A 72,089-nucleotide genomic window follows, 5' to 3' on the forward strand; every position below is an offset into this window, starting at 1 on the left:
GTAACTTATTGGAGTAAAACCCTACGAAATCCTTATGGGGAGGTGGCCAACTTCTTCAATCAAGATACTACAATAATAGGTCTTCCGGCTGGGTGTGTTGGCCATGACATCCACTTAACCGGTTTCAGAGAGACCATTATTATAGTTCTTGGGAAATGTTCCAACAATCATATCTGCCTGAGATTCAGATCTGGTTGGTGTCAGGATATTCCAGACTCATCGAGTCTAGGAAGAAAAAGAAAGTTTGCAACACAATTCGACTAGATGACGTTGCGAGATTCTCAGGAAATGAACTATGATAGCAAGCTCCAAAACATGAGCTGGTTCTGCTACACACATGTGAACATGTTGTCCCAGACAAGCATGACCACATGGTAGTCTTATAATAAAACACTACCGAGTTCAGGGGGAAAACCATCATCGAGGATATCGAAGTCTTGTGCACTTAAATTAGACTTCTTTACCTGGAACAAGTCAATCAGTGGCTTGGTGTGCTAAGAACACATATAGAATGGAGGCGGCCAACCTACCAAACCATAGAATACTTCGCACATATGCATGACCAACTTGGGATGATTCTAGAGGAGCAAAAACAAACTTTCTCGAATTCACGGCGGCAACTTACATCGAATGCACGTGAATCAAAGGAAGTCACTTCTTTCATCCAACATATACTTCATGAACGGGGCATGAAGAAAATGCTGATACAAGTTCCCAACACTAGCTTAATGTTCAACAAAATCATGGAGGAGATAAGGATGTTGTCAATGGACTCAACAACAATTCATCCAGGTTTCCATATAAAAGGATTTCCATAGTTAAGTGAACACGGTGATAGCATTGGTCAGACCAAAGAATATAATGGTGTATGCTCGAGGAAAACCACGAGTAAGACAACATTACGAATATCGTTGGTTCTGATTTGATTTGACGATAGCTCATACTCAAATCAAAGATTGGATAAGATAATAGGTCCAGCAACTGATCACAAGGACCAATCGATGAAGATATCATCTTTCTTCAACACACACTACACAAGAATATCCCTTTGGAACGAACTAAGTCAGGCAAGCTTTTATCTTCCAACTCTCCAAGTTGTTGTCTAGCTTAACCAACTTGCTCAGGGATATCTAACACTGATTCTTGGAGAGAGGGTGATTCACAATAAACCAACTTGATCACGAGCTCAACATAACCGTCAGGGGACAACCTGGTAATACTTCCGAGAAGATATTCGGAAAATCACGATCCACCGGTATGTTACTAAGCTCGAGAACAATCTCGCTTTTGAGGGCAAGACGATATGATCAAAGAAGCGAGGGATTGAAATAATCCTAACTCATTGATCGAAGTGTGCACCAGAAATATGGACTAGGTAGCATGATCAACCTTAGGGTGATGATTCAACAATCAACACGTAAGGATAAGATTATTGTCCATTAGCTACCAAGCAACACAGTTGCTAGGAGTATTGATTTCACACATCACGGTACACTTGTCGGCATTCTGGTTACAATAACACGGGAACCGAGGAATGAACAATGATGGCAAGAAGTATTACTGTGTCAAGAATTCATAAGAGGTGGTGCAATTCCCATGACAATCCTGACATAAAGAGGGTAACACTTCAAGGTAGAACAGAACAAAAGTTGAATTGGCATTTTGGTCTGCGGAGTATGACTACTTTGACCCAATCCTAGATATGGATGAGGTACTGGAGTTCATTTCTTCTAGTCATTCTGGGATAGAATGGCTTGACGAACCACAAGAGTAATAGTCATCGATGAAGGACTGCACACATACTCTATCAATTGATAGACGAGGTCAGAAGACAACTAAAGCGGGACAACTCAAGGAACATACGATTTTCTGAGTTGTGGATGCATGGTTTAGCATGTCGAACGAAGTTCAACATATTTCTTCCGGATAGCCCATGCAGAAAGGTAGAACTGGCAGAGCCACAATATATAATGGAGAACTCATCAAGAGCACTCTGGTTGTGATCGTTCAGTTCAACGAGGAACTTCTGCCATAAGTAGTTCATGGTATTTGAAAGAAGGAAATACCACGAACTTCGAGGACTATTGCAAAGGTTGCTAATAACCTAAAGGAACGAGCAGAAACTATCAACATGAAGCAAGTAGGGTGAATCTTGGGTTCAAAACCCAGGAGTAGAATACCTACTACTAGTGGCATCACGGGATGCTTTCGAGAATAAAGGCCAGAATCATCACACTGGGACACAAATCATGGCTAGACCACTAGATGATCCCCTGAGACACCTAGGGTCATAATAATAACTCCAACATAAATGTCGAGGCAATAGAGTACCTCAACTCACCGTCTAGTGTGGTTAATCTGGCCATAAAGGACATCGGGAGCGGAAAGAAAGGATTTGCAAATGCATCAGATTATTTAGAAACCTGGGATGACTCGGACAACATAACGGCTGTAAATGCTCAGAAAAGATTTGAGACATTCACAAAAATGGTGGCATAACCACTCAGAAGCACAATATCAAGGTTTTTGAGATCAACAATTAACATACAGAAGTCGTAGGAACTGAACTCAAGCTTAAATCCAACAATCTTATAAGTCTACGGATTAGTAACACGTGATCCTGATAGAAAGAAGAGATAGCCTAGTTCTTAATCCCCGTAGGAAAGATAAGATGACTCAGACCAGAAGGGCATGAGGTATAAGGAGTAAAAAGAGCCTTACGTTCCATCCCACAATCAATTCCCTTACATAACTAAAGCATTTCTAGACTCGACTTTGACCAGTTTGGCTTGGTAATCCTACAGGCAGTCAGGCTCTGATACCAACGCTGTCAGGACCCCGACTCAATGTCACATCGATCTAGCCAGTAACACCTCATATCACTTTGCGGCCTCACGCATGGTATTCCCACGGGTGTCGCCTTACCTTTGCCCGGGACCGTTTGCGCCTTTTGGCTCACGTATATGATGATGTCGCTAGCATCCATATGATAAGGGGCCCGGGCTGACATGACTAGTCGTAAACCCAAAGTGGCACAGACTTACAGGGACAGGCATCCATGACCCATCATCGAACGTGTCGGTCATCAGCAAGTGGGTCCGGGCTGTAGCACTGGGCTAGCAGGACTCCGGTAAACCGGGCTGTAGCGGGCTAACAGGGCTCCGGTACTCAATGCGTGACATTTCCCACGAAGGGACAGACACAGGAACAAAGAAGGACACATGCCGGCCAGCCTAAGTGTTCCGGAGCAGTAGCAAGCTACCATGGCTCAATGGAAACACTAGGAGACATTTCCCGGTAAGAGAGGCTACTAAAGATAAACAACTAGATAGTCAGATCCCACACATACCAAGCATTTCAATAACATACACACAATATGCTCGATATGTGCAAATACAACATGGCATCACAACATGACTCTACAACTCAAGTATTTATTCAATAGGCTCCGAGGAGCGAGATATTACAAACATGGGTCTCATGACCCAACACTCAGAGCATACAAGTCAAAACACAAGCGGAAGCTTAACATGTCTGAGTACAGACAACTATAAATGAAAAAGGCTGAGAAGCCTGACTATCTACCAGATCCTGCCGAGGGCACAAGATCGTAGCTGAGGTAACAAGCTAAACGTCGAAGTCCACGTGGTACTACAAGCGAGACTGAAGTCTCTCTGCGAAAACATAAATTAAGCAACGTGAGTACAAATGTACCCAGCAAGACTTACATCAGATCTAACTACATATGCATCATTATCAACAAGGGGATGGTGGAGGTTGACTGCAGCAAGCCAGCTTTGACTCGGTGGCTAACCTGAACTACGACTGCAAGTAACTCTTTTGAGGTGGCGCACACGAGTCCACATATTCACCATATCAATACACCACTATGGATCCGCTCCCGTCTCCCTACGAGAACGCCATCCATAGCACTCATGCTTATCTTGCGTATTTTAGAGTATCCACTTTCACTTGTCTATGAACTGTACAAGGGGTCCAAGTTTCCATATCCAAGGAATCCGGCTATTCGAATAGATGATGATAACCCTGCAAGGGTGTACTTCTTCACACACGCTTTCGCCACTTATCGCCCTGTACACGTCATGTATCTCGGCAACCTTCAAGCGGAAGCCGGGCGAGGGAGTCGGCCACGACCTGACTAACCGAACAAGTCTGTAGTCCAGGTTTATCGCCTATTCGGGTTCCATCCGCAAGGAGATCCGGCCGGGGTGTCGCTCACGGCCCCAAACGATGTGAGCAGGGTTCCCAAGCCCACCTCGACGGGTGGATCTACGCTTGGTACACCGTGCCACTGTGCCTAGTCTGTCCCAAGCCCACCTGTACCGGGTGCCACTTGGTAGACTACTAACACTACCTACAAACACCAGAAACTAGTTGCAACTCCTGGACAGAGATCAAGTTGATTAATAAGTCGAGAGAGCTTGGAGCGCCCGGAGCCCAATGTGTGGTAGTAGCTGTTCATGGATCACAAACACAGAACTCAGTTCCTGAGGACGGCTGCAATGAGACAACCCACCATGTACTCCTACATGGCCTCTCACCGCTACCTTTACCAAATCGTGTTCACACACTTAGCTCACACACAGTAGGACATGTTCACACGCCTCTGATTCATCCCCGATGAATCAGACCTGACTCAACTCTAAGCAGTAGCAGGCATGACAAACAAGCATAAATGAGTAGGCACATCAGGGCTCAAACAACTCCTACTCATGCTAGTGGGTTTCATCTATTTACTGTGGCAATGACAGGTCATGCAAAGGATAAAGGGGTTCAGCTACCGCAGCATGTAACAGTTGAATTGGTGTTGTCCTAATGCAGTAAAAGAGAGCAGGAGCGAGAGAGTGGGATTGTATCGGAATGAACAAGGGGGTTTTGCTTGCCTGGCACTTCTGAAGATAGCATTGAGTCTTCATCAGTGTCAAAGATCACATCGTCGGAACCACGTCTATCGAGAGGGGACAACACCGGAAAACACAGAAGAAACACGATCAATGCAATGCACAATATGATGCATGCTATGAAATGGCAATATGAATGTGTTTTGGGCTAATGCACCTAGCTATGATTTAAATGAAGTTGGTTTGAATATATGATTCAAACTCCAACTCCATATATGATTATTTAAATGCCCTTTATTTGTTTTGTCCAAAACATAGGACAAACATTGTTCAAACATGCATGAAAATGGTACAGATGGATTCCTTGAATTTTTCTGATAATTTTTCATATATAAATTATTTAATTTGGAGTTACGGTTGAATTTCTATGAATTTTAGAAGTTTTAGGCATTTTCTGAAATTATTAAATCATTTAAGATTTATTTAAATCCAGAAAAGGGGCTTATTGCGTCAACATGACATCATAGTGACGTCAGCAGGTCAACGGGCGGCCCAGGTCAAACCTGACGTGTGGGGTCCACACGTCAGTGACACAACTAACTAACCGTGTTAACTAGTGTTAGGTTAAGCACTAATCTAGGTTAGTTAGCACTAACTAAACCTAACTAATAACTAACAGGGATGGGTCCACATGTCAGCGACTAAGTGGGTTAACTAAAAGTTAGTTAGCGCTAAGCTAAAATTAGCAGGGCTCTAGGCCCACCTGTCAGTGACACATGGGTTAATTAGCAGGGTCATTAGCCCCTAACGACGGCGCCACGTCAGCACGTCGGAGACCAGCCGACGGCGACCACAGAACACGGCGGGGGCACGCCGGACTTGCGCTAGGGGCGTCGGATTGGCGCGCTGAGGGCACCAGGGCATAGCCCTCGCTCTTGCGCATCCAGAGAGCCAAATGGGAGGGGTTGGGGTGGATCGAGCTCGCCGGAGTCGAGCTCATGGCGGCGTCCGGAGTTCGGGTCTCAGCGGTTTCGGCACTAGGGTGCACGGAAAGGGAAACGGGTGGTTGACTTGGCCTTCTGGGGAGCTCCTGAGCACGGGCCTGAGGTCAGACGCGAGCTGCGCTAGCTAGAGTGACGGCGGCGACATGGCCGGCGGCGGTGGGGTTTCGGCCTTGGTAGATAACCTAGCTACGGCGTGCGAACGACGAAACAGAGAGGGGGAAATGGACGGAGAGCTCACGTAGACTCTGTAGAGGTGGACGGCGAGCTTGGGGGAGGCCGGACGGGGACGGATTTGACGGCGGCGATCCGCGGTGGCAGAGGAGGGGAACGGCGAAGCTGGCGGCATCCAGGGCTTCCGGCGCCTTCCATCTTCGTGAGGAGGAAGAGGGGGTCGAGGCGGAGCTCGAGGGCGTGTCGGAGAGGCTTCGGGATGGCTGCGGCCGCGCGAGTGCTGGTCGGCGGTGACGGGCTCCGTTCGGTCGCGAAAGGGAGAGGGAGCAGAGGGGGATAGGGACGGAGGGAGAGACACGGGAGAGTGAGAGAGGGTCGAGGGGGCCGCGTGGCGTCTCCAGGGAGTAGCGGAGGCAAGCAGGAGGTGGCCGGGGCATCGCCAGCGCTCGCCACTGAGCTGCTTCGGGGCGAGGGGAGGAAGATGACTGGCAGCTGGGCTGCACAGTAACGGGCCGCGCAGAAGCTGGGCTGGTTGGTGGCGCCAGGTAGGTAAGGGTCCAGGTGAGTCTCTGTTCTTTCTATTTTTTTTGTTCTGTTTGTTTTATTAATTTATTTTGCCACTGTTTTGAATTTAAAATAATTCAAACAATGCCAAGAACTCCTCTGAATGTTTTTATTTTGCTAGATGGACTTTTCCAAAAGCTTATAAAATATTTCAGGGGTATTTGAAATTATATTCTAATTATATGAATATAATTCAAATTCAAATAGCTACTGATTTAAATTCAAAGTCCCAAAAATAAATCCTTAAAAATGTTCAATATTTTGGTTGGGACCAGAACCCTTGCCAAAAATTATCAAACATTTAAGAAGAGCATTTTGGAACAATGAATGAGATTTTAGGGTTTTTGCCATTCTATTATTTAAATTTTTAGGCTTCCAAATTTCCTCAGTTCAAGTTTCAAAAATTTAACCATGATGCAAACACTAGTCAGCACCATAAGCTAGGGATGTGACAGTCCCGATCTTTCGATGAGATGATAACTATCGATTTGGTGGAGACGACTTTGACGATTCGACTACAAACATGCACGACGTTGCGCCTTAGCAATCGCTAAACCAATCTCCTGAGGTTACTGACGATGCTGGAAGCACGGTCAGCCTGACCACGAAGGTCTATTCCTGCAAGCAATCGAAGAACAAGCAAGAATATGATAAAGCAATCTGAATATTGCAAATATATATGAAGTATTGATAATGGTGGGGATCCGGAAGCGGTCTTGGTCTGGTCGTTGGACACAAATGAAGTACATGAAGTTGCAATGGCTAACTTTTAACTAAACAAATCCCCAGGAAAAAGCTACTATATGGATCTACTTATATAGGAGCAAGGGGTGGCGGCCAAGGAGGTGGGAGGACGTCCCAAGTCAGCCTAAAACTAACCCTAGGTCGTACAAGGCTCATGGGCCCAAGTGGAGGTGATGTAACACCTTTGGGCTTGTAGTTTGACTCGGATTCTGCTGCAATGTCATATTGTTTCGTCCGTAACTCAACGCTCCGGACGAATTTGAAGGTGAATCAAATTGGGATGGAAAGAGCACGAAATCTAGTTTCCAACAAAAAAAGAATCACCCAATTCGGAGTCCGTATGAAAAAGTTGTTGGCGTTTTAAGTCAGGTATGTCTGTGCAGTCCGAATCTGAATCCAGAACGTGAGAGACTTGGACTCTATCTTCTCTTGGCCCAAAAGTGACGTGACAGGACTTTTTGAACACAACCTAAACATCTCCTTTTCCCTTATCTTCATATGTGGATTGTACAAATGTCCCATACACCTGCAATTAGACAAAACACAAAAGTGTGTGAAGTATTTTTGTTCTGGATAACATAAATAGACTATTGAATAGTTTGCATTAGAAATCACCTGACAAATATGCATGTATGCAATATTTTTGGTCGTATCCAAGGTAGTCATGTCCTCATCATAGGACAGCGCCTCCGCACTCTACGTGCCGTCCCTCGATCATCTTCGGCTCCACTCCAAAATTCTTGAGCCATAATCCGAAGTGAGGAGTAACACGGAGGAACGCTTCGCACACGACGATGAATGAGGAAATGTGGAGGATGGACTCCGAAGCTAAGTCATGAAATTCCAGCCCATAATAGAACATCAGCCCCCTCATGAAGGGATCCATCGGGAAGCCTAACCCCCGAAGGAAGTGAGACATGAACACTACGCTCTCACCGGGCTGGGGACTGGGAATAACCTGCCTTTGAGCAGGCAACCTATGCAAAATTTCAGCGGTCAAGAACTTAGCCTCCCTCAACTTTAGCACGTCCTCCTCCGTGACAGAGGAGGACATCCATCGGCCTTGAAGGTCGGAACCAGACATTGTCGAAGGTCCGAAGCGCCTGGAATCTGGAGCCTAGGGTGTTGGAACTCGAGGCGACAGGCGAACTTGTTTTGAGATTGGAGAAAAGGAGTAAGGCCCTGGTCTCTTTATAAGAGGTTGAATACCAGGGGCCCTCCCCGTAACCGTTTGGGACTCGCCTTTAATCGAGAAGACATGCTAATGGGCACGATTGGGTTACCCACGTCCGTATTGATGAGAATCCCGTAAATAAAGGGGACACGATCTCTGCTTTGACAAGACGTGCCAAGGAAACCGCCTCGCAAAACACGCTGAGGTAGAAAAGTGAAAACGATTCGAATAAAGGCTTGGCCGTAGTGTGATGTCCCGCTGCGGAATACGTCAGCATATTAGATTTGTGTTAATATTATTCTCTCTGTGGCAATACGTGCATACTTATTTTGCAGAGCCGGACACTACTCTTGGTGTTTACAAACTTTTATGAAGAATTTGGAGGAGGAACCCGCCTTGCAATGCCGCGCCGGACTCGTCGTCATTGAAGCCTGGTTCAGGGGCTACTGAGGGAGTCCTGGATTAGGGGGTGTTCGGGTAGCCGGACTATACCTTCAGCCGAACTCCAGGACTATGAAGATACAAGATTGAAGACTTCGTCCCGTGTCCGGATGGGTCTTTCCTTGGCGTGGAAGGCAAGCTTGGTGATGCGGATATTCAAGATCTCCTACCATTGTAACCGACTTTGTGTAACCCTAACCCTCTCCGGTGTCTATATAAACCGAAGAGTTTTAGTCCGTAGGACAACATCATCATACAACAATCATACCATAGGCTAGCTTCTAGGGTTTAGCCTCCTTGATCTCGTGGTAGATCTACTCTTGTAATACTCATATCATCAATATTAATCAAGCAGGACGTAGGGTTTTACCTCCATCAAGAGGGCCCGAACCTGGGTAAAACATCGTGTTCCTTGCCTCCTGTTACCATCCGGCCTAGATGCACAGTTCAGGACCCCCTACCCGAGATCCGCCAGTTTTGACACCGACAACGATCTTGATGTATCGCGAGATTTGCTATTATAGTTGGATCTTATGTTGTTTTCTCCCCCCTCTACTCTCTTGTAATGGATTGAGTTTCCCTTTTGAAGTTATCTTATCGGATTGAGTCTTTAAAGATTTGAGAACACTTGATGTATGTCTTGCCGTGCGTATCTGTGGTGACAATGGGATATCACGTGATTCACTTGATGTACATTTTGGTGACCAACTTGCGGGTTCCGCCCATGAACCTATGCATAGGGGTTGGCACACGTTTTCGTCGTGATTCTCCGGTAGAAACTTCGGGGCACTCTTTGAGGTTCTATGTGTTGGTTGAATAGATGAGTCTGAGATTGTGTGATGCATATCGTATAATCATACCCACAGATACTTGAGGTGACATTGGATTATCTAGGTGACATTAGTGTTTTGGTTGATTTGTGTCTTAAGGTGTTATTCTAGTACGAACTCTAGGGCTGTTTGTGACACTTATAGGAATAGCCCAACGGATTGATTGGAAAGAATAACTTTGAGGTGGTTTCGTACCCTACCATAATATCTTCATTCGTTCTCCACTATTAGTGACTTTGGAGTGACTCCTGGTTGCATGTTGAGGGATAGTTATGTGATCCAATTTTGTTATTATTGTTGAGAGGACTTGCACTAGTGAAAGTATGAACCCTAGGCCTTGTTTCCTAGCATTGCAATACCATTTACGCCCACTTTTATCATTAGTTACCTTGCTGTTTTTATATTTTCAGATTGCAAATACCTTTATCTACTATCCATATTGCACTTGTATCACCATCTCTTCGCCGAACTAGTGCACCTATACAATTTACCATTGTATTGGGTGTGTTGGGGACACAAGAGACTCTTTGTTATTTGGTTGGAGGGTTGCTTGAGAGAGACCATCTTCATCCTACGCCTCCTACGGATTGATAAACCTTAGGTCATCCACTTGAGGGAAATTTGCTAGTGTCCTACAAACCTCTGCACTTGGAGGCCCAACAACGTCTACAAGAAGAAGGTTGTGTAGTAGACATCAAGCTCTTTTCTGGCGCCGTTGCCGGGGAGGTGAGTGCTTGAAGGTATATCTTTAGATCTTTCAATCGAGTCTTTTAGTTTCTTGTTTTATGAGTAGTTTAGTTTATAAAAGAAAACTACAGAAAAATATGGAATTAAGTTTGTCTCATATGCTTCATCTTTTTAATATCTTTCGTGAGTATGATGGAAAGGAAAATTGTGCCAAAGTGTTAGAAGAAGAATGCATTAAAATGTTTGGCACTAAATCTTTGAATGATGAGCATGATTGCAATGTTGTTAGTATGAATTCCTTGAATATCCATGATGCTAATGATATGCAAAGCCACAAGCTTGGGGAAGCTATGTTTGATGAAGATGATATTTTTTGTCCCCCAAGTTTTGATGAGAAAATTTATTATGATGAAAGCATGCCTCCTATTTATGATGATTATATTGATGAAAGTGGAATTGGAGATGTCATGACTTTATTTTGTGATGAATCCACTATTTCGGAAGAGGTCCCAATTGATTATGAGAACAAAGTTGCTATCTATGATGATTATTGTGATGACTTGTATGCTATAAATAATAATGATATCCATGAAACTTTTCATCATGTTTTTAGTTTTCAATTGGATTATGCCTCACATGATAGTTATTTTGTTGAGTTTGCTCCCACTATTATTCATGAGAAGAATTTTGCTTATGTGGAGAGTAATAAAATTTCTATGCTTGTAGATCATGAAAAGAATGCTTTAGGTGCTGGTTATATTGTTGAATTCATTCATGATTCTACTGAAAATTATTATGAGGGAGGAACATATGCTTGTAGGAATTGTAAGAATGTCAAGTTTCCTCTCTATGTGCTTAAAGTTTTGAAGTTATGCTTGTTTTGCCTTCCTATGCTAGTTGATTATTGTTCCCATAAGTTGTTTGCTCACAAAACACCTATGCATAGGAAGTGGGTTAGGCTTAAATGTGCTAGTAATATTATTCATGATGCTCTCTTTATGTTTCAATTCTTATCTTTTATGTGAGCATCATTGAAATCATCATGCCTAGGTAGGGGCATTAAACGATAGCGCTTGTTGGGAGACAACCCAACTTTATTTTTGTTCCTTGCTTTTTGCTCCTGTTTAGTAATAAATAATTTATCTAGCCTTTGTTTATATGTGGTTTTATGTGTTTAATTAGTGTTTGTGCCAAGTAGAACATTTGGGAAGACTTGGGGAAAGTCTTGTTGATCATGCTATAAAAAATAGAAACTTTAGCGCTCACAAGAACTGCTGCCATTTTTATTTGGAAAGTGCTATTTAGTTAATTATGTTTGCAGATCATTAATAGATAAATTCCTCAGGTCCAGAAATTTATTTGAGAATTTTATGAGTTCCAGAAGTATATGTTTGATCCAGATTACTACAGACTGTTCTATTTTTGACAGATTCTGTTTTTCATGTGTTGTTTACTTATTTTGATGAATCTGTGGCTAGTAAAAGAGTTTATAAACCATAGAGAAGTTGGAATACAGTAGGTTTAAAACCAATATAAATAAATAATGAGTTCATTACAGTACCTTGAAGTGGTGATTTATTTTCTTCTACTAACGAAGCTTACGAGTTTTCTGTTAAGTTTTGTGTTGTGAAGTTTTCAAGTTTTGGGTAAGGATTCGATGGATTATGGAATAAGGAGTGGCAAGAGCCTAAGCTTGGGGATGCCCAAGGCACCCCAAGGTAATATTCAAGGACAACCAATAGCCTAAGCTTGGGGATGCCCCGGAAGGCATCCCCTCTTTCGTCTTCGTTCATCGGTAACTTTACTTGGAGCTATATTTTTATTCACCACATGATATGTGTTTTGCTTGGAGCATCATTTTATTTTATTTAGTTTTGCTTGCTGCTTGAATAAAATACCAAGATATGAAATTATTCAATGTTAGAGAGTCTTCACATAGTTGCATAATTATTCGACTACTCATTGATCTTCACTTATATCTTTTGGAGTAGTTTGTTGTTGCTCTAGTGCTTCACTTATACCTTTTTAGAGCACGGTGGTGGTTTTATTTTATTGAAATTAATGAACTCTCATGCTTCACTTATATAATTTTGGGAGTCTTTAGAACATCATGGTAGTTTGCTTTGGTTATGAAACTAGTCCTAATATGATGGGCATCCAAGAGGGATATAATAAAAAAATTCATATAAAGTGCATTGAATACTAAGAGAGATTTGATACTTGATGATTGTTTTGAGATATGAGGATGGTAATATTATAGTCATGCTAGTGAGTAGTTGTGAATTTGGGAAATAGTTGTGTTGAAGTTTGTGATTCTCGTAGCATGCACATATGGTGAACCGTTATGTGATGAAGTCGGAGCATGATTTATTTTTTGATTGTCTTCCTTATGAGTGGTGGTCGAGGACGCGCGATGGTATTTTCCTACCAATCTATCCCCCTAGGAGCATGCGCGTAATACTGTGCTTTCATAACTTGTAGATTTTTGCAATAAGTATATGAGTTCTTTATGACTAATGTTGAGTCCATGGATTATACGCACTCTCACCCTTCCACCATTGCTAGCCTCTCTAGTACCGCGCAACTTTTGCCGGTACCGTAAACCCACCATATATCTTCCTCAAAACAGCCACCATACCTACCTATTATAGCATTTCCATAGCCATTCCGAGATATATTGCCATGCAACTTTCCACCGTTCCGTTTGTTATAACACGCTCCATCATTGTCATATTGCTATGCATGATCATGTAGTTGACATTGTATTTGTGGCAAAGCCACCGTTCATAATTATTTCATACTTGTCACTCATGAGTCATTGCACATCCCGGTACACCATCGGAGGCATTCATATAGAGTCATATCTTGTTCTAAGTATCAAGTTGTAATTCTTGAGTTGTAAGTAAATAAAAGTGTGATGATCATCATTATTAGAGCATTGTCCCAGTGAGGAAAGGATGATGGAGACTATGATTCCCCCACAATTCGGGATGAGCTCCGGACGAAAATAAAAAATTAAAGAGGCCAAAGAAGCCCAAATAAAAAAAGAGAGAAGAGGCCATAAAAAAAGAGAAGGCCCAAATAAAAAATATAAAAAAATGAGAGAAAAAGAGAGAAGGGACAATGTTACTATCCTTTTACCACACTTGTGCTTCAAAGTAGCACCATGATCTTCATAGTAGAGAGTCTTCTATGTTGTCACTTTCATATACTAATGGGAATCTTTCATTATAAAACTTGGCTTGTATATTCCAATGATGGGCTTCCTCAAAATGCCCTAGGTCTTCGTGAGCAAGCAAGTTGGATGCACACCCACTTAGTTTCTTTTTGAACTTTCATACACTTATAGCTCTAGTGCATCCGTTGCATGGCAATCCCTACTCACTCACATTGATATCTATTGATGGGCATCCCCATAGCCCGTTGATATGTCTAGTTTATGTGAGACTATCTTCTCCTTTTTGTCTTCTCCACAACCACCATTCTATTCCACCTATAGTGCTATGTCCATGGCTCACGCTTATGTATTGCGTGAAGATTGAAAAAGTTTGAGAACATCAAAAGTATGAAACATTTGCTTGGCTTGTCATCGGGGTTGTGCATGATTTAAATATTTTGTGTGATGAAGATAGAGCATAGCCATACTATATGATTTTGTAGGGATAGCTTTCTTTGGCCATGTTATTTTGAGAAGACATGATTACTTTGTTAGTATGCTTGAAGTATTATTATTTTTATGTGAATATTAAACTTTTGTCTTGAATCTTTCGGATCTGAATATTCTTGCCACAATAAAGAGAATTACATGGATAAATATGTTAGGTAGCATTCCACATCAAACATTCTATTTTTATCATTTACCCACTTGAGGACGAGCATGAATTAAGCTTCGGGATGCTTGATACGTCTCCAACGTATCTACAATTTTTGATTGTTCCATGGTATTATATTATCCATCTAGGATGTTTTGTATGCATTTATATGCTATTTTATATGATTTTTGGGACTAACCTATTAACCTAGAGCCCAGTGCCAGTTTCTATTTTTTCCTTGTTTTTGAGTATTGCAGGAAAGGAAAACCAAATGGAGTCCAATTGACCTAAAAATTCACGGAGATTATTTTTGGACCAGAAGAAGCCCATGGAGTATCGGAGATGGGGCAGAAGAGTCCCGCGGCACCCACGAGGGTGGGGGCGCGCCCCCCTATCTCGTGGCCGCCTCGTGGACCCTCCTGACTTGTTCCCAATGCCAACGCCTCTTATATAACCCCAATCTTCCAGAAAGAAACCTAGATCGGGAGTTCCGCCGCCACAAGCCTTTGTAGCCACCGAAAACCAATCTATACCCGTTCTGGCACCCTGCCGGAGGGGGAATCCCTCTCTGGTGGCCATCTTCACCATTCCGGCGCTCTCCATGATGAGGAGGGAGTAGTTCACCCTCGAGGCCGAGGGTATGTACCAATAGCTATGTGTTTGATCTCTCTCTCTCTCTCTCTCTCTCTCTCGTGTTCTTGATTTGGCATGATGTATCATGAGCTTTGCTATTATAGTTGGATCTTATGATGTTTCTCCCCCTCTACTCTTTTGTAATGGATTGAGTTTTCCCTTTGAAGTTATCTTATCGGATTTAGTCTTTGAGGATTTGAGAACACTTGATGTATGTCTTGCATGTGCTTATCTGTGGTCACAATGGGATATTCACGTGATCCACTTGATGTATGTTTTGGTGATCAACTTGCGAGTTCCGTGACCTTGTGAACTTATGCATAGGGGTTGCCACATGTTTTCGTCGTGACTCTCCGGTATAAACTTTGGGGCACTCTTTGAAGTTCTTTGTGTTGGTTAAATAGATGAATCTGAGATTGTGTGATGCATATCGGATAATCATACCCACTGATACTTGAGGTGACATTGGAGTATCTAGGTGACATTAGGGTTTTGGTTGATTTGTGTGTTATGGTGTTATTCTAGTATGAACTCTAGGATAGATCGAACGGAAAGAATAGCTTCGTGTTATTTTACTATGGACTCTTGAATTGATCGATCAGAAAGAATAACTTTGAGGTGGTTTTGTACCCTACAATAATCTCTTCGTTTGTTCTCCGCTATTAGTGGCTTTGGAGTGACTCTTTGTTGCATGTTGAGGGATATTTATATGATCCAATTATGTTATTATTGTTGAGAGATCTTGCACTAGTGAAAGTATGAACACTAGGCCTTGTTTCAACACATTGCAATACCGTTTTCGCTCACTTTTATCATTAGTTACCTTGCTGTTTTTATATTTTCAGATTACAAAAACCTATATCTACCATCCATATTGCACTTCTATCACCATCTCTTCGCCGAACTAGTGCACCTATACAATTTACCATTGTATTGGGTGTATTGGGGACACAAGAGACTCTTTGCTATTTGGTTGCACGATTGTTTGAGAGAGACCATCTTCATCCTACGCCTCCCGCAGATTAATAAACCTTAGGTCATCCACTTGAGGGAAATTTACTACTGTCCTACAAACCTCTGCACTTGGAGGCCCAACAATGTCTACAATAAGAAGGTTGTGTAGTAGACATCACACCCCGTGAAGCAGAATGCACGACGACAATCCAAGGAGAAGCATGCCTTCATCGTCTAAGAAACTCGCAAGCTAGAAGCAGCGGGTGTCATTCGCGAGGTACGTTCCCCGGAATGGCTAGTTAACCCCGCCGTCGTCCCCAAGAAGGGTGGAAAGGAACACATGTGTGTCGAATTCACTAACCTCAACAAAGCCTGCCCCCCAAGACCCGTTCCCACTCCCGTGCATCGACCAGATCGTCGACACCACCACCGAGTACGACCTGCTGTGCTTCCTGGATGCGTTCTCGGGCTACCACTAGATCAAGATGGCGCTGGAGGACGTGGAGAAGACGGCCTTCTTGACCCCATGCGGGGTATACTGCTACACCGGCATGCCGTTCGGGCTACGCAATGCAGGGGCGACCTTCCAGCGGTTGATGCACATTGCCCTAGGCCAACAACTAGGGAGGAACGCAGAAGCCTATGTCGATGTCATCGTGGTAAAATCTCGGGAAGCAAGAACCCTCATTCAGGACCTGGAGGAGACCTTCACCAGCTTGCGCCAGGTGGACCTTCGGCTCAACCCAGAGAAGTGTGTGTTTGGTGTCCCTTCCGGCAAACAGCTGGGCTTCCTCGTATCGCCCCGGGGGATCAAGGCCAATCCAGAGAAGGTCAAAGCAATAGAAGACATGAGCCCGCCGCAAACCCTGAAGGAAATGCAGAAGCTCGCGGGTTGCATGACCTCGTTGGGGCATTTCATCTCCAAGCTGGGGGAGTGCGCATTGCCGTTCTTCAAGCTGATGAAGAAGAAGGTCCCATTCGAGTAGACCCCAGAGGCCGACCTGGCGTTTCAAGACCTCAAGAGATACTTCACCAGCCCACCAGTGATGGTCGCGCCTCGTCCCCTCGAGCCCCTGGTGCTCTACCTGGCTGCCACGCCCCACTCCGCTAGCGCGGCGCTTGTGGCTGTCTGGGAGGAGCTCTAGGCCAAGAGCTCGTCGAGCAACGCTCCACCTTCGGCGGGTACGATGTGGCACCAAGGCGGCGCCACCGAAGCCACGATTGCATCAGCTGATGATCAGACCTTGCAAGACGGCGCTCCCGGGCCTGAGGAGGACCCGATGGGCGACCGGGCTCCTGAGGCCCCCCCGCCTCAGGAGGCACCCCAACAATCGGATTTTAGGTTCCGGCAAAACCCTTGAGGTTAGAACACTGGGGTGCACACAAAGATCTCTCCCCCTATAGCTCACGCTCTGACCGCAATCTCAAGGCTTAGCGCGTCGAACCCACAGAACAAGGGACACAAGATTTGTACTGGTTCAGGCCACCGATGTGGTGTAATACCCTACTCCAGTGTGGTGTGGTGGATTGCCTGTTGGGCTAAGGATGAACAGTTACAAGGGAAGAAAGGCGCCCTGAGGAGAGGTGTTCTTGTGCTTGGTCAGTTGATGCGGTAGAGGATCCTCTCGTCTCTCGATGTGCCGATCCTTCCAGATCCAATCTTTTTCTATGATGGTGGCTAGACCTATATATAGAGGCCTGGTCCTCTTCCCAAATATTAGGTGGGAAGGGATCCCACAATGGCTAGTTTGAAGGGGGGCAGCCAATACAAGCTATCGTGAAAAAAGATGGTCTTCACCTGCTAAAGGCTCTGATGATGACGCCGTCTTTGGCTCCACGGTGACCTCCGTCCTGCCGTCCTGCTGGCCTTGGTCTTGTTGCACCTATATGGAAACATTTGCTTGACGCCTCGGGACTCCGCGCCCGCGCTTGCTTCTTTAGCACCAGAGGGGAAACAAGGACACTGCTGATACGTCTCCAACGTATCTATAATTTTTGATTGCTCCATGCTACATTATCTACTATTTTAGACATTATTGGGCTTTATGTTCCACTTTTATATTATTTTTGGGACTAACCTATTAACCGGAGGCCCAGCCCATAATTGATTTTTTTTTGCCTATTTTAGGGTTTCGAAGAAAAGGAATATCAAACGGAGTCCAAACGGAATGAAACCTTCGGGAACGTGATTTTGTCAATGAACAAGACCCGAGAGACTTGGACCCTACGTCAAGAAAGAAAAGAGGAGGGCACGAGGTAGGGGGCGCGCCTACCCCCCCCCCCCCCCGCCAGGCGCGCCCTCCAACCTCGTGGGCCCCCTGTTGCTCCACCGACGTACTCCTTCCTCCTATATATACCTACGTACCCCCAAACGATCAGACATGAAGCCAAAACCCTAATTCCACCTCCGTAACTTTCTGTATCCACGAGATCCCATCTTGGGGCCTGTTCCGGAGCTCCGCCGGAGGGGGCATCAATCACGGAGGGCTTCTACATCAACACCATAGCCCCTCCGATGAAGTGTGAGTAGTTTACCTCGGACCTACAGGTCCATAGTTAGTAGCTAGATGGCTTCTTATCTCTTTTTGGATCTCAATACAATGTTCTCCCCCTCTCTTGTGGAGAACTATTCCGTGTAATCTTCTTTTTGCGGTGTGTTTGTTGAGACCGATGAATTGTGGGTTTATGATCAAGTCTATCTATGGATAATATTGGAATCTTCTCTGAATTCTTTTATGTATGATTGGTTATCTTTGCAAGTCTCTTCGAATTATCAGTTTGGTTTGGCCTACTAGATTGATCTTTCTTGCAATGGGAGAAGTGCTTAGCTTTGGGTTCAATCTTGCGGTGTCCTTTCCGAGTGACAGTAGGGGAAGCAAGGCACGTATTGTATTGTTGCCATCGAGGATAACAAGATGGGGTTTTCTTCATATTGCATGAGTCTATCCCTCTACATCATGTCATCTTGCTTAAAGCATTACTCTGTTTTTAACTTAATACTCTAGATGCATGCTGGATAGCGGTCGATGAGTGGAGTAATAGTAGTAGATGCAGAATCGTTTCGATCTACTTGTCACGGACGTGATGCCTATATACATGATCATGCCTAGATATTCTCATAACTATGCTCAATTCTGTCAATTTCTCAACAGTAATTTGTTCACCCTTCGTAGAATACTTATGCTCTCAAGAGAAGCCACTAGTGAAACCTATGGCCCCTGGGTCTATCTTCATCATATTAATATCCTACTACTTAGTTATTTCCTTTGCTATTTACTTTGCCTTTATTTTACTTTGCATATTTATCATAAAAATACCAAACATATTATCTTATCATATCTATCATATCTCACTCTCGTAAGTGTCCTTATAGGGATTGACAACCCCTATTTGCGTTGGTTGCGAGGATTTATTTGTTTTGTGTAGGTACGAGGGACTCACACGTAGGCTCCTACTGGATTAATACCTTGGTTCTCAAAAACTGAGGGAAATACTTACGCTACTTTGCTGGATCATCCCTTCCACTTCGGGGAAAACCAACGCAGTGCTCAAGAGGTAGCAAGAAGGATTTCTGGCGCCATTGCCGGGGAGGTCTGTGCAAAAGTCAACATACCAAGTACCCGTCACATACCCTTATCTCCCACATTACATTATTTGCCATTTGCCTCTCGTTTTCCTCTCCCCCACTTCACCCTTGCCGTTTTATTCACCCTCTCTCTCTCTCTATCCTCCCTCTCTTTCTCTATTTGCCTCTTTTTGCCCGCTTGCTTTTTGTTTGCTTGTGTGTTAGTTTGCTTGTTTGTCATGATGGCTCAAGATAATACTAAATTGTGTGACTTCACCAATACCAACAACAATGATTTTATTAGCACTTCAATTGCTCCTCTTACTGATGTTGAATCTTGTGAAATTAATACTGCTTTGCTGAATCTTGTCATGAAAGATCCGTTTTCCGGCCTTCCTAGTGAAGATGTCGCTACCCATCTAAATAGCTTCATTGATTTGTGTGACATGCAAAATAAGAAAGATGTGGATAATGATATTGTTAAATTGAAGCTATTTCCTTTTTTGCTTAGAGATCATGCTAAAGCTTGGTTTTCGTCTTTGCATAAAAATAGTATTGATTCATGGAATAAGTGCAAAGATGCTTTTATCTCTATGTATTTTCCTCCCGCTAAGATCATCTCTCTTAGAAACGATATTATGAATTTTAATCAACTTGATCATGAACATGTTGCACAAGCTTGGGAGAGAATGAAATTAATGATACATAATTTCCCTACTCAGGGTTTAAATTTGTGGATGATTATACAAAAAATTTATGCCAGATTGAATTTTGCTTCTATAAATCACTTTAGGAGAAGCTACTAAACTCCTAGATAATATTATGGTTAATTATTCTCAATGGCATACTGAAAGATCTACTAATAAAAAGGTCCATGCAATAGAAGAAATTAATGTTTTGAGTGGAAAGATGGATGAACTTATGAAATTATTTGCTAATAAGAGTGTTTCTTCTGATCCTAATGATATGCCCTTGTCTACTTTGATTGAGAATAATAATGAATCTATGGATGTGAATTTTGTTGGTAGGAACAATTTTGGTAACAACGCGTATAGAGGAAATTTCAACCCTAGGCCTTATCCTAGTAAGCCCTCTAATAATTATGGTAATTCCTTAAAAAAATCTTATGGAAATTATAATAAGATGCCCTCTGATTTTGAATCTAATATTAAAGAATCTATTACTTCGCAAAAGAATTTTAATGCTATGATTGAAGAAAAATTGCTTAAGATTGATGATTTGGCTAGGAACGTTGATAGAATTTCTCTTGAAGTTGATTCTTTGAAACTTAGATCTATTCCACCTAAGCATTATATCAATGAGTCTCTCAAAGCCATGAGAATTTCCATTGATGAGTGCAAAGAAAGAACCGCTAGGATGCGTGCTAAGAAAGATGCCTTTATAAGAGCGTGTTCTTCTAGTTCCTATGAAAATAAAGATGAAGATATAAAAGTTATTGATGTGTCCCCTATTAAATCTTTGTTTTGCAATATGAATCTTGATAATGATGGGACTGAATATGATCCACCTTTACCTAGAAGGCGTTCTAAGAATTCGGAATTTGTTGATCTTGATGCTAAATTTGATAAAAGTGGGATTGAAGAAATTAAAACCCTAGATGTTGCTAAACCCACTAATGGATTTCAAGGAATTTAACTATGAAAATTGCTCTTTGATTGATTGTGTTTCCTTGTTGCAATTCGTGCTAAATTCTCCTCACGCTTATAGTCAAAATAAAGCGTTTACTAAACATATCGTTGATGCCTTGATGTAATCTTATGAAGAAAAACTTGAATTGGAAGTTTTATCCCTAGAAAAATTTATGATGAGTGGGAACCAACTATTAAAATAAAATTAAAGATTATGAATGCTATGCTTTATGTGATTTGGGTGCTAGTGTTTCCACGATTCCAAAGACTTTGTGTGATTTGTTAGGTTTCCGTGATTTTGATTATTGCTCTCTAAACTTGCACCTTGCGGATTACACTATTAAGAAACCTATGGGAAGAATTAATGATGTTCTTATTGTTGCAAATAGGAATTATGTGCCCGTAGATTTCATTGTTCTTGACATAGATTGCAATCCTTCATGTCCTATTATTCTTGGTAGACCTTTCCTTACAACGATTGGTGCAATTATTGATATGAAGGAAGGAAATATTAGATTCCAATTTCTGTTAAGGAAAGGCATGGCACACTTTCCTAGAAAGAAAATTAAATTACCTTATGAATCTATTATGAGAGACACTTATGGATTGCCTACCAAAGATGGCAATACCTAGATCTATTCTTGCTTGTTATGCCTAGCTAGGGGCGTTAAACGATAGTGCTTGTTGGGAGGCAACCCAACTTTATTTTTATTCCTTGATTTTTGCTCCTGTTTAGTAATAAATAATTTATCTATCCTATGTTTTGGTTGTGTTTTTTGTGTCTAATTAGTGTTTGTGCCAAGTAGAACCGTTGGGAAGACTTGGGGAAAGTCTTGTTGAACTTGTTGTAAAAAAACAGAAACTTTAGCGCTCAAGAGAACTGCTGTCATTTTTATTGGGAAGTGATATTTAGTTAATTCTTTTTTCATACGTTTAATATGTAAATTCCTCACGTCCATAAATTTATTTTAGAATTTTTGGGGTTCCAGATCTTGCGCTAGCTACAGATTACTACAGACTGTTCTGTTTTTGACAGATTCTGTTTTTCGTGTGTTGTTTGCTTATTTTGATGAATCTATGGCTAGTAAAATAGTTTATAAACCATAGAGAAGTTGGAATACAGTAGGTATAACACCAATATAAATAAATAATGAGTTCATTACAGTACCTTTAAGTGGTCTTTTAGTTTCTTTCGCTAACGGAGCTCACGAGATTTTCTACTTTAAGTTTTGTGTTGTGAAGTTTTCAAGTTTTGGGTAAAGATTTGATGGATTATGGAACAAGGAGTGGCAAGAGCCTAAGCTTGGGGATTCCCATGGAACCCCCAAGATAATATAAGGACACCTAAAATCCAAAGCTTGGGGATGCCCCGGAAGGCATCCCCTCTTTCATCTACTTCTATCGGTAACTTTACTTGGAGCTATATTTTTATTCGCCACATGATATGTGTTTTGCTTGGAGCGTCTTGTATTATTTGAGTCTTTGCTTTTTAGTTTAACACAATCATACTTGCTGTACACACCTTTTGAGAGAGCCATACATGATTTGGAATTTGCTAGAATACTCTATGTGCTTCGCTTATATCTTTTGAGTTATATAGTTTTGCTCTAGTAATTCACTTATATCTTTTAGAGCACGGTGGTGGATTTGTTTTATAGAAACTATTGATCTCTCATGCTTCACTTAGATGATTTTGAGAGTCTTAAATAGCATGGTAATTTGCTTAAAGTCTTAATATGCTTGGTATACAAGATTAATAATAAAACTTTCTTATGAGTGTGTTGAATACTATGAGAAGTTTGATGCTTGATAATTGTTTTGAGATATGAAGATGGTGATATTAAAGTTATGCTAGTTGAGTAGTTGTGAATTTGAGAAATACTTGTGTTAAAGTTTGTGATTCCCGTAGCATGCACGTATGGTGAACCGTTATGTGATGAAGTCGGAGCATGATTTATTTTTTGATTGTCTTCCTTATGAGTGGTGGTCGAGGACGCGCGATGGTATTTTCCTACCAATCTATCCCCCTAGGAGCATGCGCGTAATACTGTGCTTTCATAACTTGTAGATTTTTGCAATAAGTATATGAGTTCTTTATGACTAATGTTGAGTCCATGGATTATACGCACTCTCACCCTTCCACCTTTGCTAGCTTCTCTAATACCGCGCACCCTTCGCCGGTATCATACACCCACCATATACCTTCCTTAAAACAGCCACCATACCTAGCTATTATGGCATTTCCATAGCCATTCCGAGATATATTGCCATGCAACTTTCCACCGTTCCGTTTTTCATGACACACTCCATCATTGTCATATTGCTTAGCATGATCATGTAGTCGACATTGTATTTGTGGCAAAGCCACCATTCATAATTCTTTCATACATGTCACTCATGAGTCATTGCATATCCTGGTACACCACCGGAGGCATTCATATAGAGTCATTTTTTGTTCTAAGTATCGAGTTGTAATTGTTGAGTTGTAAGAAAATAAAAGTGTGATGATCATCATTATTAGAGCATTGTCCCAGTGAGGAAAGGATGATGGAGACTATGATTCCCCCATAAGTCGGGATGAGACTCCGGACGAAAAAAAGAAAAAAAAGAGGCCATAAAAAAAGAAGAAGAGAAAAGGCCCAAATAAAAAAATGAGAGAAAAAGAGAGAAGGGGCAATGTTACTATCCTTTCACCACACTTGTGCTTCAAAGTAGCACCATGATATTCATGATAGAGTCTCCTATGTTGTCACTTTCATATACTAGTGGTAATTTATCATTATAGAACTTGGCTTGTATATTCCGATGATGGGCTTCCTCAAAATGCCCTAGGTCTTCATGAGCAAGAAAGTTGGATGCACACCCACTTAGTTTCTTTTTGAGCTTTCATATACTTATAACTCTAGTGCATCCGTTGCATGGCAATCCCTACTCACTCACATTGATATCTAATGATGGGCACCTCCATAGCCCGTTGATACGCCTAGTTGATGTGAGACTATCTTCTCCCTTTTTGTCTTCTCCACAACCACCATTCTATTCCACCTATAAGTGCTATGTCCATGGCTCACGCTCATGTATTGCGTGAAGATTGAAAAAGTTAGAGAACACCAAAAGTATGAAACAATTGCTTGGCTTGTCATCAGGGTTGTGCATGATTTAAATATTTTGTGTGGTGAAGATGGAGCATAGCCAGACTATATCATTTTGTAGGGATAACTTTATTTGGCCATGCTATTTTGAGAAGACATAATTGCTTTGTTAGTATGCTTGAAGTATTATTATTTTTATGTCAATATTAAACTTTTGTCTTGAATCTTTCGCATGTGAATATTCATACCACTATTAAGAAGAATTACATTAAAATTATGCCAAGTAGCACTCCGCATCAAAAATTATGTTTTTATCATTTACCTACTCGAGGACGAGCAAGAATTAAGCTTGGGGATGCTTGATATGTCTCCAATGTATCTGTAATTTTTGATTGCTCCATGCTATATTATCTACTTTTTTGGACATTATTGGGCTTTATTTTCCACTTTTATATTATTTTTGGGACTAACCTATTAACCGGAGGCCCAGCCCAGAATTGTTGTTTTTTTGCCTATTTTAGGGCTTCGAAGAAAAGGAATATCAAACGGAGTCCAAACGGAATGAAACCTTCGGGAACGTGATTTTCTTAGACCCGGGAGACTTGGACCCTATGTCAAGAAAGAAAAGAGGATGCCACGAGGTAGGGGGGCGCCTACCCCCCCAGGCGCGCCCTCCACCCTCATGGGCCCCCTGTTGCTCCATCGACGTACTCCTTCCTCCTATATATACCTACGTACCCCCAAATGATCAGACACGAAGCCAAAACCCTAATTCCACCACCGTAACTTTCTGTATCCACGAGATCCCATCTTGGGGCCTGTTCCGGAGCTCCGCTGGAGGGGGCAACGGTCACGGAGGGCTTCTACATCAACACCATAGCCCCTCCGATGAAGTGTGAGTAGTTTACCTCAGACCTACGGGTCCATAGTTAGTAGCTAGATGGCTTCTTCTCTCTTTTTGGTTCTCAATACAATGTTCTCCCCCTCTCTTGTGGAGAAATATTCCATGTAATCTTCTTTTTGCGATGTGTTTGTTGAGATCGATGAATTGTGGGTTTACGATCAAGTCTATCTATGAATAATATTTGAATCTTCTCTGAATTCTTTTATGTATGATTGGTTATCTTTGCAAGTCTCTTCAAATTATTAGTTTGGTTTGGCCTACTAGATTGATCTTTCTTGCAATGGGAGAAGTGCTTAGCTTTGGGTTCAATCTTGCAGTGTCCTTTCTGAGTGACAGTAGGGGCAGCAAGGCACATATTGTATTGTTGCCATCGAGGATAACAATATGGGGTTTTCTTCATATTGCATGAGTCTATCCCTCTACATCATGTCATCTTGCTTAAGGCGTTACTTTGTTTTTAACTTGATACTCTAGATGCATGCTGGATAGCGGTCGATGAGTGGAGTAATAGTAGTAGATGCAGGCAGGAGTCGGTTTACTTGTCTCGGACGTGATGCCTATATACATGATCATACCTAGATATTCTCATAACTATGCTCAATTCTGTCAATTGCTCAACAGTAATTTGTTCACCCTCCTTAGAATACTTATGCTCTCGAGAGAAGCCACTAGTGAAACCTATGGCCCCCGGATCTATCTTCATCATATTAATCTCCTACTACTTAGTTATTTCCTTTGCTATTTACTTTGCCTTTATTTTACTTTGCATCTTTATCATAAAAATACCAAAAATATTATCTTATCATATCTATCAGATCTCACTCTCGTAAGTGGCCTTATAGGGATTGACAACCCCTATTTGCATTGGGTGCGAGGATTTATTTGTTTTGTGCATGTACGAGGGACTCGCGCGTAGCCTCCTACTGGATTGATACCTTGATTCTCAAAAACTGAGGGAAATACTTACGCTACTTTGCTGCATCATCCCTTCCTCTTCGGGGAAAACCAACACAGTGCTCAAGAGGTAGCAACTGCGCGCGCTGGCGCCCGCCTGGCCTTGGTCGTCATGGCTTGCGTCACAGGAACCTCATGAGGTGTCCCTTGCCTTGATCTCTCCGCCCTCGCGAGCCAGCCTGGTGAGGCCACCCACGAGGGGGTCTTGTGTCATCTGCCTCGCAAGGCTTGGACCCTCGCGAGGTTCTTGAGTGTTTGCTGGTGAAGATGGGTCGTACAGGGCCGCTGGTGGAGCCATGCCATGGGCCGCGGGCAGGCAAGACTAGGGACCCCCATTACCAGGACACTGACAGTAGCCCTCGGGCCCCAAGGCACGCTCAGACTTGGCTTCAGGGTGAAGCCAAGGGGAAAGTGCAGAGCGCCACGGGCCCTAACAGCCTGTGGCCTTGGTTGACGCGTGGCGGTTGATTGGTCATGGGCGTCTCCGCTTCCCCATGCTGCCTCGGCAACTGCCCACCTGACAAACACTGGTGTGAGCTGTATTTGCCTTCGTCTTGCTCTAGATCCCCTTTCTTTCCCTTCGCTTCCAGAGACTCCAGATCCACCCAAGTCCTTCTTCGAGCTTGACATCGATGGCGCCCAAGAAAGCCCTGGCTACTCCTTCGTCATCCTGGTATGAGCCCGCGCTTGACGCGCCAAGCGTGTCGGAGAAGAACCTCGCCGCCGTGCTCCTAATGGCGGCGGAGGGTGACGAGAAGAGGAAGATGGTGCTCCGGGTCAGCTCCGCCAAGCCTGAGGCCCCTGGCAGCACATTCTACCCCTTCTTCATGAGTAGCATCGTCACCGGGTTGGTTCCCCCCTTCTCCGACTTCTTCTACTCCGTCCTCAGCCACTCTAAGATCCACGCCCTCCATCTTCATCCCAACTTCGTCCTTCTCCTGTCGATTTTCGCCTTCTACTGCGAGGCATACGTCGGAGTGATGCCGTCCGTGGCACTGCTGCGCCACTTCTTCTTTCTTCGGCTAAGGAGGGCCCCCAATCAAGGTGTGTTGGTTTCGTCGTGGCCAACAAGACCAATGCCATATCGAAGGCCCGGAAGAAGGCCGAGGGCTTCACGAGCAAGTGGGTCCTGATGGACGCCAAGCGCGTCCACCCCCGGCTGGTGCTGCCGACGGAGATGCCTGTGTCCCACAAGGGATGGCTTCACGCGAAGCTCACCGACCCGTGGGCGATGCAGGTGCTGGAGAGGATGATCGCCGACCTGAAGCCCAGCGACTCGAGAACGGCGAAGCTGACGGGGGCCAGGATTACCCAAGAATTCATGGCGGAACGCATGGCTCCCCTCCAGCCACGCCCACTGTGGAAGCTTGGAGACGAAGGGGACGACCTCCGCCTGCGCCCGGAGCCCCTTTCTGATGAGGAATTGCGCTCGACTCTTCATTCCTTGGTCGGGGATGGCCAAGGGTACCTAGCTGATGGCCTTGTTCCCTTGTACCGTCGCCTGGATGGGGTGAAGGTTGTCGCCGCTCTGCCTGTCTTCGACGAGCATGGGCTCGTGCCGCCTGCGCCCACAAACACTCCGGTGGCGACAACTCCGGTGGTTGTGTATTCCAGTGAGTCTTGCAAGGAAGGAGAGGAGGAAGAAGGGGGAGGAGGAGCAAGACTCGAAGGCGACCCACAAAGGGGCAGGGGAGACCCCCCCTTTGGCAAGGCTGACATCCTCTGCACCCTACCTGATGACGATGCCAAGGCTAATGTCCCCCTGGAAAGGGAGGAACTGCGCACTACAGGGGGCTCCTCGAGGTCCAAAGTCAGTCCCCGGAGGAAATCACCGGTCGGGATTCTGACAAGAGGAAGGCCGGTGCTAGTCTCCCAAGATGACGCCCCTATTCTGTCACTGCCTGAAACTGCTTCCAACTTTCCTGCTGCCCCCTCTTCTGCGCCTAGAGCCCCTGCGCCCGTGCCTATGGCTGGGAGGCTCTCATGCTTCAAGCTCAGGAAGCAAAGGGACTACGCCGCGGTGGACCAGCAAGTATCATTGTCTTGCCTTGTTCCTGCTTCTGCTGCTGATTCTTGACGCCTTCCGTTGCTTGACTAGGCCAACGCCCGCAGCGAAGAGGAGGAAGGAGGACACGATGGTACTGCTCGGGACCAAATCACCCGCGGTGGCCGCTCCCTCCTCCGCAGGTAAGGACGGCGGTGGTGCTCGCGCTTCCCCGGCCCGATCGTCCTCACGAAACTTGGGGGAGCGTCCTCAGGAGGAGGCAGACCCCATGGCCCCGCTGGCACCAAAGGCGCCGACGTCCGGAGCGGCTACTGAGGTCCCCAAAGCTCAGGAGCCCTCAGCCTCCCAAGCTATCGTGACGATGTTGCCTATTCCTTCCTCCGCCACTCTGCTGACCTCGGATCCTTCCGCCTCCACCGACATCCTAGAGCACACTCTTTCTGCACTGACCTTGTTATGGGAGGATCTTTAAGGCACCGACCGTCGCCTGGTGGTTGGGCGCTGGGCCAGGCTGCTGTGGACTCCGAGAAGGACAAGCAGGCCGTCACCCAATCTATGGCTGCCCACGAGGCGGCGCTGAAGGATGCCGGAGCTGCCCAAGATCGCTGCCAGCTGCTGGAGGCCGAACTGAAGACCATGCGCAGTGAGCGTGTGGACGAAGCTCGGGGCAGCCGGGCGGAGGAGGAGAAGATGAAGGCCCGGGAGGACGCCGTCAGGGGTCACGATGCTGAGCTAAGGCAGTAGGTGGAGGCGCAGGCTGCGGAGTGCAGCCAGCTAGAGAAGCTGGAGCAGAAGGTGGAGGCAGAGAAGGCCGAGCTGGAAGCCAAGACACATGTCCTGGCCGAAGACCGCAAGGCCTTCAAGTCCCTCGAGGAGAGGTCTCGCGCGGTGCTATAGTCACTCTATGAGAAGGGCTTGGAGGAGCCGCTGGCAACCAACGACGAGGGCCCCACCCAGCTGCTTCATTATCTGGTCGAGGCACTTGAGGAAGTCGTGAGCGGTATCGGCCCCTTGGCAGAGGCAGAAGCCCGCGTCCTTTCCTCAGTTGCATTGACACGCGTCTTTAGCCACCTCCATCTTCGCGATCCTGGCGCCCACCTCGACGAGCCGCTGGAGCCTGTGGACACTGAGCACTGCACATCTGCTGCTGAAGCCGTGAAGGGTCAGGTGGAGGCCCTGCTGAAGAGGTTCTGTGCCTTCGGTCCCGCGCCCTCAGCTGGCGGTGCTGCTGATCCTGCAACTCCGGCAGGTGGTGCAGGTGAGCGCGACGTCGCTATGGGAGAAGCATCCCCTGCGGGCGACGGCAGTGTCCGGGGATGACGGGATGGCCTGCTGGCGACTCCTTTCCTGTTTAGCTCCTGCGATATGCACCATGCCTCATGGAGGCATTTAAACTTGCTTGAAATTTTGCAATTTCCTTCCGATTTGCTTTACGTTCTACATCGGCAGGGCTCGACCCCGCGTATACCTCAGCCGCCATTGGACCGTCCGGATCACCAGGACGGACGAAGGAGTGAGGGGCTATGTGGCCAGTTGTGCTCCTGAGTTGCGATGCTCAGGACTCCCCCTTAACACGCAAACAACTTATAGAAAGGAGATGCGGGAGTAGGCCTAGTGTTCTACGTCAGCAGGGCCTGACCCAGCGCATACCTCAGCCACCATTGGACCCTCCAGATCACCAAGACGAACCAAGGAGTGAGGGGCTACGTGGCCAGTTAGGCTCCTGAGTTACGATGCTCAAGAGTCCCCCTTGATGTTCAAACGACCTTCATACCTTGGTTCCACTTGGTAGGGCGTGCGGCGACTAGGTCCGGGGGACCTGGCAGGGTGGCGTATGCTTGGGCGTGACCCGAGCGCAGCCCCCGTGCCCAGCCCCCTCGCGCGACTCTCCTGAGAGGAGGTGTTGCGACGAGGCCAGACACTGAGCTTGGAGGCTCCCTGAGGTTGATACGGCCAGGAGGCCTCCCTCATTTTTTATCACCAGCGCGGAGCATAGCGCTTCTACACTTGCACGGGCATAGTCGCTCCTCAGCAGTGTCGACTGCCAGCGCAAAGCATGGCGCTTCCACTGGTGCGTGGGTGAGGGCTCCTCTGAGTGGAGCCCCCGGGGCGTGCACAGCCCCACCCTGACACGTGGCTTGCACGGTAGGGCTAGGCGAGGTGTGTTTGGGCACTTGTGAGCGAGCACAGGACTCACGAGGCCCTACCTCAAGGCGGGTTGCGCCTGGTCTTTGTTCTTGATGACTACGGTGGTCCTGCGAGATGCTTAGACAACCTGCGTCGAACGAATCTCCTGAGGTTATCGCACGAGAAGGCCAAGCACCAACGACCCCAGGAGGTGACGTGAACGGGGACGACCCACCAGATAGAGCTCAGCCGTTGGATATATCGACGCTGCAGGGGCGGACCCAAGCACAGATGTCGTGCCTAGCCTTCTTATGCGAAGGATCCTGAAGAAAGACGGTCGGCACGCGGCTCCCGTGGTGGGTGATAAGTAAGCAGGTAATGACCATAAATAACTCATGCATGGAGAGAAAACTAGCTTAGTTAAATGCAAGAACGATACATACCACTAGGTCAGACCCGAGCAGCCTGGGGATGATGCAGCCTGAGGGGCGCCCCCAGCCGGGTAAACTAAAGATGCAAGAGATACATGCTGCAGGGATAGGCCCATGCGACCTGGGAATAATGCAGCCCGAGGGGCACTCCCAGCTGAATGAACTTGGAAAATGTCACCTGGTTTTGTTGTCGAAGGAGCGTTGGGGTAGCTGAAGGTGCACACTGAAGAAGTCGCTCCTCACGAGCCGTCGAGACCCTGAGCCTCGGGAGGATCTAGGGGCTTAGGTGGCCTCCTGAGGACCATCTCCATCTCTGCCAGGACCACGTGATGCCTGGCCTCCTGGGCCGCCAGGATGCTCCGTAGATTGCGCTGGAAGGCGGCTTCCATGCTCGGCAGGCCAAACGGCATGCGAACATAGCTATGAGGTGGACCCTCACACTGGCCAGCATGCGAAGGCCAGAAGCGCTCCTGAGATGCGACCCTGTTGAGCCCTGGGATGTCGATGCAGACGCGCAGCTCGCCACCCTCGCCCGGGTGGGGAGCTACACTAGGTGGGCGGCGGTCACCGCGTATTGCCCTTGCTTCTTGAATCTCCTGAGTGGCCTTGACGATGAACTCCTGCGCGCCGGGCGATCCTTGCCCGGTGCCCTCTTGAGGGAAACGTGCCATGAAGCACGCCTCCATGTGGTGCCCAAGCGCCTCCCTCGTGATGTTGGCCAGGTCAGAGGACCTCCAGAAGAGAGCCCCCGAGCCCTGCCCGAGGACGGCGCCGGGCGGGCCTTCCTATGCGAGGGAGGCAAGCGCCACAGGTGCGGGCGTCGATCTTGAGGTGGCACTGCTAGAGGCGCCGCTCCCCTGAGGCCCTATGCGGATTAACTGCTTCTTCTTGGGGTGGCCTCAGGAGGGTACGCGCCCTTGCTGTCAGAGTCTTCGATTGCCGCGGCTTGGAAGACGCGCTCGAGGGAGCACACCACATCTCTTTCTTCGCAGGAGACTGTGATGATTCCACCGCTTCCCGGCATCTTGAGGACATTGTAGCCATGGTGGGTCACTGCCATGAATTTGGCTAACGCTGGGTACCCGAGGATGGCATTGTCCGACAGACGAATGTGGGCGATATCTTATCGACGAGCTCGGTGTGGTAGTTGTCGCGCTGACTGAAGGTGACAATGAGACGAACTTTCCCTACCGGGGTGGTGGAGCTGTCGGTCACTCCTGAGAAAGGCCTGGTGGGTTAAAGCTGATCGTATGGCACTTGAAGGCTGTTGAACGTCTCGACCGACAGGACACTGAGCCCCGCGCCACCGTCGATGAGGGACTTGGTGACTTGGACATTGATGATGGCGGGTGAACAGAGCATCGGGAGGACGCTGGAAGTCGCCATGCATTTGAGCTGGTCCATCGAGCTGAAGGTGATGGCGTACTTGGGCAATCTAAGCGGGTGCGTGGCCTCGAGCTTGGGGAGGGCTGCATTCACCTCGTGAGAGAACTGCTTGAAGATACGCTGGGAAGCCGGGGCCTGAGCACCACCCAAGATGCAAATGATGGCACGCGGCTCCTAGAAGCCCCTAGCCCCCTCGTCCTGATGGTGGTCGTCGTTCCTCCTTGGTGGTGGCGGCAGTGGAGGAAGACGAGGGTTTCCCATGGAGGATCCTCGTGAGGCTGGTCCGTCTAGGCGCCCTCACGAGGCTGGTCCTGCCAGCGGTCCTCCCGAGGCTGGTCGCGCCACTCCTGGAAGGGGCCGCAGTCGTCCCAGCATCCTCTGCCTCGTCCTCCTCCTCGGTCGTAGCTCCGGTCGTTGCGCTCGGGGCGTCGACCGAAGCGTCCATCTCGAATGGCTCTGAGCTCTTGAAAATCGTTGGTGTTGTGGCTGCGCACATTGTGGAAGGCGCAGAACGTACGGCTGCCCTTGGACGACTCGGGGAGGTCCCAACCGCGCTTTGTGTCTGTCTCTACCGCGACTACGGCCACTCCCTTGCGCTTCACATCTTTGACCTTGGACTTCTTCTCCTCTAGGTCTACAACAGGGAGCTCAAGGAGGGAGAGACGCCCTTCCTCAGCTCTCGCGCACTTGGTTGCTTTGTTGAACAGCTCCAGAGTCGTGCATAGCTCCTCATGGATAGAGAGCTCCTCCTTCATCTTGATGTCGCGGACGCCATCAAAAAATGCTGAGATGATGGCCTCGTCCTTCACCTCTGGGATCTTGAGACGCACGCTGTTGAAGCACTGGATGTACTTCTGCAGGGTCTCTCCCGGCTGTTGCTTGATGCAGCGGAGGTCACCCGCGGCCGGAGGGTGGTTGCTAGTGCCCTGCAAGTTGGCGACGAAGCGGTCGCGCATCTCACCCCAGGAAGAGATCGAGCCTGGCGGCAGGTTCACGAGCCAGGAGCGAGCGCCATCCTTGAGAGCCATGGGAAACCAGTTCGCCATGACTTTTTCTTCGCCGTTGGCCGCCTCGATGCTCAGCTCGTAGAGCTGCAGGAACTCCGTGGGATCGGGGGTGCCGTCGTAGCGAGGAGGCAGGTCCGGCTTGAACTTGCCTGGCCAGACGACGCTACGCAGCTCGGGAACGAGGGCGCGGCTGCCTGCAGTGGCCACGGGGGCCCTCTGCAGGGGTGGAGCCTGCCCTAGATGTCTGCGCTCCGCCGCCACAGGTGGCACGCAGTCTTGCCGTGGCGTCGGGAGTGCTGGAGCATTTTCTTGCGGCCGGGGAACCTCTCGGCAGCTTCCTTCTTTGTGCGTGGGCACACAGCACCGTGGATCATGCCGCGGGACTGCGCGTCTTGGGGCAAGGACACCGTCTTGATGCGAAGGAGGCGGTGTTGCTCCGTGAGCTGCGCGTCTCGGCGCGAGGGCGTCGTCTTGATGCGGAGGTGGTGGAGGCGCTCCATGAGCTACATCGCTCGCGGCTGGAGGTGGGCGAGGCAGCGAGAGGGATGGAGCAGGAGAGCCTCCAGCGACGCTGATGAGCTCGGCGATACGGTCCAACCAGTCCTCGTAGAGGTCGTCGACCGGGCGGTAGCGCAGGAGCTCGCGTGGCATGAGCAACGCAGCCTACGCGTCTGTGGGTGTGCGGCGAGCATGAGACGATGAGCCAGCCGGAGTCAGTGACGGGGTGGCGGTGCGGCCGTCCCGCCGCACGGAGGGGTGTAGTGATGACGCCTGCTGCTCGTTTGCTGCGGGCCGGTAGCGGCATTGGCAACAGGAGACGAAGAACGACGGGGAGGCCCGCCGACAGGGGTTGTCTGAGCGACACGGGCGGCGAGGGCGGCCCGACGCTCGGCACGGGCTCGGCGCGCATCCTACATGGATGTGGTGGAGTGGTGCGACACGGGTCAGTGGAAGGAAAGCTTTAGCGCACCCCTACCTGGCGCGCCAAATGTCGGATTTCGGGTTCCGGCAAAACCCTTGAGGTTCGAACACTGGGGTGCGCATGAAGATCTCTCCCCCTCTAGCTCACTCCCTCACCGCAATCTCAAGGCTTAGCGCGTCGAACCCGTAGAACAAGGGACACAAGATTTATACTGGTTCGGGCCACCGATGTGGTGTAATACCCTACTCCAGTGTGGTGTGCTGGATTGCCTCTTGGGCTGAGGTGTTCTTGTGCTTGGTGAGTTGATGCGGTAGAGGATCCTCTCGTCTCTCGATGTGACGATCCTTCCAGATCTGATCTTTTTCTACGATGGTGGCTAGGCCTATATATAGAGGCCCGGGTCCTCTTCCCAAATATTAGGCGAGAAGGGATCCCACAACGGCCAGTTTGAAGGGGGGCAACCAATACAAGCTATCCTGACAAAAGATGGTCTTCGCCTGCCAAAGGCTCTGGTGATGACGCCATCTTGGGCTCTAGGGTGACCTCCGTCCTGCCGTCCTGCTGGCCTTGGTCTCGTTGCACCGATGTGGAAACCTTTGCTTGACGCCTCGGGACTCTGCGCCTGCGCTTGCTTCTTTAGCAACAAAGGGGAAACGAGGACACTGCGCGTGCTGGCGCTTGCCTGGTGCCCACCTGGCCTTGGTCGTCATGGCTTGCGCCACAGGAACCTCGCAAGGTGTCCCTTGCCTTGATCTCTCCACCCCTCGCGAGCCAGCCTGGTGAGGCTGCCCCCAAGGAGGTCTTGCATCGTCCGCCTCGCGAGGCTTGTCCCCTCGCGAGGGTCTTGAGTGTTTGCTGGTGAAGATGGGCCGTAAGGGCCACTGGTGGAGCCATGGTGGGCCGCGGGCAGGCAAGACTGGGGACCCCCATTCTCAGGACACTGACAACAACCTCAACAGGACACAGGCTCCGTCGACACTTCCGCCCTTGTCGAGCACCCAATATACTTCCTCAGCATTGTGCTATGGAACACGAGAGCACGATATCCCATGCCGCAGAAGCTCTTACTCGCGCTCTTGGTGGCCTCGCGCAAGCTACGCCTTTATTTCCAAGACCACACAATCAAGGTCGTCTCAGCCTACCCCCTGGAGAGGGTGCTCCGGATCCCCAATGTCGCAGGGAGAGTCACAGAATGGAACATTGAACTACAAGCGTTTTAGTTGGATTTCAGCATGACCAGGGTCGTCCAGGGAGCCGCACTCGCTGACTTCGTTGCGGAATGGACTGACGCTCCGGAGCTCGAAGCGGGCGAGAGCCGATCCCTCTCGCCTGGAGATGAAGCACCGGATGGCTGGGTCATGTACTTTGATGGCGCTTTCGCACGAGAAGGCGCGGGGGCTGGTGTTGTGCTCGTCTCGCCCACCCAAGACAAGCTATACTATGCCGTGCAGCTTTGCTTCTAGCAAGGTGAGAAGGTCTCCAGCAACATTGCGGAATACGAGGGGTTGATCGCCGGCCTCAAGGCTGCCGCAACCTTGGGGGTGAGGCGTCTCACCATGAAGGGTGACTCGTAGCTCCTCGTCAACTTCTCCAACAAGGTGTACGAACCAAGGGACGAGCATATGGAGGCGTACCTCGCGGAGGTGTGCAGGATGGAGAAGCAATTCTTGGGCCTAGAGCTACATCATGTGCCACGCGACACCAACAAGCAGGCTGACGAGATAGCCAAGAGGGCATCAAGGCATCTGCCCCAAGAACCTGGTGTCTTCGAAGAGCGACTTCAAGCCTTCGGCGACCCCCGCGGCCGTGGAGACTACATCATCTCGAGAGGAACCCCCCCCCCCCCCCAGCCAGCAGCCTCGGGAGCCCCCGCTTGCGGTCTGACCCCGGGAGCACGTCTGCTCCTGGCACTTGAGCCTTGAGCCTCAGGAGGGGTGTTGGACCGAGGAGTTCAAGGCATACTTGGTGCAAGGGACGCTGCCAGAGAAGGAGGTGGACGCAGAGCGTGTGGCCCGGCAGGCTACGGCATACTGCATACAGGATGGTGAGCTATACAGAAAGCGACCAAATGATGTTTCCTTGCGATGCATCTCCAGGGAGCAGGGGAACGAGCTGCTAGCCGACATACACGACAGAGACTGCAGGCACCACTCGTTGTCACGTACCTTGGTTCGCAAGGCGTTCCGCAGCGGGTTCTACTGGCCCACGGCACTCAACGACATGACTGAGCTGGTGAGGTCATGCGAGGCCTGCCAATTCCATGCCAAGCAAATCCACCAGCCGGGCCAGGGCCTCCAGACTATCCTGCTCTCGTGGTTATTCGCGGTCTGGGGGCTGGATATCCTGGGTCCGTTCACGTGAGTGCCTGGGGGATACCGCCACCTCTACGTCGCCATCGACAAGTTCACCAAATGGGCAGAGGTGCAGGCCGTCCGCACCATCCCAGCCGGGTCGGCAGTTAAGTTCGTCAAGGGCCTCGTGAGCCGTTTCGGGGTCCCTAACTGCATCATCACCGACAACGGCTCGCAGTTCACTAGCAATCTCTTCAGGACATATTGCGCTAACCATGGAATGCAGATTTTCCACACTTCGGTGGCACACCCCAGGAGCAATGGCCAAGCCGAGCGTGCCAATGCCGAGGTCTTGAAGGGTCTCAAGACCCGGACCTTCAAGAAGAAGCTCGAAGCCTGCGGCAGGGGCTGGCACGACGAGCTCTAGTCCAGGCTGTGGTCCATCCGCACCACCGCCACCAAGCCAACAGGCGAGACCCCGTTCTTTCTCGTCTACGGAGTAGAAGCGGTTCTCCCTCATGAGGTCAGGCATCGCTCCGCGCGGGTCCTGGCATTTGATGAGACGCATGAGGATGCCATGCGGGGGATGGACCTTGTGCTGTGGGAGAAACGCCGCCGTGAAGCCTCGCTCCGAGCGGCAAGATACCAGCAGGCGCTGCGACGGTACCACTATCACAGCGTCCGCTCCAGGACGCTCGAGGTGGGCGATGTCGTCCTGAGGCGGGTGCTCTCCAGGGAAGGGCTGGATAAGTTCTCACCCATGTGGGAGGGCCCGTTTAGGATCGCCCGCGTCTCCAAGTATGGTGCCGTGCGCCTGGAGACGCAGGAGGGGTCCCCATCCAGAACGCCTGGAACATCCAGCACCTCCGGAAGTTGTACCCATGAAGTAAGGCCCAGTGCCTGTGAAGGTCTCCGCTCGTGACACTCTCACGTAATAATGAGTGGGGCTGTACATGCCCCGGAGTCTCAAGAGTGCCGCCCTCGGGCCTCGAGGGATCCCTCCCACGTCCTAGTGGCAACACTTAGCTCCGCTCTGGTGAGAAGACTAGATTAGGTGTCGGACGCGGCTGTTCATTTGCTTTCTGTAGTTGGCTTGCCCCTTTTCCATTAATGAATTTTGGTGTTCTGGCGTTTCTCGTTGGCTCGGTGGAACCCCCTCTTCTTTCCGATTCCCCACTTGATTCTTTGCTTTACGCCAATGAGGGCAGCAGTTGCCCGACGCTCTCCCTCGCACGCCTCGCGAGGGGGCTGGACAGGTATGCACGCGTGCACACTCCCCTTGTCTCTGCGAGGCGTCCTCGTTTGAGCTCTTGATCGGCGCATCCCTTTTTTAGTCCGTGCTCCACGGGTATCGCGACGCGGTGCGTTTGGCCATGGCCAACCCATGCCTCTGGCCTCGCGCAAGAAGGTATAAGTATTTCTTGATGGACTTTTGCAGCTTCGCGATATTGCTCAAGCCGACAGCGGGGAAGCACCACCAGGTGCCCAGAGGTGCGCGCCCTCACGAGGTCAAGTCTACCCCAGATACATCAAGCTAAGTTACCCCTCTACACCCGCATAAGGCACAGATTTCACAACACAACCCGGAAACAATAAACACACCACAAAAGCAACATAAGCACCATGGTTCATTACACGACCTCGTAGGGCCCCATATTCGTTTATGACGATGCAGTGGGAAAGGGAAGGAGAGGACAAGCAAAAGCGGCTCCTACGACGTGGCTTCTCATGAGGATTGGCCCCTCGGACTCAGACAGAGCCCTCCTCGCGCTTCACCAGGGCGCGACGACGGGATGACCCGCCACCGACCTCGAAGCGAGCCCGATGGCATGGCGGCTAGTCGTAGCCGCCGCTGCTGGAGCTCTTGCCGAAGGAAGAGCTTTCGTAGCTGGGCAAACCGCGGCTGCTACCGAGGGCGATTTCACCCTCGTGCTCGTCACGTTCTTCACCAAGGCCAAGCACCTCGCCACCATTGTCGTCGTCTTCGGGGCAGCATTCGGCGCGGCGACCTTCTTCCCCGAACACCCTCATGAAGAGGGTCGCGGTGTCGTCGTACTTGAAGTGGAGGGTGCACCGCCTATTTAGACCGCACGCGCGGGCGAACGTCTACCAGCCACGGGCCAGGGCTATGTTGCCTGCAACGGAGACCTCCACCGCGACCCATGAAGCCTTGCTGGAGCAGCCGTCGACCTGCAGCCAGAGGCCTCCAGGACCGGTGGTCGGCAGCTCGCCAGCAAAGGAGCGCGGAAGCTGAAGCTAGGTGCCGGCCGGGTTCTCCGACCACACAATGAACTTTGGCAGCACCTCTGTCGAATGGAAGCACAGTTGGGGAGGCCGAGCGACCATGGCACGCCTCCCCTCATCGACGGGGCTGCCACGACCTAGGCGGCTCCCACCGTGCGAAGAGGCACTACCGCAGCAGCCGAAGACGGTGCCAAACACCGAGGAAGTTCGCCCATGCCCATGAGGGACCATAGTGGGGGCCGCGGCATGCTTGCGAGGGTGACACGCCCCCTCTTAGGCAATGGCGAGCCAGGCCCGTCCTGGCGAGCTTTCCCCTTCTTTGCGGCCGAGAACCTCTTCACCGGCGCCATGAGTGTCGCAGCAAGGAGGAAGAAGAAGAAGCGGGCGGAATGGAGGAAGAAATGAGTGACGACGGGTTTGGCCCTCTCCTCATTTATAGCCAGAGGGAGGCCAACCGCTGGCCCCCACAATCATAGGTAATGATGGTTTTTCTGCATGCACCATGGACTCGTCAAGTCGGGCAGTTGCCGAGGCAGCATGGGGAAGCGGATACGCCCATGACCCATCAATTGCCATGCGTCAATCAAGGCCACAGGCTATTGGGGCCCGCGACGCTCCGCACTTGACCCTTGGCTTCACCATGAAGCCAAGTACGAGCGCGCCTTGGGCCCGAGGGCTACTGTCGGCGTCCTGGGAACAGGGGAACCCATACTTGCCTGCCTGTAGCTCAGGGCATGGCTCCACCAGTGGCCTGGTATGGCCCATATTCATCATCAACCATTAAAGACTCTCGCGAGGGCCAAGCCTCGTGAGGCAGACGACGCCAAGACCTTCTCAGGGGCAGCCTCCCTAGGATGGCTCCTGAGGGGCAGAGATGTCTATGCAAGGGGCACCTCGTGAGGAGCACGTGAAGTGAGTCATGACGACAAAGGCTAGGCGGGCGCATCGGGCGTAGAGTACTCATTGCGTCTTTGGTGGTAAAGGGGCAAGCGCAGGCAAGGAGTCCCGAGGCATCAGACAAAGGTTTCCATATTGGTTCAACAAGACCAAGGCTAGTAGGACGGCATGACAGAGCTCACGTAGCCCACGATGGCGTCACCACCACAGCCTTTGGCAGGCGAAGACCACTTTTTGTCAGGATAGCTTGTACTAGTTGCCCCCCTTCAAATTGGCCGTTGTGGGATCCCTTCCTGCCTAATATTTGGGAAGAGGACCAGGGCCTCTATAAATAGGACCAGCCACCACCATAGAGCAGGAGAGAGGATCACCAAACCATCCACACACACACAAGCTCATCGAGCTCAAGAACACCTCTCCTCAGGTGGTTGTTCATCCCTTGTACTTCTTCATCCTCAGCCTACAAGGCAATCCACCACACTGCACTGGAGTAGGGTATTACACCACGATGGTGGACCGAACCAGTATAAACCCTTGTGTCCCTTGTTCTTCGGGTTTGGTGAGCTAGGCTTAGAGATAGTTGCGAGAGTGGGCTCGCGGGGGAGAGAGATCTTTGTGCGCACCCTATTGTTCGAACCTCAAGGGTTAGCCGGAACCCGTAATCCGACGTCCGCTTCCCCACACTGCCTCGGCAACCATTCGACTTGACGATACCCTGTTGCATGCAGAAGAAAATCATCATTACGTGCGATCATGGAGGCTAGCTGTTAGCCTCCCCGGGCTATAAATGAGGAGAGGGGCGGAGCCCCCTCACTCATCTCTGCCTTCTTGTTGATTGCTCCTTCTTCTTCCTTCTCGCCTCGCTGTCTTGCCACAACCCCCATGGCGCCGATTAGGAGGTTCTCCGCCACGGAGAAAGGAAAGACCCCTCGCGAGGAGCCGGGGCCACTCCCACCGAAGAAGAGGTTGGGCCGCTCCCGCGATGTCGGTGTGAGGCTAGAGGTGACGAGGCCTCGGTACGAGCTGCCGCCGCCTGGCTACCCGCTCCCTTTGTACGCACAAGCGCATGGCTCTGGAGGAGGAGGCCGCGCCCCGCGCCGCCCACACCACGACCGTGGTTGCCATGCTGTGGTTACATGAGCCACCGGCCCACGAACCCATGTCGAGGTCTCCTCGCACGAGTTTGTAGTATGGGCGGCGATGCCACCACGCACGTGGATCAAGCTTCTGTGGTTCTTTGCTGAAGAGCTGCCGCAGAGAGGACCGCTCGAGCTGTGGTTGCAGCACGCCAAGTGCAGCACTCCGGCAATAGCTGCGGAGGTCGAGGTCGTCTCCTCGGGCAAGATCTTCATGACTCATGGATGGGGTGAGGTCGCTTCCATGATGTTCTTCAAAGTCTTCAACGAGGAAGGCCGCCGCCTAGAGTGCTGCCCTGGAGGGGGCCGCCAGGATGGCGCAGGAGCAGGCGCCTAGCCCGCTCCTGGCCCTGCCGGCAGTTCCTCCAACATCAACGAGTCTCCCGAGCTTGATGAGTCTCCGGAGATGAGCGACGGTAGCTACGTGCCACCGAGCTCTAGTCGTGCCCGGAGCACGGCAGCGGCGTCAACTCATCGTCATCGATAAATCTGGATGGGATTGGCGTCGGCCCCTTGTGGCCCACTACTGATGATGGACGTCTGCAGTCAGGGTTCCTCGGGGCTTTTCCTTCTTTTGTTCCCTGCGAGGAATCAAGATGAACCCCGTGGGGGTTTGTAAAGAAACTGTAATGCTTTTGCTCTGATGCTTATCATTCCTACTATAATATTTGTGGTGGCCTGTCTTGCTTCAGCACTGTCCCCCTTTTCGTCCTCGCGGTAGCTCAGCGCTCTATGACGGCAGGTCCCAGTCCCCAGGTAGGCTTCAGCTGTCGCTGGTATGCCAGGTCGCGATGCCGTGGTCAAGGCCAGGAGGTGAGCGGACCAAGGTTTGGTAAGAGCTCCTGAGGTGCGATGCTCAAGAGGTCCCCTTTGGCGTGCAAGTAGCATCCCGAAGGCAGAAAAGGAAGGCGGCATTGCTAGAGCAGGGCTGCTCGAGCCTAAAATTCCAATTGCGATGTCGTGCTAACACAAGTATGTGACTTATCTTGTCGAGTCCGTGGTGGTTCCTTGTACAACATTTGATTCGCGCTTTAGCGGCAGTGCTACTAGGTGAGGCTCACGCCGGCTCCCCCTTCCTTGCTCATCTAAGTGCTCTGCATCCTCGGGTCCCGACTCTCCGCAAGCTCAGCCGCCACTGGTATGCCAGGTCTCGATGCTGTGGTCAAGGACAGGGGGTGAGGGCTGGAGAGTCAATAGGAGCTCCTGAGGAGCGATGCTCAGGATCCCCCCTTTAACGCGCAAGAGAATCACGCGAATGTAGGGCAGCCGGCGAGGCCACCCGTAGCCAAGCTCTGGAGATCCCTGCGGGTTAGTTCGAGGGGGGGAATACGACTCATAATCGCGTTCGTTGTCTTCTCGGTGATATTTCTGCATGAAGATGAAGGCACTGAGGATCTGGTGAGGTGATGTGCGTGGGGAGGCCGCGAGCCAGAGCTCAATCTCTCAGGTTTATCAGCATTGCAGGGACGGACCCGAGCACATGCGCCGTGCCAGCATGTGTAGCCCCCGTTGCAGGATGAGCAGGAGGCCGGTCAGCAACGCGGAAGGCCGTGAAGGGAAACATGCAAACAAGTGATAATTATAAAGTAGCTCATGGGGGGAGGCAAGCTAATTCAGATAAATGCAAGAACGATACATGCCGCAGGGACAGACCCGTGTGGCCTGGGGATGATGTAGCCCGAGGGGCGCCCCCATCTGAGTGGATTAAAGATGCAAAAAGGATACCGGTCGGAGGGACAAGCCCGTGTGACTAGGGGATAATGCAGCCCGAGGGCGCCCCCAACTGAATGAATCGAAAAGCGTCACCTGGCACCGTTGCTGGAGGGATGTTGAAGCAGCTGAAGATGCATGTTGAAGAAGTTTCTCCTCACGAGTGGCCTAGGTCTAGAGCCTCAAGAGGCCTTGGGGGCCCAGGAGGCTCATGAAGAACCGTCGCCATCTCTGCCAGGACTGCGTGATGCCTGGCTTCCTGAGCCGCCAGAACGCTCCGCAGGCGGCGCTGGAAGGTGACTACCGCGTTCGGCAAGCCGAATGGCATGCGAACATAGCTGTGAGGTGGACCATCGCACCGACCAACGTGTGAAGGCCAAAAACTCTCCTGGGATGCGGCCCTGTTGAGCCCTGGGATATTGACGCAGAAGCGCAGCTCATCGTCCTTGCCAGGACAAGGAGCTGCGCCAGGTGGTGGGCGGCGATCGCCGCACATGGTTCTCGCCTCTTGAAGCTCCTCGATCGCCTTGGTGATGAACTCCTAGGCACTAGGCTCTCCATGCCTTATGCCCTCATGAGGGAAGCGTGCGGTGAAGCATACCTCCATGTGGTGCCCGAGCGCCTCCCTTGTGACATTGGCTAAGTCAGAGACCCTCCAACAGAGAGCCCCCGAGCCTAGCCTGAGGAGGGCGCTAGGCACGCCTTCCTATGCGAGGGAGGGAGGCGTCCCGCCGTGGGCGTAGGTCCTGAGGTGGTGCCATTGGAGACACCGCTCTCCTGAGGCTCCTGGTTGCGCATCTGCTTCTTCTTCTTGGGGACGGCCTCGGGAGGGTAGATGGCACCTTCGTTGTCTGGGTCTTCGGCCGCCGCTGCCTGGTAGGCGCACTCTAGAGAACACACATCATCCTTCTCCTCGCAAGCGACCGTGATGACACCACAGCTCCCTAACATCTTGAGGACGTTGTAACCATGATGGATCACTACCATGAACTTGGCCAGGGCCAGATACCCAAGGATGGCGTTGTACGGAAGGCGTATGTGGGCGACATCGAAGTCGATGAGCTCAGTGCAGTAGTTGTCGTGCTTGCCAAAGGTGACAGGGAGGTGGATTTGCCCTATCGGGGTGGTGGAGCCGTCGGTCACTCCTAAGAAGGGCTTGGTGGGCTGCAGTTGATCATATGGCACTTGGAGGCGGTCAAACGTCTTGACGGAGAGAACATTGAGGCATGCGCCGCCGTCGATGAGGGTCTTGGTGACAAGGACATTGCTGATGATGGGCGAGCAGAGCATCGGGAGGGAGCCGACAGTTGCCGCGCACTTGAGCTGGTCAGATGAGCTGAAGGTGATGGTGTACTTGGACCACCTGAGCGGGCCTGTGGCCTCGAGCCTGGGGATGGCCGTGTTCACCTCACAAGCGAATTGCTTGAAGATGCGCTGGGAAGCTAGGGCCTGAGCACCACCTAGGATTTAGGCGATGGTGCGAGGCTGTTGGAAGCCCCCAGCCCCCTCGTCCTGGTGGTGGTCGTCGTTCCTCCATGGTGGTGGCGGCAGTGGAGGGAGGCTAGTGTTGCCCTGAGGGCGTTCCTCATGAGGCTGGTCCCTCCAGGCACCCTCGCGAGGTTGGTCCTACCAGCGATCTTCACAAGGTCGGTCGCGCCACTCCTGGCGGGGGCCGCGATCGTCCCAGCGCCCTCCACTTCTGCCTCCTCCACGGGCGTATCCTTGGTCGTTACGCTCAGGGCGTCATCCGAAGCGCCCGTCGTGGATGGCCCTGAGCTGCTGATAGTCGTTGGTGTTGTGGCTGTGTACGTTGTGGAAGGTGCAGAACGGGCGGTTGGTCTTGGATGACACGGTGTGGTCGCAACCGCGCTTCATTTCTAGTTCCGCCGCGAGCACAACAGTGCCCTTGCGCTTCACGTCCTTGGTCTTGGCCTTCTTGTCTTCTAGGTCGGCAATAGAAGCTCGAGGAGGGAAAGGCATCCCTCCTCAGCTCTCGCGCACTTGATCGCCATGTTGAACATCTCCAGAGCCATGCACAGGTCCTCGTGTATGGCAAGCTCCTCCTTCATCTTGACATCACGGACGCCATCGGAGAATGCTGAGATGATGGCCGCGTCCGTTACCTTGGGAATCTTGAGGCGAACATTGTTGAAACACTGGATGTACTACTGCAGGGTTTCCCCTGGCTGCTGCTTGATGCGCCGCAGGTCACCAGCGGTAGGTGGGCGGTCGCGAGTGCCTTGGAAGTTGGTGATGAAACGCTCGTGCATCTTGCCCCAGGAGGAGATCAACCCTGCAGGCAGGTTCAGGAGCCATGAGCACATGCCGTCTTTGAGAGCCATGGGAAACCAGTTCTCCATGACCTTCTTGTTGCCATTAGCCGCCTCGATATTCAGCTCGTAGAGCTGCAGGAACTTAGCAGGGTCGGGGGTGTCATCGTAGCGCGGAGGCAGATCGAGCTTGAACTTGCCAGGCCAGACAATACTGCACAGCTCGGGAGTGAAGGCTCAGTAGCCCACGGTGGTGAATGGAGCTCGTCGTGGAGGTGGAGCCTAGTCTTGGTACCCACGTGTCGTCGCCGCAAGGGGAACGCGGTCTTGACGTGTTGGTGTTGGGGGTGCAGGAGCATCTTCTTGCGGCCGCAGGATTTCCCGACAGCTTCCTTCTTCACGCGCGTGCGCCCTACGCGGTGGGTCACGCCGCGGGGCCACACGTCTTGGTGCAAGGGCGATGTCTTGATGTGGAGGTGGCGGAGGTGTTTCATGGGCTACGTCACCCGTTGTGGGAGGCGGACGAGGCAATGAAAGGGATGGTGCAGGGAAGCCCCCAGCGGCGCTGGTAAGCTCGGCGATGCGGTCCAGCCAATCCTTGTAGAGGTCGCCGACAGGGTGGTAGCGCAGGAGCTCACACACCATGAGCTGTGCAGCCTTCACGTTCGCGGGTCCGCGGCGAGCGTGGGACGACGAGCTGGTCGGAGTCAACGACGGGGTGGCGGTGCGTCCGTCCCTCCGCACGGAGGGGTGCAGCGACGAAGCATGCTACTCGTTCCCCACTGGGCTAGTGGCAGCGTTGGCAGCGGGTGATGGATAGCGATGGGGAGGCTCGCCGACGGGTGCCGTCTGTGTGACAAAAGCATTGAGAGCGGCTCGGCGCTCAGCACGGGCTCGACGAGCGTCAGCCATGGAAGCAGTGGAGTAGCGGGGCATTGATCGGTGGAAGAGAGGTTTCAGCGCACCCCTACCTGGCGCGCCAAATGTCAGATCACGGCTTCTGGCAAACCCTTGAGAGGTTCGAACTCTGGGGTGCGCACGAAGAACACTCTCTCCCCGACTCGCTCGCTCAACGATTCCACGGCCTAGCTCCACAAACCCAAAGAACAAGAGACACGGGGGTTTATACTGGTTCGGGCCACCTAGCGGTGTAATACCCTACTCCAGTTTGTGGGTGAATTGCCTCGAGGGGCTGTGGATGAACTAGTATAGTGGATGAGCAGCCACATGAGGTGAGGTGTTCTTGAGCTCGATGAGCTGGTGGGTGTGATGGTGATCTGAATGGTCATCTCCCTCCTCTACGGTGGTGGCTAGGTCCTATTTATAGTGTCCTTGGTCCTCTTCCCAAATGTTTAGGCAGGAAGGGATCCCAAAATAGCCAAGTTTGAAGGGGGACAACTAGTACAAGTTATCTTGACAAAAGTAGTCTTCGCCTGCAAAAGGCTTTGGTGGTGACGCTGCTGTGGGCTCCGCGATGACCTCCATCCTGCCGTCTTGCTGGTCTTGGTCTTGTTGCACCAATATGGAAACCTTTGTTTGATTCCCCAGGACTCCACGTCTACGTTTGCCTCCTTAGCACAAAAGAGGAAACTGGTACACTACGCCTGCTGGCGCCCACCTGGCCTTGGTCATCATGACTCTCGTCACCTGATCCTCGCAAGGTGCCCCTTACATAGATATCTCCGCCCCTCGGGAGCCAGCCTAGCGAGGCTGCCCCCAGGGAAGTCTTGGTGTCATCCGCCTCGCGAGGCTTGGCCCCTCGCGAGGTTCTTGAGTTGTCACTGCTGAAGCTGGGCCGTACCAGGCTGTTGATGGAGCCACTCTCCGGGCCGCAGGCAAGCAAGTCTGGGTACCCCCATTCCCAAGACACCGACAAATTGAAACATAATGGGAGCATCATGAATCACATGGCAAGAAAATTTGAGCCTAACCCACTTCCTATGCATAGTGATTTTTTGAGAAAATAATTTATGGGAGCAAGAATCAACTAGAATAGGAAGGCAAAACAAGCATGACTTCAAAACTATCAACACATAAAGACAAGACTTGATATTATTGAGATATGTAAAAGCATATGTTCCTCTCTCATAGTAATTTTCAGTAGCATCATGAATGAATTCAACAATATAACTATCACAGAAAGCATTCTTTTCATGATCCACTAGCATAGAAATTTTATTACTCTCCACATAATCAAATTTATTCTCAAGCGTAGTAGTGGGAGCAAACTCAACAAAATAACTATCATGGGATTGGAAATTAAAATCATGAGGACAAGTTTCAAGGTTATCATTATTCTCTATAGCACACATATCATCACCATAATCATCATATATAGGAACTTTGTTCTCATAGTCAATTGGAATCTCTTCCAAAATAGTGGATTCGTCATTAAATAAAGTCATGACCTCTCCAAATCCCCTTTCATCAATATAATCATCATAAGTAGGAGGCATGCAATCATCATAATAATTTTTCTCATCAGAACTTGGGGGACTACAAATATCATCTTCATCAAACATAGCATACCCAAGCTTATACCTTTGAATATCATTAACATCATGGATATTCAAAGGGTTCATACCAACAACATTGCAATCATGCTCATCATTCAAAGATTTTTTGTCAAACATTTTATAGAATTCTTGTTTTATCAATTGAGCACAATTTTCCTTTCCATTATTTTCGTGAAAGACATTATAAAGATGAACAATATGAGATCACCTCAATTCCATATTTTTTTGTAGTTTTCTTTTACATACCAAGCTAGTGATAAAACAAGAAACTAAAAGATTCAATTGAAAGATCTAAAGATATACCTTCAAGCACTCACCTCACCGGCAATGGCGCCAGAAAAGATCTTGTTGTCTACTACACAACTTGTTCTTGTAGACTCGTGTTGGGCCTCCAAGCGCATAGTTTTGTAGGACAGTAGCAATTTTTCCCTCAAGTGGATGACCTAAGGTTTATCAATCCGTGGGAGGCGTAGGATGAAGATCGTCTCTCTCAAACAACCCTGCAACCAAATATCAAAAAGTCTATTGTGTCCCCAACACACCAAATACAATGGTAATTTGTGTGGGTGCACTAGTTTGGCAAAGAGATGGTGATACAAGCATAGTAATGATAGTAGAGATCGATTTTTGTAATAGGAACAATAAAAAACAGCAAGGTAGTAGTTGATAAAACGGAGCACAAACGGTATTGCAATGCTTGAAAATGAGGCCTAGGGTCCGTACTTTCACCAGTGCAATCTCTCACAATGCTAATATAGTTGGATCATATAACTATCCCTCAACGTGCGACGAAAAATCACTCCAAAGTTCCTATCTAGCAGAGAACATAAGAAGAAATTGTTTGTAGGGTACAAAACCACCTCAAAGCTATTCTTTCTGATCAATCTATCCTAGAGTTCGTACTAAAATAAGACCAAGCTATTCTTTCCGATCGATCTAACCAAGAGTTCGTACTAAAATAACACCATATGATACACATCAACCAACTATAATGTCACCTAGATACTCCAATGTCACCGCGAGTATCCGTGAGTTGATTATACGATAATCATCAAACAATTTCAGCTTCATAATACTCAACCCAACACAAAGAACCTCAAAGAGTGCCCCAAGATTTCTACCGGAGAAACAAAGGTAAGAATGTGCATCAACCCCTATGCATATATTACCCTAATGTCACCTCGGGAATCTGCGAGTTGAGTGCCAAAACACATATCAAGTGAACCAATATGATACCCCATTGTCACCACGGGTATTCATACCAAGAAATACATCAAGTGTTCTCAAATCCATAAAGGTATTCAATCCGATAAAAACAAAATCTCAAAGGGAAAACTTAATTCATCACAACAATATAGAGAGGGGAAAACCCCGAGGGTGGACTACTCCCTCCTCATCATGGTGGCCGCCGGGATGATGAAGATGGCCATCGGTGATGATTTCCCCCTCTGGCGAGTGTTGGAACAGGGTCGAGATTGGTTTTCCGTGGCTACAGAGGCCTGCGGCGGTGGAACTTCTGATCTAGGGTTATTTCTGATGGTTTCTATTTTTATAGGATTTTTTGGCGTCGGTTTCACACGAAGATGGGCTTCGAGGTGAGTACAGCCCACCACGCCCCATGTTGGGCTCCAGGCATGCCCCGGTGGGTTGTGCCTTCCTTGTGGCTTTTCTGGCCCTCCCATGAAGCTTCAGGGGTCTCTTTTGTTCCCAAAAAAAATTGTCAAAAAGTTTCAGCTCATTTGAAGAAATTTCATTTCTGCACAAAAAACAACACCATGGTAGTTCTGCTGAAAAACAGCGTCAGTCCATGTCGTGGGAAACCATGGCCACCTATGGGGCCATGAGCCCCTTGTGGTTCAGCAAGGGGGATGAGCACATTGCACAAAGAGCGGAGAACGTCGTGCAGCACCACAGAGACCACACGGGCAATTTTACCCAGGTTTGGGCTGCCGCGAGGCGTAAAACCTTACTCCTGCTTGGTGGATCGATGGTGGATTGTGGATGGAAACGCAACGCTCTATCCCGGCAGGGTCGCCTCAGGGCGAGAGCAGCTACGCGTGGATGATTGTACAAGGATCCGAACCCTTTCTATGGTTGCAACGGCCTCCTTTTATAGATCAAGGGGTCACCACAATGGTAAATCGGTCATTGTGTACTGATTAGATAGCAAACAACGCTGTCATACTTAACTCTGGAGACAGGTCAGAGTGCATTAAACGTGTCACTTAGTGTCACGTCATGGCCTGCCCGGCAAGCCTTACCGGGCTGCTTGGCCACCTTCTCTCCTGTCTGCATGACACATCTCTAGACGACTGTCATTTGGAGGTGATCTTCATAGGAAGTGGCTGCGATGTGGCAAGAAACAGCCACTTAGTCATTTGGGGGCTTGACACCGCACCGATCGATGATTTGCGTCGCTGTGAGGTGGAGCGATGAAGCCTTGGCGCGGTAATTTGCTTTCGTAGGGCCCAGCAGGCCTGCCGGACGGTCTTGAGGCTTGTTTCCGGGGTAACCTTGACCTCGCCAGACTCGCGTGCCCGGCAAGGGAGGTTTTTCCCTTAGAGGTGCATTGCTTCCTTCGGCCTGACTTGGTCTTTTTTATTCGCCCTTTGATCCTTCAAAGAGTTGATCACTTGTGCTTGGTCTGTTCTTGGATCTTGCAATCTTGTCGGGCTGGTGGTTTGTTGTCCATGCACAAGTAAGGGGGAAACATACACCCCTGTTTGTGTACCATGACAATCCGGGTTAGTTCCATGCAAATCATACCAAAACCATATAAAATTGTTGTAAACATGGCATGAATACTTCATAAATAATAGATTAGTTGGAGATGTATCATGCCGTGCCGAGTAGCTGCAGGCAGGGAGATGGCGAGAGCGATGGCGCATCTCCGGAAAAGCGACCGGACGAATTCGAGTCACCGCCCGTCGATTTGGTCGCCCAATATATCCAGGGCGACCTCTACGGCAAAAATCCCGCCACCATTTTCCCCTCTCGAGATTTCCCTCCAATGTGGATCCACTTAGATGACGAGGTAAGCGGCGCAACTACTCTGGTGACTGGGTGACTGTAGCGGTGGATCGACTCCTCCTCCTCTCTGACGTGCCAGACACCTCTTCCGCGGCTCTTTTGATGGCGTTTGTAAGTTCAATCACCACCTCCTCTCTACTAGTTCTAGCTAGATCCGTCGATGTGGTCGGGTTAGATCTTCCAATCTGTTTGACTGTGATGTTGTAGTAGCTACTTTTGATGGATTTGGAGCACACTTAGATGGTGCATTGGTACAATGAGCTACTATACAAACGGTTTTTAACCCCTTCCCATGACGGCATTTTAAACCATTGTCTGGCCATTGTGGGCGATAGGGGGGTCCTTCCCATACGACCTAGAAACCATCGGGGATAGGGAGTAGCAATGCATACGTTTTGGATAACTAAACGTATGTGTTGCCTGCATGTATCCCAAATGCAAGTGTTCAGACAACTGTTTGTGATATCTCGCATATCCCAAATGCTCCATCCTTGCTACTCGTTTGTGCTCGCATTCCCATCACAGTCAGACTTTTGTGGTGCTACGTTGATGATGTGTGCCACATCACAAACAATTCATAATTGTAAAGCGTGTACGATAAGGAGACTATCATAGACATTTTGTTTTTTCGCACCATTTGTGATATTGTCTGAGATCACACACACTTTGCAAACGGCAATTGTGTGCATGGTTACACACGTTTCCTCTTCGTGCACCATGTCAGATTATGATGTATATCACACACGTTGTGCTTTATATATCGTGTGCACCGTAATGACCTGCATAGCGTATTTTCACCCTAGTTTAATTGCCGCTATTTAAAATTGTACCAAATTTCAATTTGAAAGTAGGCTATAACTTATTTCATATCCATCAGGTTCAACAACCAATGCATTATTCGATTCACATGTACATATGTTCAAGAATTACATAAGCACCAAATAAAGAATGATGAACAATGGTTGTATACTTGTACTATTAAAGATGGTAAAGAAAGAGGCAAGAGACATTCTGGTTGCTGAACAAGGTGAAGTGGAATTCCCCTATTGTGCTTTCCTCCATGCATAAGGCACACACGACTCTAGTCCAACCCCTTGTGATGGCCGACTGTCAATCATGTAGTTTGAGAGGTAATCTTGAGTAAACTGCTTTGGGAACCACTGCAAAGGAAAAAAGATTCGGACATTGTCATTTAACACAACTCATTATGGGCAGTAAAAAGAAGGCTATAGAGTTCTTACTTACCATGCTGCAGTTCACTGTTGTCTTGGCTAAAGTGTAAACAAATAGTTCAATTGTTGTTGTTGTTGTTGTTGTTGTTGTTGTTGTTTGTGTTGTTGTTGTTGTTGTTGTTGTTGTTGCTGCTGCTGCTGCTGCTCTTCCATGTATATCTAAACATGATCAGAATATTAATGTAACACTCTTCCTTGTTGCCATGTAGCCTGGGATTACATATTGAGTCATTCAGTACAATGCATGTCGCTATGTAGCCTCAGATATATTAAATATGGCGCTAGTTAACCTACCGATAAATGGGTTACAGATATATTTAGTGAAATGTATGATTTGACGATTAATCCGTTATCAGCCTCCGGGCTATATGGTACCAGCTACTGATATCCTGAACAGTGAGTATATATAAGCAATGGGATGAAACCTCGATGGAAAACATCAGTTGTTCCCGATATTGTCCTGTGTGAGTGCATCTAAAGGCATGTTAACCACAACAGTCTAAACATCAACCAAATATATCCATGGTAGACAACATAATCTACAAATGATAAGTTTAGTGTGCAGGTTTAAGCACGTTAGTTAAGAAAAACAAGAAGTGGAAAGGTGTGTTAACTGCAACTGGCATAACATTTAAAAATAAGCAAATACAATCATTCTGGAATTATGCAGGTCTAAAGTACACTAGTTATTGTTAAAAAAACAGAAATGCATGTTAACATCCTTAACAATAACCAAATATCGTAATTCATAGTGGTATTGTTGAAACTGTTATTGATGAAATTGAACTGCACAGTAAATAGTTGCACATATAGAGCATCGCATTGTGAATAACTAAAATAAACATGGCATAAGTCCATCTCTAGCCGACCCCCTAAAAGTTAACGGAGTAAAACCCTTATTAGAGTATATATATACTCCAACAATTTTTAGCCGTCTCAGTCGATCCCCTAAACTTAACAAAGTAAACTTCAATTTGATCAAGTTCAAAGCAGGTTCAACCAAAAGTAGCATGCATTCAAACAAAAACAAAGATAGTTTTGCATAACCGAACATAAAACATAAATTTAAACTAAACTACTTTCGGTCGAAGTGGAGGTCGAACCAATCCTTCCTCGTCAAGTATGGTGTGCCGTGATCCGGGTCTAGGCCAGTGCCATCGTCAGGGTCATTGGGGAAGACACTCCTCCAGTCGTCGACGTCGATCTCCTCATCCTCATCGCCCACCTCATTGCCCTCTGTGCTGCCGTCCTCACCGCCTTCGACCTCGTCATCGAAGGAGAGCACAATAACCTCGACATCCTTCATGTCGGCAAAGATTATCCGCTCCACCTCCACGAGCTTCGGGTGCTGCCGATAGAGCTCTTGCATGTAGGCCTTGTCAGCGGCCTCGGCCTCGAGGTGCTCCCTCGCCTTGCGGTCCTCCCACACTATAGCCGATCTCACCACCTTGGCTCTGGCGGGAGAATGTCGACTGGACGTGCTCCGAAGGAGAAATTGAGCTTAGCCACCGCGCCATGGTAGTGAACCTGCCAGCGGTCGTACTCCATGGATGCGAGCTCAGCTGTGTGGAAGCTAACGAGCCACCGGTGGGTGTGGGTCTCCCGATCCATAATCTTGGCAACCCACGTCCCCGGCCGCTACTGCCGAACCCCGAGGTAGGACCTCATCGGCGGTTGGGCCCGAGGGAGGATAGGGAAGTCCTTGAACCGGCGTAGCACTAGTGCAGGGACATGCTATACAAACAGTTTTCCCCCTTTCCGCGACGGAGTTTTAAATCGTCGCCTAGTGAGTGTGTGCAATAAGGGGGTCCTTCCCACATGACCCAAAACCGTCGGGGATAGGCCCTCCTGGAGGAAATATGCCCTAGAGGCAATAATAAAGTTTTTATTTTATATTTCCTTATTCATGATAAAGGTTTATTATTCATGCTAGAATTGTATTGATCGGAAACTTAAATACATGTGTGAATACAGAAACAAATACTGTGTCCCTAGTAAGCCTCTACTAGACTAGCTCGTTGATCAAAGGTGGTTAAGGTTTCCTAATCATAGACATGTGTTGTCATTTGATAACAGGGTCACATCATTAGGAGAATGATGTGATGGACAAGACCCATTCATTAGCTTAGCATATTGATCGTTCAGTTTATAGCTATTGCTTTCTTCATGTCAAATACATATTCCTTCGACTATGAGATTATGCAACTCCCGGATACTGGAGGAATACCTTGTGTGCTATCAAACATCACAACGTAACCGGGTGATCATAAAGATGCTCTATAGGTATCTCTGAATGTGTTTGTTGAGTTGGCATAGATCGAGATTAGGATTTGTCACTCCGAGTATCGGAAAGGTATCTCTGGGCCCTCTCGGTAATACACATCATAAGAATCCTTGCAAGCAAAGTGACTAACGAGTGAGTTGCAACATGACGTATTACAGAACGAGTAAAGAGACTTGCTGGTAATGAGATTGAACTAGGTATGAAGATACCGACAATCGAATCTCTAGCAAGTAACATACCGATAGACAAAGGGAATTACGTAAGTTGTCATAAGGTTCGACCGATAAATATATTAGAATATGTAGGAGCCAATATGGGCATCCAGGTTCCACTATTGGTTATCGACCGGAGAGGTGTCTCGGTCATGTCTACATAGTTCTCAAACCTGTAGGGCCCGCACGCTTAACGTTCGTTGACGATATAGTGTTATATGAGTTATATGATTTGGTGACCGAATGTTTTTAGAGTCTCGGATGAGATCAACGACATGACGAGGAGTCTCAAAATGGTCGAGAGGTAAAGATTGATATATACGACGATGGTATTTGGACATCAGAAGAGCTTCGGGATGCACCTGGTAGTCATCGGGTCACCAGAAGTGGTTCCGGACACCCCCGCTAGGTATTTTGGCCTAATGGGCCAAGGGGGGAATAGACCAGCCCATATAGGTTGGTGCGCCCCTCTCCCTGGCCGGCCAGCCCTAGGGAAGGAAAGGGGGAGGGCTAGCCCCTCCTGCCTTCCCCTTCTCATGGGAGAAAGGAAAGGGGGGGCTACCTCCCCTGCCTTTCCCCCGCACCTATATATGGAAGGAGGGGGCGCGCGGCTAGGGGAGGACCCCAAGTAGGATTCAGCCTACTTGGAGCACCTCCTTGGCTGCTCCTCCCTAGCCACGACAACTTACATAATTGTGTGCGGCGCCCCCCTCCATCGTTTACATCCCCGGTCATATTTTCATAGTGCTTAGACAAAGCCGTGTGGATATAGCTTCACCATCACCGTCATCACGCTGTCGTGCTACCGGAACTAATATACTACCTTATCGTCTTGCTGGATCAAGAAGGCAGAGGACATCATCGAGCTGAACACTGAGGTGACGTACGTTCGGTACTCGATTAGTTGGATCACGAAGAAGTTCGTCTACATCAACCGCATTATAAAATGCTTCGACTTACAGTCTACGAGGTACATAGACACACTCTCCCCTCTTGTTGCTATGCATCTCCTTGATAGATCTTGCGTGTGCATAGATTTTTTTTGTTTTCCATGTAACGTTTCCCAGCAGTGGCATCCGAGCCAGGTCTATGCGTAGATGATATGCACGAGTAGAACATAAAGAGTTGTGGGTGGTGATAGTCATACTTTGATTCGACGGTATTGTGGGATGAAGCGGCTCGGACCAATCTTACATGTCCACGTACATGAGACCGGTTCCAGCGACTGACATGCTGCTAGTTTTGCATAAAAGGTGGCTGGCGGCTGTCTATTTCTCCTAATTTAGTTGAATCGAATTTAACTACGGCTGGTCCTTGAAGAAGGTTAAAACAACAAACTTGATGAATCACCGTTGTGGTTTTTGCGTAGTTAAGAATGGTTCTTGCTAGAAGCCCATAGCAGCCTCGTAAAACTTGCAACCACAAAGTAGAGGACGTCTAACTTGTTTTTGTAAGGCATGTTGTGATGTGATATGGTCAAGATATGATGTGATATATATTGATGTATGAGATGATCATGTGTTGTAATATCGACAACCGGCAGGAGCCTTAGGGTTGTCTCTTTATTGTATGAAATGCAAGCACCATGTAATTGCTTTACTTTATCGCTATGCGTTAGCAATAGTTGTAGCAGCAATAGTTGGCGAGACGACCTCGACGCAACGATGCTACGATGGAGACCAAGGTGTCGAGCAGGTGATGATGGAGATCATGACGATGCTTTGGAGATGGAGATCAAAAGCATAAGATAATGATGTCCATATCATGTCACATATTTTGACTGCATGTGATGTTTACCCTTTATGCATCTTATTTTTCTTAGAACGGCGGTAGCATTATAAGATGATCCCTTCACTAAATTTCAAGATAAAATTGTTCTCCCCGAGTATGCACTATTGCCAAAGTTCATCGTTTCGAAGCACCACGTGATGATCGGGTGTTATAGACTCCATGTTCACGTACAACGGGTGTAAGGCAATTTTGCACACGCAGAATACTTAGGTTAAACTTGAAGAGCCTAGCATGTACAGACATGGTCTCGAAACACTAGAGACCAAAAGGTCGAACGTGAGTCATATAGTAGATATGATCAACATAGAGATGTTCACCATTGATGACTACCCCATCTCTCGTGATGACCGGACATGGGTTGGTTGATTTGGATCATGTATCACTTAGATAACTTGAGGGATGTTTATTTAAGTGGGAGGTCATTAGTAATTTGATTAATTGAAATTAATGAACTTAGTCTTATAGTTTTGCATATCTATGTTTTAGATCAATAGCCCGAGCTACCATTCCCCTGAATTTTAATGCGTTCCTAAAGAAGTCTAAGTTGAAAGATGATGGTAGAAAGTACACGGACTGGGTTCGTAACTTGAGGATTATCCTCATTGCTGCACAAAAGAATTATGTCCTTGATGCACCGCTAGGTGACAAACTTGCTGCAAGAGCTGAAGCAGATGTTATGAACGTCTGGCAAGCTCGATCTGATGATTACTAAATAGTTCAGTGTGCCATGCTTTACGGCTTAGAACCGGGACATCAAAGACATTTTGAATGTCATGGAGCATATGAGATGTTCCAGGAGATGAAGTTAATATTTCAAGCAAATGCTCGGGTTGAGGGATATGAAGTATCCAACAAGTTCTATAGCTGCAAGATGGAGGAGAACAACTTTGTTAGTGAATGCATACTCAAAATTCTTGGTATCATAACCACTTGACTCGGCTAGGACTTGAACTTCCAGTTGATAGTGCTATTGACAGAGTTCTTGAATCACTGCCACCAAGCTACAAAGGCTTCATGATGAACTATAATATGCAAGGCATGAATAAAATGATTCCTGAGCTCTTTGGAATGCTTAAGGCCGCAGAGGTAGAAATCAAGAAGGAGCATCAAGTGTTGATGGTTAACAAGACCACTAGTTTCAATAAAAAGGGCAAGGGAAAGAAAGGGAACTTCAAGAAGAATGGCAAGCAAGTTGCCACTCTCAAGAAAAAGCCCAAAGCTGGACCCAAGCCTGAAACTAAGTGCTTCTACTGTAAAGGAACCGATCACTGGAAGCGGAACTACCCCAAATACTTGGCGGATAAGAAGGATGGCAAAGTGAACAAAGGTATATTAGATATACATGCTATTGATGTGTACTTATTAATGCTCGTAGCAGCGCCTGCGTATTTGATACTGGTTTGATTGCTCATATTTGTGATGCGGCTTGAACTACATTGGTATTTCCCCAAAGAGGAAGGGATGATGCAGCACAGCTACGGTAGGTATTTCCCTCAGTGATGAGACCAACGTTATCGAACCAGTAGGAGAACCACACAACACTACGTGAACGGTACCTGCACACAAAGAACAAATACTTGCAACCCGACGTAAAAGAGGGGTTGTCGATCCCTCACGGGTAAAAAGATAGGTAAAATTGTAGTAGATTGGAGAAATAGATCTCATGGGAACGCGCGATAAAATAAATAACAATAAGTTGCAGCAAGGTATTTTTGTGTTTTTGGATTGATAGGTCTTAAAATAAAAGCAAACAAAATAGATCTCGAAGGCAAATATGATAAAGAAGAGACCCGGGGATCGTAGATTTCACTAGTAGCTTCTCTCGAAAAAAATAGCATACGCGAGTAAACAAATTACTGTTGGGCAATTGATAGAACTTCAAATAATCATGACAATATCCAGGCAATCCTCATTATATAGGCAGCACGTCCAATATTAGCAGACTGACTCCTGCCCACATCTACTATTATTACTCCACACATCGACCGCTATCTAACATGCATCTAGTGTATTAAGTTCATGGTGAAACAGAGTAATGCAATAAAAATGATGACATGATGTAGACAAGATCTATTCATGTAGGAATATACCCCATCTTGTTATCCTTAATAGCAACTGTACATACGTGTCATTTCCCTTTCTGTCACTAGGATTGAGCACCGTAAGATCTAACCCATCACAAAGCACCTCTTCCCATGCCAAGAAAAATCGATCTAGTTGGCCCAACTAAACCAAAGATTCGGAGAATAAATACAATGCTATAAGTAATCATGCACATAAAAGATCAAAAGACTCAAATAACTATCATGGATAAAAACATAGATCTGATCATAAACTCAAAGTTCATCGGATCCCAACAAACACACCGCAAAAAGAGTTACATCAAATAGATCTCCAAGAGACCATTGTATTGATAATCAAAAGAGAGAGAGGAATCCATCTAGCTACTAACTACAAACCTGTAGGTCTACAATGAACTACTCACGCATCATCAGAGAGGCACCAATGAGGATGATGAACCCCTACATGATGGTGTCTAGATTGGATCTTTGGTTTCCGGAACTTGCAGCGGCTGTAATTGATTTTCATTGACTCCCCTATGGTACCTCCTTGGCCCAACTTGTGTCTTCTGGTCCAAAAAATCTCCAAAAAGTTTTGCTGCGTTTGTACTTTGTTCGGTATTGATTTTCTGCGAAGTAAAAAATAGCAACTGGCACTGGGCACTATGGTAATAGGTTAGTCCGCGAAAAATGATATAAAGTTGCTATAAAATGATTGGAAAACATCCAAGAATGATAATATAACATCATGGAACAATAAAAAATTATAGATACATTGGAGACGTATCAGCATCCCCAAGCTTAATTCCTTCTCATCCTTGAGTAGGTAAATGATAAAAACAGAATTTTTTATGAGGAATGTTGCCAAGCATGTTCATCACATATTATTTTCTTTGTAGCATGGACATTTGGAGTTTTTATATGATTCAAAGCAATAGTCTAGTTTTGACATGAAGATGTCAATACTCAAGCATACCAACCAGCAACCATGTCTTCCAAAATATCAATACTAAAGCAAGTTATCCCTAGCCCATTACGCTCGATCATTGATCCATTCATGAAACACACTCACATATTAGCTACACCCAATGCTCAAGTACGATCATAGTGCCCCTTAGCTGGTGCTTTACAAGAGAAGATGGAGACTCAAATAAAATTGCATACAATAAATAGAAAGGCCCTTCAGAGAGGGAAGTAGGGATTTGTAGAGGTGCCAGAGCTCAAAGCGAAAAAGATAGAGATAAAACATTTTGGGTGGCATTATTTTTCCTGTCAACGAAAACGATCGAGTAGTTACCAATACTTTCCATGCTAGATATATCATAGGCGGTTCCCAAACAGAAAAAAAGTTTATTCCTTTGTCCACCATACTTTCACATTCCACGGCTAACCGAATCCACGAGTGCTGTCCATACCAACACTTTCCAAGGAATTTATTATTTGACAACATAAAGTCAATTCTTTTTTCATTTCGGGAGTGGGTATCCCTAATACCTTCGCCGTACTCTCGTGCAATGACAAGTGAATAAACACTCATCTTGAGAATAACACATCTAGCATGGCAAAATATCAGCCACCCCCTACCGTTTCATGAGCGGTACGAGCACACAAGAAAGAAATTTATTTTGAAAATTAGAGATGGCGCATACAAATTTGCTTATAACAACAAAATAATACCACACATAGGTAGGTATAGTGGACTCATATGGCAAAACTGGTTTTAAGGATTTTGGATGCATAAGTAGTGATCATACTTAGTGCAAATGAAGGCTAGCAAAAGATTGAGAAGCAACCAACCAAGAAACAAAAAAATCTCATAAGCGAGCATTAAGCATAACTAACACCGAATAATGCATCATAAGTGATGAGGACATCAATACCGTTGTTACACCCACAACCCCTGCTACTATACATACTAGATCAATTACTAGAGCTCGTGCACGCCAATTGAATTACCAGATACTTTCATTTCTTGGTAACGATTCTAATTGTCATGAGAATATGATGCTGCCTAAATTGGATACATTGGTTTTGCTTACAAATGAAGGGCCTAGCTTGGACAAGAAAGATGAACCTTGGAGCAAGTTCAAGCATGGAGATGATGGCATGCGCAAGGGGAACAAGAACGGAGTTACAAGTGATGATTTCAGGACTTTGAAGCCACCATAATGAGTGCATGAAGCCTTGGACGAAATATACAAGATGGCACTTTATAAATTTCGTCCAGAGGCTATTCTAGGTGCCGCGTCACCTTATTATTGGGCCAGGCCCATGTAATTTCGAAATACTTGAGTATAGGTAGTTTTTAGAGTCCGTATGTGTGGGGAAACAAGAATTAGGGTTGGTTTCGGACCCCTCCTCCAAGGACCACGAAATCCCCCCTCTTCCTCCATTTATACAGCCCTTAGGGCATCGTTCATACTTTGGGTTTTGTTTAGATTAAAAGTTTGCCATAGCTGCAACTTCGCGTACTTCATTTGTGTTCAATGACCAGACCAAGGCATCACAAAACCCCACCTTGATCAATAAAGCTTTCAGCTTATATCCGCAATATCCAGATTGCAATCTTAGTTTCTTGCTTGTTCTTTGTTTGCTTGCAGGAAATAGACCTTTGTGGTCAGGTTGATTGTGATCTGGCGTGGTCAATAACTTCTCGGAGCTGGTTTAGTGATTGCTAACACACAACGTCCTCGCACGTTCGTAGTCGGATCATGAAAGTCTACTCCTCCGAAACGATAATCACAATCTCATCGAAAGATGGGGCACCTTTGCCTCTATCAAGTGGTATCAGATTTCCAGGTTGCTCAGTGAGATTTTACAGTTTTTCATAGTTCAGATCGAGTCTGTTCTTTAGATCTACAATCCATGAAAAAGCCACAAAAAATTAGGGTTAGTTCATCATATTCGAACCAGTCTGAGCCTTTGCATAGTCTTTTCAGTATTTTGCTTTGTTGAATCCGCGGTTGCATCATCGTGTCAAGTTGCTGGTCTTACCGTCTAGTCTTTTAGAGTTCCAAGTTCTGCTGATAAGTTGTCATGCCGCCGCCGCACCATCATCATCGCCCGTGCCATCTACCACCACCGCTTATCCGCCACTGCTCCGAATCCATATATCATCACCGATCTGTATCCATATACCACCACTAATCCATATCCATCTACCACCACCGATCCATATCCATATATCTTCCACCGCTGCCATATACCACCACCATATATCTACACCAATCCGAGTTGTTTTCATATTAGGATTGTTTTTGAGATCCATCTAGTTTCCGATTTGTGTTTCCTGGCCTGAGTAGGTTTCGAAAAAAAGAGTCTGGAGACCCTCGGGCAGTTTTTAGGCCAAAATTTCAGCTGGTGAAAATACTTTTTCCCTATCCTGTTTTTAGGCTTTTTTCCAGTCTTTTGAGCCATGTCCATCATACTATTTTTTCATCGCACTTTTTGGTCATCGCTGCCCTGATTTCCAAAAAAATAGTCAATTTTTTTAATGCCTATCCTGTTATTTTGACTTGGGAAGAGTTTTGAGACACTCGCCATTATAGTGTTTTTCGGCAAAAAAGGAGCGCAAAAAAATCCAGAATGTGCTTTTCCCTTGTTTCCGTGTCACGTCGTGATTTTGTTAGTGTTCTAGGATCGCGTCTCTAGCACGGTCTAGCCTAGGACCAGCATAGTACCGTCGTTGACCGTGTATTCAACTTTGCATCTCTGAATTGATTATTGCTGACATTTTTGCTACCATATCATAAGCCCTCCTAGCTCCACATACATCTACGTCATGCGTTTGACACCGCCTCGCAATCTCTCTGTCCAAGCTTTGAGAGTTTTGACTACAATGGTTGCCGATCACCGAGGGAGTCCTGGACTAAGGGGTCCTCGGGCGTCCGGCCTGTTAGCCATGGGCCGGACTTATTAGCTGTGAAGATACGAAGACCGAAGATTGCACCCGTGTCCAGATGGGACTCTCCTTGGCGTGGAGGGCAAGCTTGGCCATCAAATATGTAGATTCCTTTCTTTGTAACCGACCTTGTGTACCCCAGATCCTCCCGGTGTCTATATAAACCAGAGGACTTAGTCCGGAAGAGAGATATTCATTACCATAGTCATACAAACTAGACGTCTAGGGTTTAGCTATTATGATCTCGAGGTAGATCAACTCTTGTAATACACGTATTCATCAATATCAATCAAGCAGGACGTAGGGTATTACCTCTGTAGAGAGGGCCCGAACCTGGGTAAACATCGTGTCCCCTATCTCCTGTTACCATTGACCTTAGACGCACAGTTCGGGACCCCCTACTCGAGATCCGCCGGTTTTGACACCGACATTGTTGCTTTCATTGAGAGTTCCACTGTTCCATCGACAAAAGGTTCGATGGCCCCTTCAATCGTTGATAGTGACACCGTCCAAGGAGAAACCTTCCTCCCTTGACAGATCTTCGTGTTCGCCTGCTTCGCGCTGCGGGCCAACTCATTTGGCCACTTGGAGCAGATCGATAGCTACGCCCCTGGCCATCAAGTCAAATTGGGATCTTGAACTACGTTGCGGACATCCGTGGAGATTTGATCTTTGTCGGATTCGAGACCGCGGCGACCGCTCCTGGAGATAGCTCCTGTGACAACTCTGGCCTTAGATCCAGAGCACGATGCGGCATCCAAGGATTGGAGGCTCAACCCACCACGGAGGCCATAGATTCCCTGCTGTTGGAGCCGCACATGGACTTAACCTCACGCAATACTCGTGTCACCGAAGCTCCAGACACTTCTCCGGGTATAAGTTTCGAACCATGTGAGTCCGCGGATACCAAACTTGATTGCTTATTGATCTTCGAGTTCAGCACCAGAGACATCTTCCCGCACTCGCCCTTGGGCGATGTGCTGAACTCATTAAAGAACTTGTCCATGGCGGGGGACTCCCAGCCGAACTATGTACGGTTCGGACTAGGGGCTGACGATCGAGAATTTTGCTTCCCACCCGCCACCCACTTCATAGCCACTGTCGAGGATTTAACCGACATGCTTGACTATGGATCCGAAGACATCGCCAGTACAGACGACGATGCCGACAAGGAGCAAGGCCAAAACCCGCTATTCACTGGACGACAGACGGGCACTTCTTCCTACGACGTATACATGGTGGACACGCCTGAAAAAACTAACAAAGAGGATCTAGTTGAGGATAAACCTCCTGAGAGACAGCCCAAGCGCCAGCTTCCTCGACGCTGCTCTAAGTCACGTCGTTCCAAAGACTGCAGTACGGGCACCAGAAAAAATAATACTCCGGACGATGCCAAAAATAATGAAGACCCCGTCAAGGTAACCTCCAAACAGGGGGAACGGGAAAATGGGCAAGTTAGCCCTGATGAACAGGCCATGCACGGAGACTCAGAGGACATTAATTATCTTCCGCTCTCCGAGGAAGAGGAGAGCCTCGGCAACAAGGATTTCATCGCGCCTGAGGAACCTCTCGAGCAGGAGTGCTTCAAACGCCGGCTAATAGCCACTACATGGAGCCTGAAAAAGAAGCAGATGCGGCTTCAAGCGGACCAAAATCTGCTCAATGATAGATGGACCGAAGTCCTGGCCGTTGAAGAATATGGCCTTAGTGGCCCAGCCAAAAGCTACCCGAAGCGTAGATTGCTACCTCAATTCGATGATGAGGCGCTGGAGCCCGTACCATCATCGCACAATGCGGCAGGTCGACCACAACTTGGTCCGGATAAAGCGACAACTCAAGCCGAACACCAGACCGCCCCACCTCGCCGTAAAGGCAAGAATAAAATAGCTCAGGGTTGTACATACGACCTTCGACATGACTTGAAGAGTAGAGCAGGACATGCAAGATCGATCTACGGATCGCGAGGACATGCCTCGACACGCGACGACGGCTACCTATTCGGACGTGACAAACCTATCCACGCCCGGGCCGAAAACTACAAATGGACTCCATCAGAGGTACGTTGCAGTGTGGCCCAGCATAGAGGCGCCGCACACCCTCTTTGCTTCACAGACGAAGTAATGGAGCATGAATTCCGAGACAGGTTCAAACCCATGAATATCGAATCATACGACGAAACAATGGATCCCGCGGTATGGATCGAGGACTTCCTCCTCCATATCCACATGGCCCACGGAGACGACCTTCATGCCATCAAATACCTACCACTAAAACTCAAAGGACCAGCTCGGTACTAGTTAAACAGTCTACCAGAAAATTCTATTGGCAGTTGGGAAGATTTGGAAGACGCCTTTTGCGACAACTTCCAAGGAACATATATCCGGCCACAGGACACCGATGACTTAAGTCACATTATTGAGCAGCCCAGAGAGTCAGCCAGGAAGCTCTGGACTAGGTTCTTAGTTAAAAAGAACCAAATCATCGACTGTCCGAATGCGGAAGCCCTTGCGGCCTTCAAACACAGTGTCTGGGATGAATGGCTTACACGCCACCTCGGTCAAGAAGTACCTAGATCCATGATAGCCCTTACCACTCTAATGACCCGCTTTTGCGCGGGAGAAGACAACTGGCTCGCTCGTAGAAGCAACAGCGCCAGCGACTCGGGCACTTCTGAAATCCGAGACGGCAATGGCAAGCCACGACGAAGCAAACACAACAGTCGCAATGATAATGAAAGATCACGCAACACATCGGTCAACGCCGGATTCAGCAATCCAAAACCTGCTCAAGGAAAAAGCCAATCAAGGCGAACTGAGATGGACCATCCAACCTAGATAGGATACTGGACCGACCCTGCCAGATTCACGGCCACCCTGATAAACCAGCTAATCATACCAACAGAAGATGTTTGGTCTTCAAGCAGGCCGGCAAGCTCAACACTGAACACAAGGGGAGGAGGCCGCCAGGAGGTAGGGACGGCGGAGAGGTTCACCAACCAAATACCAGGGGCCAAAAGCAATTTCCTCCCGAGGATCGATCAACCACGAAGCAGAAATAGCAGTTCAGCTTTCGCCGCCCACCTCATATACCTGCGAAATTTGTATCGCGCATACATCACTACGCACTCAAGATACCATGGGCATCGGCGGAAGCACAATACAGGCAAGCCCGCAAGCACTCCCGTAACATTTTTCTTAACTTTACTCTTTCTTTCTTTATTATCTCTTAAAAACAGGTGACGCAAAGGACAAACAGCTAAACTGACTCTATCGGAGTTCGGATCCATACACTCACCTACGGGGCTACTTACATAAAGGATTCCCCTCACCGAGGACAGGCGGTGCAGACGTGGGACAGGAGGTCCGAAATAACTTTTTGTAGACCACACTCTTTATTTCGAGCCTGTAATATGCCTTTTTCCTCCGCCTTCGACCCCGGGCATGTCAAATAGCTGGGGTTTTGGTCTTTTTATATATCAAGTAATCATCGGCATATCACTCAAGTCCCAGTAAACATAATCCGCATTAATCATTCGTTTCTTTTTCACAAATGAATTTGGCCCATATAGTTGTTTCACAGCCATACCTCGGCACAACCTGCCAGGGGCTCGGTATGGGAACAAATGAGTTGCCAACAAAGTCCGAACAACTTTATAAGCGTACTTCGGCGTCGCGAGTTTGTCCTTATATGCATCAGCTCCGAATCATGTCTTGGGTCAATGGTTAGGTTGCCCGGCTCATGTGCTTGCTACCTTACTTTCCGCTCTATCGGCTAGGGTAGTAAAGGGAGAACTACTGCGATTGTGCTTCCGGTTCATCTGGTCAAGCACCTCAGTAGAGAAAGCCGAAAACTGACTGTCATGATGCTGCGAGAGCTGGTCAACCACTCGATGACTTATCGGAACTGTCGTGATTCCCTCTGTGTGACACAAAGGACCTTTTTTCTTCAGGTCATATATGTAACACACCATATTGGAATAAGCCATACACATACTAGGGGCTATATCGTAGTCCCCCCTATAAAACTCCTATGGCTAAGTGAAAGTGTTAATACCCTATAGTCTGATTGCCTGGTTCGCTGCATTGTCACCTCCTTCATGGACCAAGATGTTGGGTCAAGAGTGATCAAATACTTTTCTGAACACCCCTGTACTTCCTACGAGAGGGCTGAAGCCGATGACTGGAAAACTTTCAGATTATATAAAAATGGCCGCACATGAGGACCAAAAGCTTTCGAGCAAAACATAAAAATAGATTAATATAAATTTGTCTTTTACAAATTCCCATACACCTCACTCGAATACTATGTCTTTCGAGCATTGACCCTCTATCAAGCGGGTGACCTCTAAGACGTCTTCAAAATAATGCTCTGGTGCGTGACAGTCCTTGCCCTTGGGTGGACTCTTTGCCACAACATCGATGGCCTTCATCTTCCCCCAGAATGTCTTGACACGGGCAAAGGCCATCCGTGCACCCTCAATGCACGCCGAGAGATAGATGCTTTTCGTAGCATATCCCTCAATATATCCGGCGCTGCCGGGTCTCCGGAAGTCACTGTAGGAGCACGACCATCCTTTGAGGGAATCCATTCACCCGTCTCCAGAATCATCGTTGGCTGAAAACCGAACAGTCCGGGGACTTCATTATCGGCCTCCGAATCACGAATGATCGGAGGTCCACCTTCGGGTACTACCTCTTTCATCCCTTGCATAGCTTGTTGATCAAGAAAAACCATCCGAGATGACAATTCGGAGTCATCCGCCTTATTGGGCCAGGAGGTAGGGGGAGGCGTCTCACTTTCCATCATCTCTGGGAGGAGATCTCCCGAAGAAGAAGATTGCCCAGAAAAACTTTGTGCCGAATTGTAAAAATACACAGGCACGTTACGTATCTCTTCGATAACAGAAAAGGAGCGGGACGCTATCAAAGACCCCAGAAACACTTACGGTTTGGTTGAGGGATTGACCTCATGACAGAGCTGTTCAACAGCGTCACCTTGCAGTCCCGAGCCGCTCGACGGTGGCATCTTGCCCCTCTTAGGAGACCGCCCCTCCCAACCTTCGGAGGCTGCCCTTTTCCTCCCAAATGGAGAAGGGACACTGGCTTCTCTTTCGCCTTTGTCTTCGGGCGAGGAAATGTCGATTTCTCCAGACTTAGTATCTAATTTACCTCCAGAACGAAGGTCCTCCCGGGTCTTCTCACTCTCCACCTTGCCCTCCCCTGCCGGCGCCTGGTGTGGTGCCGGTGCCAGCATCCTAGTTAACACGGGGTCTCCTGAATCTTCGGGAAGAGGGGCCGGACACCTAATCAGCTCCGCCTTCTTTATCCAGCCCTAGAAGGAGATAGTATGCCCAGTAATGTATTACGACATACTTAAAAAAGAGTGTTCGGAAGTCAAGTGCTTACCGGGGTATCCGGACGGATACAGTCGAGGCATGTGTCCTCAGTAGTGTCCGGCCAATGCTTCCATTTTCCGAAAAACAACTGCCACATCCCTTTGTGCGTAATGCCGAAGAAGTGTTGGAGGGTTCATGGCCTTCTGGATTGAACTCCCACATATGGAGAGGCCTACGCTGGCATGGTAGGATTCGGCGAATCAGCATTACTTGAATCACGCTGACAAGATCGATGTCCCTCTCGAGGAGGGTTCGGATGCGGCTTTGAAGAGTCCGCACTTCATCAACTGATCCCCAATCCAGCCCCTTGTTGGACCATGATGCAAGCTGTAATGGTGGGCCAAGGCGAAACATGGGTGCAGCTACCCACTTGGTGCTGCGGGGCTCTGTAACGTAAAACCACTATCGCTGCCATTGATTGGAAGTTTTGGCAAAAGAGACTTTTGGCAAAGGAGTGTTGGTGAGCTGGCTGACTACAGCACCGCCGCACTCCACCTGTTCTCCGTCGACTACCTTTGGTTTCACACTAAAGGTCTTGAGCCATAAGCCGAAGTGTGGGGGGGGGGTTCGGAGGAAGGCCTCGCATGTAATGAAGAACGCCGAGACATGGAGGAAAGACTCCGGGGCTAGATCGTGAAAATCTAGTACATAATAGAACATTAGCCCCTGGACGAAGGGGTGAAGAGCGAGCCCTAGCCCTCGAAGGAAGTGTGAGATGAATACGACTCTCTCGCCAGATCTGGGGGTCGGGATAAACTGTCCTTGAGCAGGAAGCCTGTGGTGGATCTCCGCGGTCAAGTATCTGGCTGCTCGAAGCTTCGCAATATCCTCCTCCATAACGGAGGAAGCCGCCCATCGGCCTTGAGGGCTGGGTCCGGACATAATGGGGAAGCTTGAAGCAACGAAGTCGAACCTTGGGTGGTAGAACTTGATGTTGGAGAGGCTGAGGAGAAGTTTGGCATAAAAAAGACGGCCCTTAGTTCCTTTATAAAGGCAGCATGGATTAAGCGCCTCCTCTTGAGCCTGAAAACCTGTCTATTCCTAAGGAATCTTTCCAACGGAACGCTTGGGTTACCCACCCTCGTATTAATGAGAATCCCACAATAAGGGGACACGATCTCTGCTTAGACACAACGTGCCAATAGCAACCGCGCCTCAAAACGTGGAACGGCGGGACAAGAAACGGTTTGAAAAACAGGGTGAGTGTGATGTCACGTTGTAAAAAGTTGTCAACAGATTGGACTCCTGGAGTATTATATTCTCTCTGAGGTTGTGTGTGGTGTGTGTTACAGGTCCGGACACGTTCAAATACGTCCGAAGACTATCTTGGAGTTCGGAAGGAGGAACCCTCCTTGCAATGCCGAAGACAGATCTACGCGTCGGATACCTTGCCATTGATGCCAGGTTCAGGGGCTACTGAGGGAGTCCTGGACTAAGGGGTCCTTGGGTGTCCGGCCTGTTAGCCATGGGCCGGACTGATGGGTTGTGAAGGTACGAAGACCAAAGACTGCACCCGTGTCCGGATGGGACAATCCTTGGCGTGGAGGGCAAGCTTGGCGATCAAATATGTAGATTCCTTTCTTTGTAACTGACCTTGTGTAACCCTAGATCCTCCCAGTGTCTATATAAACCAGAGGACTTAGTTCGGAAGAGAGATATTCATTACCATAGTCATACAAACTAGACCTCTAGGGTCTAGCCATTACGATCTCGAGGAAGATCAACTCTTGTAATACTCGTATTCATCAATATCAGTCAAGCAGGATGTAGGTTATTACCTCCGTAGAGAGGGCCTGAACGTGGGTAAACATCGCGTCCCCTGTCTCTTGTTACCATCGACCTTAGACGCACAGTTCGGGACCCCCTACACGAGATCTGCCGGTTTTGACACCGACAATCAACACGTGCTGCTAGGTAAGAACAAGTAAGAATTTGAGGTTTGCTTGACGGGTTTGTGACACCCCGCCACTTTCTACTAGTCTGTAGGATCATATTCTTGTGTGTTTCTATTGCTGCTAACCATGGCAGGACCACAAGTTGACGAGATTGACTGGGAGAATAGGACGAACAGGGAGTTGCATGATAAATTTCAATAAATGATGAGTGGCCAGGTAGGAGATGTGCTAAATAGATTTGAAGAGGCCATGGAGAAGATAGATGGCATGGAGAAGTTGTTCGAGACAAAGCTGGATAACAAGTTTAATGAATTTCTCATGCGTCTTCCCCAACCACCACTGGCTACACCCCTATGCATATATTACCCTAATGTCACCTCGGGAATCTGCGAGTTGAGTGCCAAAACACATATCAAGTGAACCAATATGATACCCCATTGTCACCACGGGTATTCATACCAAGAAATACATCAAGTGTTCTCAAATCCATAAAGGTATTCAATCCGATAAAAACAAAATCTCAAAGGGAAAACTTAATTCATCACAACAATATAGAGAGGGGAAAACCCCGAGGGTGGAATACTCCCTCCTCATCATGGTGGCCGCCGGGATGATGAAGATGGCCATCGGTGATGATTTCCCCCTCTGGCGGAGTGTTGGAACAGGGTCGAGATTGGTTTTCCGTGGCTACAGAGGCCTGCGGCAGTGGAACTTCTGATCTAGGGTTATTTCTGATGGTTTCTATTTTTATAGGATTTTTTGGCGTCGGTTTCACACGAAGATGGGCCTCGAGGTGAGTACAGCCCACCACGCCCCATGTTGGGCTCCAGGCATGCCCCGGTGGGTTGTGCCTTCCTTGTGGCTTTTCTGGCCCTCCCATGAAGCTTCAGGGGTCTCTTTTGTTCCCAAAAACATTGTCAAAAAGTTTCAGCTCATTTGGAGAAATTTCATTTCTACACAAAAAACAACACCATGGTAGTTCTGCTGAAAAACAGCGTCAGTCCATGTCGTGGGAAACCATGGCCACCTATGGGGCCATGAGCCCCTTGTGGTTCAGCAAGGGGGATGAGCACATTGCACAAAGAGCGGAGAACGTCGTGCAGCACCACAAAGATCACACGGGCAATTTTACCCAGGTTCGGGCTGCCGCGAGGCGTAAAACCTTACTCCTGCTTGGTGGATTGGTGGTGGATTGTGGATGGAAACGCAATGCTCTATCCTGCCAGGGTCGCCTCAGGGCGAGAGCAGCTACGCGTGGATGACTGTACAAGGATCCGAATCCTTTCTATGGTTGCAACGGGCCTCCTTTTTGTCGCGACCGGTTTTTCGGGCTTTAATTTCCAGAAAAGGGCTGTTGTGCTCACCAGCCCCAGGATTACTGTTAGCTGATGAGGCACCAACTTGTTATAGAAATTCCAAGCAAAAGTGCAAAATATGTAGTACAAGACCATTGTGGCCTATGAGTACATCAAATGGTTTCTAGTGGTTGAGGGCGGAAGCGGTTTGTGGATCACCGCGGTCTATGGGACTCCATTTCCCACAGGAACAGCTGACCAGGTTAACTCCTATCTTCGCGAGGCTGCTATCACCGTTGCTTAGGTCCCGAGACTGTCATTGCCACGCTCCTCTCCAAGCAAGCAATCTGGCCAAGACAATAGCCAGGGAAAAGCCAGTGAGTACTTTGAATGTACTCGCAAACATTTAGAACACAGGTATAATATAATTGATCAACATACACTGAAATATTCTATGATCACATCGTTAGTCATAAATAAAATCTTGATGCATGCAAGCAGGTTATTTATATGCAACCGGAATATGCAATGACAGAATAGAAATAAAATGCACCGATCAGATGTCTGAAGCGACGTCTCGAAAGGATAGTAAAAGTGAGTATGCCTCAGTCGGGCGTCTTAGCGACACGACGTAACGGGCTTATAAAGTAAATAAAATAACAAGCATGCCACCGTCGGGCGTCTGAGCGACGCCACATAAAGGGCTTATGAGAAAATAAAATAACAAACATGCCTCAGTCGGGTGTCTGAGCGACGCCACATAAAGGGCTTATATAAAAATGAAATAACGAACATGCCACAGTCGGGCGTCTGAGTGACGCCACATAAAGGGCTTATAATCAAAGTGAATATCCAGGAGGTGGTACCGTCCCAGGGATATTCATTATTTCAAACAATGCAAACGGTTAGTCCATAATGATAACAATCATAACCATCATATATCACATGTCATCATCAATATTCGAGTTTAGTGGTTTCTCCTCCGAAGACCGACACTAAGACCGACACTTGACCCATCCCAGACTGTAATCCTTAACCATGGACACGGCTATTCGAATAGGTTTAATATCTCTGTAGAGAGTGTACTCTTTACCCACGAGTAACGGATTCCTTTAGTCCATCGGACTAATTCCGTCTACGGTCTTTTAATTGAAACACACCTGACTTGCACACACCAGCTTTTACTCGTGTCTGGAATCACCCATGACACCTGTCAAGCAAAACTCTAAGTGGGGAGGCTACAACCTCGCGTAGCATGGGATCAAATTTCTATCGCGCGCTCTAAGGGGTGCCCCCCTCTCGGTCCCAACCGGATACACCCATGCCCCTGGACCAGGTGGCATGCCTACTGGCTACAACCGGTATCTTCCACCATGGCCTCTCTGTACGGTGTGTGCCAAGACAAGGGTTAACAACTTACTGAACCATACCCCACCTACGGTAGGGACCAGTGGCAGTACGAAACAAGTATGGGGGTTACCGAAATAAGACTCGATCTATGGCCGACTCAGGAGGCTTATGAGTTCCCTGCATGACATGTATATCAAATATATTTCAACCGACGAAATCACCACCCATTATACCTTACTATGCCATACCGGACATAACCGTCCCGACGGGGACCGGCGACAAGCTCACTCCTACCCAAGGCAGAGGCTTTCCCGGATTCCTTTTCGGCATGCATGCAAGGCACATGAGGATGATTACCATCACAAGTATATTCATTCCCAACAGCAAGGAAAATCACTAATATGCATTCATGCAAATGATCGTATCACCACATAAAATAACGAGTTCTCCGAAATGAGGTGGTGTTATAAACGTGTCAACCAACACATCAAAAATATTCTTGCCAGGGTTCAAGATGCTTGCCTTCATGGTGTAGAAAGGCAGGGTGCACTCCAAATCTTTTGAAAGCTTTCTTCTCTTCCAAAAATCCTATTTTCAAAAATATGCAAATAACACATACTTCAAAAAAAGTACAAAAAAATTGTTTGGAAAATTTTCAAATA

Source organism: Triticum aestivum, chromosome 1A (genome assembly GCF_018294505.1).
Source record: "Triticum aestivum cultivar Chinese Spring chromosome 1A, IWGSC CS RefSeq v2.1, whole genome shotgun sequence".
Lineage (NCBI taxonomy): Eukaryota > Viridiplantae > Streptophyta > Magnoliopsida > Poales > Poaceae > Triticum > Triticum aestivum.